Source organism: Humulus lupulus, chromosome 1 (assembly GCF_963169125.1).
Source record: "Humulus lupulus chromosome 1, drHumLupu1.1, whole genome shotgun sequence".
NCBI lineage: Eukaryota > Viridiplantae > Streptophyta > Magnoliopsida > Rosales > Cannabaceae > Humulus > Humulus lupulus.
Genome location: NC_084793.1, coordinates 76,203,818 through 76,275,906, shown reverse-complemented (window position 1 = coordinate 76,275,906; position 72,089 = coordinate 76,203,818). Strand labels below are relative to the sequence as shown.

General features: G+C 41.2%; 2 protein-coding genes across 2 annotated transcripts; both read left to right on the top strand.

The window, feature by feature from the left end:
* The first annotated feature begins 16,390 nt into the window (after positions 1-16,390).
* On the top strand, positions 16,391-39,736 carry LOC133816859 (uncharacterized). Its single transcript, XM_062249171.1, has 3 exons — positions 16,391-16,492; positions 16,578-16,778; positions 39,653-39,736. Exons 1-3 carry the CDS (start codon positions 16,391-16,393, stop codon positions 39,734-39,736), a joined length of 387 nt encoding a protein of 128 aa, XP_062105155.1.
* Positions 39,737-47,009: 7,273 nt separating this feature from the next.
* LOC133816842 (uncharacterized) lies at positions 47,010-47,765 on the top strand. The gene has a single exon (XM_062249150.1). The coding sequence runs from the start codon at positions 47,010-47,012 to the stop codon at positions 47,763-47,765; it is 756 nt and encodes a 251-aa protein (XP_062105134.1).
* Positions 47,766-72,089: the final 24,324 nt, after the last annotated feature.

Here is a 72,089-nt window from a genome sequence, read left to right as displayed (position 1 = left end):
ATATTGGAGAATATAAATGATGATTGGTTAGGTGTCGGGAAGTAAGCAGTAAATATTAGAGACACTCGAGGAATTAGCGGGAATTGGGTGTAATGACCAAAATGCCCCTAGGTTGATTTAAAGGCTTAGAGATAATGGGAGGGTATTGTGGTCATTTGACTTATAAAGGATAAGTGTTATCAGGATTTATGATTTAGTGGAATATGTAGAAGGTCTTAGAAGTTTGAAGGAAAAGAAAGAAAAGGAAAGGAAAAAAGGGGGAATTGTAAGTCTTTTTCTCTCTCCTTCGGTTGAAGGTCTCTTCTCCATTTCTTGAGGTTTCTTGGAGCAAAAACTCAGGAAGAGTCTAGGCAAGAGCTTGAGGCTAGGGTCCTTGGGTTGGCTTGAGGAATTGACAGGGAATACTCATCTTTTGAGGTAAGGTTCAAGGTAGTTTTCAGTTTCTAGTTCTTGGTACTGTTGTGGATTTTGAGCTGAGTTTTGGTGGGGAATTTTAGGGAGTTGAGGCTGAAGCTTTGAGGAGGTGAAGGCAAAGCTAGTGAGGAGGATAACATAGGTTGAGCTCATCCATCAAAGGTAAGAAACTCTGGCTTAAGTTATGTGGTTTCAGCTGTTGTTCTTATTGGGTTTCCGAGCTTTAGGTTCAGCTATGGTGAATTCTTTGATTAGGGGTGCATGTGATTGAGTTATGTGTGGTTGGGATGTGTGGGGGTGAGTTGGAGATGTTGGTAGGCTTGTTTTTATGTTTGGTTGAAGTTCGGAAGAGTTTTGGTAAGGTTTGGCTTAGGGAAAATCGAAGGAGGAAAATGCAGGGTTTGCTGTGCTGTGCCTAGTGCTACAACGCTAGTCATTGGGCGTTGTAGCGCTAGGCTATGTGGTCTGGGGCGCTTTAGGCTCTGTTTGTAGCGCTGTAGCGCTCTCCTTAGAGCGCTGTAGCGCTACCCTATTTCCAGAAAGGGGTTTTTGGGTTATTTTCAAGGGTTTTTGCCCGAGGGTTCGGGGTTTGATTCCACCACCCTGTTTGGTGGAATTAGGACTTCCCGAGGGCTCGGGATCGGTCTCGAGGCTAGGTTTTAGACTTGAGGTTTGGTGATGACTCTGATCTATGGCTGTGACTAGGTGTACACTAGGGCTCAAGAGGGATCGTGCTTGAGGATCAAATTGAACAAAGCTAGCAAATCTAAAGGTAAGAAAATTGCACTCAGTTATGTGTTTGTGATGGGACTAAGAGCTCCCTATATCTGTATGATGTCATAGATGGTATTATGCCATGGGACATGTGATAAATGACCTAAGGGTGCCGTGAATAATACTTGCGCATAGGGCGCGGCTCGGCCATTGGTAGTTGAGGACAAATTAATATTCACTGAGCTCGGTTTAAGTGGGCCGGAGTCAGTTGGATAAATAGAGGGTGAGGCCTAAGGGCGTTAACCCTAATTATCATATTTGAATTGATTATTGATATGGAATGATATACTTGGTATGCTGAATACTTGATTAACATGATTACTTAGATTGTTGAGTACATGCTTATGCGGTATGAGTTATATGAATGTCTATTGAATGATTATGCTTTGTTATTGTGTTTTCTTGCTGGGGCTGAATGTACATAGTCTGCTGTTCGGCCGCCACGACCGAGGAGTGGAACAGGACGAGAAATGCTTAACTGTCTGTTTTTCCTTACAGTGGCTAATCACTGTATTTAAATCTTGAATCTTTTGTAAACAGTCTTTAACTTATTACTCTTGGGATCCCATGTAAAAAGAAAATGATTATTTATAAGAAATGCAGCTTTTGAGACCAAAATCTTTTAATCCTAGTTAAACTATAGTTTCAGTAACACATTTTGAGTTAAATGACTTGACTAGTGACTCTTGCACCTTTATAAACACACAGTGTAACGAACTTGGCAATCCAGGGCGTTACAACTTGGTATCAGAGCGTCCTAGGTTTAAGGGTTCCTGAAGACTGGCTGGACATGTACATTCGCCGCGAAAGACAAGCTCGACTCAGGGTTAGGTAATTGTGTATACATGATTATGTGCTTCAATGATTTGAATGAGATATGACTGTTGATATCAGCTTGATTAATAGGGAGCATGAGATACTGATAGGGCCTAGCCCTTGACTATTGTATGATGACATTGAGGCATGCTTATTAGCATTGCTATGCATGTGAATGAATATATGGATGAATATTTGGAAAAATTGCTATATCTTGATTGCTTGTGAAAGTATGGGGTTCTAATGGTGGATCATGGAAGGATTATTACCCTGTCATCATAGTCTGATTACTGAGTTGTTGACTACAGATTAACTTGGATAATTATACATCCAAGAAAATCTACGCGACTAGCCGGCAGGTCTGAGCCTAGAGATGATGATCAGGGCCAGATCCCTCTGCCAGTCCTTGAGAACTGGCAGCAGCTTATGGCAGACATGCAAGCTCAGCTACAGAGCCAAGATGAACATATCAGGATTCTGGGGCAGTAGGCTCCATCAGGGAGCGTTGCCCCCGTTGTGCCGCCAACAGTGGTACCTGTTGTACAGCCAGTAGAGGTTGGGAATAGATGGGAGCCGTTGTATGAGCGGTTCAGGAAGCAGCAGCCCCTGATCTTTGAGGGAGGACCTGATCCAGTGAAAGCTGAACAGTGGATGACCATGATTACTACCATTCTGGACTTTATGAGGGTGGAGGGACATGACAGAGTGGCCTGTGCCACATATATACTGAGAGAGGATGCCCGAATCTGGTGGGAGGTGGCATCACATACCAGAGATGTTACTGCTTTGACTTGGGAAGGATTCAAGGACCTATTCAGTTAGAAGTATTATAATGTTGCCATCAGGGCAGCGAAGATAAATGAGTTCGTGGGGCTGGTTCAGGGCAGCATGACAGTTACAGAATATGCCCTAAAGTTTGATAGACTTGCAAAGTTTGCACCCGACCTTGTGCCTATCGATGCAGCTAGGTAGGATAGATTTATTAGAGGGCTTAATGCTATGATAGCCCGAGATGTGAGGATTACAACAATTCCTGGAGGGACAACTTATGCCTAGGCTGTAGAGAAGGCTCTTACCGCTGAGGAAGCGGAGAATAAGATATGGAGAGAGAGTACAGCGAGACGGGATGGCCGCAGGGCGGTGCCTCCATATTTTGGTTCTGGTAGGGGCGGAGGGCCCAATGATTTGAAGAGGAAGATCCCTGATGCTTCAACCGTTCCTGGTCCTGATAGGAGAGGTCGGGGGTACTCAGGGTGGCTGTCAGGGAGGCGGTGATTGTAATGCCCCGAATTCTCCGATGTGGTTTAATGGCGAGATTAGTAGACTGGGAGGGCCATATTTGTTTAATTATGCTATTAAATGATTATGTGCATGTTTATGTGAATTATATCATAATATAATGTTATATGCATGCATGTGGGTCCACATTTGTTAGTTGAACTGTTTTGGCAAATTGGCCCGTTTAGGGCATAATTGTGCATTTGGATGCAAACTGTGAATTATGAATGAGATTCCATCATTATGGAGATATATTCGAGCTAGTTGACATAAGACGATCATATATAATGGATTAGAAGTTTTGTCATAACGGGGTCAGATATGGGGTAATAAGAATATTTATTTGATGATAAATTGGGAGTATTTAAGATCAGGAGGAAATTCCAGAGGTTTTGACTATAATGTCCTCGGGGGTGTTTTCGGGGTTCCAAGCACTAGGTTTTATTTGAGGTTACTTAAGCATGAAGTAGCTTATCAGATAGAACGTACGTTAGAAAAACTCTCGTTCTCCTTCGTTAGTTCATTTTTGAGATCCAAAGCCTTTTCGAAGAAATCTCGAGTTCTAGGAGTCAGAATCGAGCGAGGATCGAGGCATAGAAATCCTAGGAAAGATTAGAAGCTTCTTAACCAAAGGATTTGATGAAAAAAAACCCAATTGAAGATAATCGAAGTTTAAAGTTTTGAGTTTTTAGAGTTTCTAAGCTTTGAATTAGACTTTGTGAATCGTTGAGTTTTTGGTTCGTTCGAACCTTGGGTTTTGATGGTTTTGGACCATTGGGAAGCTTGGGAACTTTGATTTGATGATTGGGGAATGTTTAGGTATGATTTTGGAGGCTTTGGAGTGATGAAAACGTGTTTGGGAATGGTCCAGGGTTGGGGGCTGCGACCTTGTTCTTGGGGTGCCGCGACCCTTGCTTGAAGAAGTAGGTGGAGCTCTTTGTGCCTGCTAGGCGCCGCGGCCCTTGATAAAGGGCACCGCGGCCCTTGCTTCAGGGAGTGCTGGGGGCTGCGGCCCAAGGTGCTAGGGCCGTAGCCCTTGGTCTGTTTTCGCCCTGTTTGCGTGTTTTGACCCCGGAAACAGAGTTTTAGGCCTCGGGATAGTTCCTACTACTTCGATTAGTTTGGATTGATCTCCCGGAGGCTAGATATTGGTTTGGAAACCTATGATGTTTATTTTATTGATGGTATTCCTTATTTGGTTATGATTAGGTGACCGCTAAAAGACTTAAAGTCAGATCGTTCTCAAGGGTCATTCTTTTACTCATTCTAGCTCGAATCCGAGGTAAGAAAACAGTGTAAGGAACTGCACCCCCAAATGAGACATGCATGGTTGTATTTTGGTGCATGTTGGATGGTTAAATGTGGACATTGATAGCATATTGAATGCTTTGCAAGCTTGCTCATTTGTATAAAGATATCATTAAGGCATGCCATGAATATTGACTATGAAACTGTTCAGAGCTTGAGTCTTTGTGTTTGTGCATGATCATTATTATGCCAGCAAGTGTTAAGTAAGCATGATGAATGCCCATGTTTATATATTTGACCTATGATATATGCCTGGTAGCATTGCTTACTTGTGAATGGCACTGACTCATTAGCCAGAGCATTGACTCATAAGTCAGGGGTGGTTTTAGCATGCTTAATGCAAACCAACAAAGATTAGATCTAATCGACATATGCATTGAATGACTCAACTGAGCATTAATGCCGGACCGACCTTAAGTTCGATGAATAATAAAAGCGCTTGTCTAGCCAAAGGCTAGAAATTTAGAGCCAGAGCCGGAAAAGGCTAAGGTGACCCACAAGTCACATGGCTAGGAGGGTATGGGACCTCAAGAGCGTGGCTCATAAGTCACCTATCCAGAATGTGGCTCATTAGTCACCTGTCCAAAGTGTGTGGCTCATCAGTCACCTGTCCAAAGTGTGTGGCTCATCAGTCACCTGTCCAAGGTGTGACTCATTAGTCACCTGTTCATCTGATGGCTAGAGACTTATCCAACAGTCACTCATCAGTTTAGAGCTATAAGCTCGGTGTGATGGAATTACATCATCTGATATTGTTCACATGCAATACTGTGTTTTCTTGCTGGGCTTTGGCTCATGGGTGCTATGTGGTGCAGGTAAAGGGAAAGAAAAGCTCACCCAGCCTTGAGTGGAGAGCTGAGGCGACGCTGTGTACATATGCGGCCGCTTGACCACCACGGCCAAGAAGTTCTCAGAGGAACTAGGGGGTTTACCCTAATTTTGCCGCTTAGGTCGGTGGGTTGTAAATTTCAAATAGTAATGGCCATTTTGAGTTGTAAATAACTTGTAAATGTTCTGGTGGGCCCATGAACAGTTTTTAATAAAATATATCCTTTCCTTTTATTGATTTTCTCCTTAACCTAATAATGACACTAGAAGCACGTTTTTAACCAAAGGACTCGGGCAACGAGTCAAATTTCTGGTTCACCGATCACCGTCGCGTGTCCTGGGGTAGCCGGGGTGTGACAACTTTTTATCAGAGCTGTGCTAAGGTTAGGGTTCCTATAGACTGGCTGGGCATGTAGACACGTCACTGAAGTCAAGCTCAACTCATGGTTTGGTAATTATTTATGTGGTTATATGTATAACTGCTTAAATACATCATAAATTCTTTACCTGTATGCATGAGACACTATGATTCACCTGTGCCCTGAATAATATATTCTCAGCAAATGCGTGCTAATTTCTACTGAGATTTCTGGAACATACTCATTAGTATTGTTTGTTGTGAGTTATTATGCGATACATGTTAAGTGCTAAATGCTATAATCGTGTATCCATTTGCATATATGTGTGATTATCTGTTTGTTCTTGGACCGTGAGGCGGCAAGAGGACTAGTCATTACTACCTGACTGGCCGTATTGAACATTGTTTCAGCAAGGTGTAAAAGATAAGAATGAATCCAGATTAGACAGATATGACAGCTGGCCAAAGTGATCAAGGCCAGAATGATAACAGTCAAGGTCAAGAGAATGACCAAGGACATATTCCACCACCAGCTCCTGAAAACTGGTAACAGATACTTGCAGATTTGCAGGCAACAATACTGAGACATGGGGGAGAGCTTCGCCTCCTGAAACAACAGAAAGCACCTGCAGTTGCCAGTGTGTCAGAGGCACCTCCTGTGTTAGTGCCAGCAGCTGAGCAGCAGCCTGAGGTTGGTAATAAATGGGAGCCTCTCTATGAAAGGTTCAGGAAGCAACAACCTCCAGTTTTTTAAGGCAGTGCTGATCCTGCCAAGGCTGAACAGTGGATGAGTATGATTACCACCATCCTGGATTTCATGAGGGTGACTGGTAATGAGAGGGTGGCCTGCACAACTTATATGTTTCGAGAAGATGCTCGAATCTGGTGGGAGGTTATTACCCAGACCAGAAATGTAAATGCTCTGACTTGGGAATAGTTTCAAACTCTATTCAACGAGAAGTATTATAATGATGCTATCAGGGCGGCAAAAGCTGAGGAATTCATTAGGCTACTTTAGGGAAGTTTATCAGTAACTGAGTATGCCTTGAAATTTGATCATTTGGAAAAGTTTGCCATGGAATTGGTACCCACTGATGGGACCAGGAGGGAGAGATTCCTTCAGGGGCTACAGCCTAGATTAGCCCGAGATGTTCGCATCACCACCATGGCTGGAGTGACAACTTATGCACAGGTGGTGGAGAAGGCACTCACTGCTGAGAGTGCAGAAAATAAGATCTGGCGTGACAGTGCAGCCAGAAAGGAATTCAGGAGGACAGGTCCTCCATTTGTGGGTTCAAGTAGGGGTGGAGGCCTAAGTGATCAGAAGAGGAAGGTTCCTGATACCTTCCCAGTTTCAGGTCTTGACAGGCGACCACAAGGTATTACAATGGGTCGTCCAGGTGGGAATGAGGCTTTGAAAACTCATCCTGAATGCCCTAGATGCAAAAGGCGTCATTTGGGAGAGTGTAGGGCAAAGGCCTGCTTTTTGTGTGGAGCAATAGGTCATTTTAAGAAAGATTTCCCTAAAGCCAGAAAAGAAGAACCCAGGAAAGCAGACAGCTTGGCCCCAGCTCGAGTGTTTGCTTTGACACAAGCAGAAGCTGAGGCTTCTCCTTCAATTGTTATAGGTCAGATTCTTAGTACTGGAACATTTTATAATGTATTGATTGATTTAGGTGGTACACGCTCATTTTTTGCTAGTAGAATCATTGATAGATTGTGTAGACCCTGTGATTTTTATGCTGTGGGGTTTGGAACCTTATTACCCAGTAGGGAATTGATAGTATCCAGGAGATGGGTTAGATCTTTGCCAGTGACAGTGGAGGGCAGAGAGTTGTCAGTGGATTTGATAGAGTTGGTTATGACTGACTTTGATATGATATTGGGTATGGACTGGTTGGCAAAGTATGGGGCAACCATTGATTGCAGAAGGAAGATGGTCACCTTTGAGCCTGAAGGTGAGGATCCTTTTGTGTTTGTTTGTACTGTGCATGGACCACGAATTCCTATGATTTCTTCATTGAGAACTAAGGATCTATTGCAAGGAGGTTGCATTGGATTCCTAGCTAGTGTGGTTGATACCACTAAGGTCGTGCCAGTGAGACCAGAAGATACCAGACTTGTTTGTGAGTTTTTGGATGTGTTTCCAGAAGATTTTCCAGGGTTGCCACCTCACAGGGAAATTGAGTTCGTTATAGAACTGGCACCAGGGACGGAGCCAATGTCAAAAGCACCTTACAGAATGGCCCCAGCTGAGTTGAAAGAATTAAAGTTGCAGTTGCAAGAACTGTTGGATTTAGGTTTTATCAGACCTAGTTTCTCACCTTGGGGAGCGCCAGTTCTGTTTGTAAAGAAGAAAGATGGTTCTCTGAGGATGTGTATTGATTACAGAGAACTGAATAAGCTGACAATCAAGAACAAGTATCCTTTGCCAATGATAGATGATCTATTCGATCAGTTGCAAGGTAAGACGATATTCTCAAAGATTGACCTTCGTTCTGGTTATCATCAATTAAGGGTCAAGGAGGGAGACATACCGAAGACTGTTTTTCGTACCAGGTATGGGCATTATGAGTTCTTAGTTATGTCATTTGGATTGACTAATGCCCTTGCTGCTTTTATGGATTTGATGAACAGAGTGTTCAAGGATTATCTGGACCAGTTTGTGATCATCTTTATTGATGACATTCAGGTATTTTCTCAGTCAGAGTCAGAACATGAGTATCACGTGAGATTGGTTCTACAGAAACTGAGGGAACACAGATTGTTTGCAAAGTTCAAGAAATGTGAGTTCTGGCTATCTCAGGTATCCTTTCTTGGGCACATTGTCAGTAAGGAGGGGATTAAGGTAGATCCAGCAAAGATTGAAGCGGTCAGAGATTGGCCAAGGCCAAAGAATGCTTCTGAAGTTAGAAGTTTCCTTGGATTGGCAGATTGTTACAGGCGTTTCGTGGAAGGGTTCTCTAAGATTGCTACTTCGTTAACTGAACTGACACGCAAGAGTCAGAAGTTTGTGTGGTCAGAAAAATGTGAGAACAGCTTCCAGGAACTGAAGCAGATATTGATTACAGCTCCAATTCTGAGCCTTCCAACAGGTCAGGAGAAGTTTGTTATTTACTGTGATGCTTCTCATCAGGGTTTGGGCTGTGTTCTGATGCAGTCAGAGAAGGTGATTGCTTATGCTTCACGTCAATTGAAGGAGTATGAAAAGAGATATCCCACTCATGATTTAGAGTTGGCAGTTGTGGTCTTTGCATTAAAGATATGGAGACATTATCTCTATGGGGAGAAATGTGAGATCTATACAGACCACAGGAGCCTAAAGTACTTCTTCACCTAGAAAGATTTGAATATGAGACAAAGGTGTTGGCTGGAGTTAGTAAAAGATTATGATTGTGAAATTTTGTATCATCCAGGAAAAGCCAACATGGTACCTGATGCTAAGGGTCCAGGACAGATTTACGGTGCGAGGCTGATAGCCAGAGAGTTAGCTGATGATATGACCAGAGCTGGTATAGAGTTGTTGGTGGGCCAGTTGGCCAATGTTACGCTACAGTCTACACTGATGGAGAGAATTAAGGAGGGTCAGTTGAGTGATCCACAACTGATCAAGATCAGAGAGGATGTTATGGCTGGAGTATTTAGAGATTATACAGTGTCCGAGTTAGGCTTGTTGAGATACAAGGGGCGGATTCGTGTTCCGTTAGACACTGCATTGAGGCGAGAGATTCTGGATGAATCTCATACTACACCTTACTCCTTGCATCCAGGCACCACGAAGATGTATCAAGATGTGAGATCGTTGTATTGGTGGTCGGGGATGAAGAGGGATGTAGTTGAGTATGTGGCTAAGTGCTTGACATGTCAACAGGTCAAGGCTGAGCATCAGAGGCCGGCAGGTTTATTGCAGCCTCTGGATATCCCAGAGTGGAAATGGGAAGACATCACGATGGATTTCGTGGTGGGCTTACCCAGGACTGTTGGTCAACATGATTCTATTTGGGTGATAGTAGATCGCTACACCAAGTTCACTCACTTTCTTCTAGTGAGGACTACTTACACAGTTGACCAGTATGCATATCTCTATGTGAAAGAGATTGTGCGGCTCCATGGCGCACCTAGGTCGATCGTATCAGATCCTGACCCCACTTTTACTTCCAAGTTCTGGGGGAGTTTACAGAAGGCCATGGGTACACAATTGAAGTTCAGTACTGCTTATCATCCTCAGACAGATGGACAATTTGAGAGGACGATTCAGATATTGGAAGACATGCTGCGGGCATGTGTATTGGACTTTGGTGGATCTTGGAGTAAGAATCTACCTTTGATAGAGTTTTCCTACAACAACAGTTATCAATCTACCATTGGAGTTGCACCTTATGAGATGCTGTATGGTAGGAAATGTAGATCTCCCATTCATTGGGATGAGACAGGTGAAAGGAAATACTTAGGTCCTGAGGCAGTTCAGAGGACCAGTGAGGCCATTGAGAAGATTAGAGCTAGAATGCTTACTTCTCAAAGTAGACAGAAGAGCTATGCTGATCCCAAACGCAGGAACGTGGAGTTCCAGGTAGGAGACTATGTCTTCCTTAGAGTCTCACCATGGAAAGGGGTGAGAAGGTTTGGGAAGAAGGGCAAGCTGAGCCCCAGGTATGTAGGTCCATTTGAGATCCTGGAGAGGATTGGTCAAGTGGCTTACAGGTTGGCTTTGCCACTGGCATTATTGGCCGTGCATAATGTATTTCATGTTTCAGCTCTTCGGAGGTATGTGCCTGATGTTAATCATATTTTGAGTTATGAAGATCTAGAGCTTGAGGCAGATCTCTCCTTTGAGGAGCAGCCAATCCAGATTCGTGATAGAAAGGATAAGGTCCTCAGGAATAAGACGATACCTTTGGTTAAGGTATTGTGGAGGAACAGCAAGGTCGAGGAAGCGACCTGGGAGCTAGAGTCAGACATGCAGAATCAGTATCCCGAGCTGTTCAGGTAAATTTTGAGGACGAAATTTCTGTAAGGAGGGGATAGTTGTAATGCCCCGAATTCTTCGATGTGGTTTAATGGCGAGATTAGTAGGCCAGGAGGGCCATACTTGTTTAATTATGCTATTAAATGATTATGTGCATGTTTATGTGAATTATATCATAATATAATGTTATATGCATGCATGTGGGTCCACATTTGTTAATTGAACTGTTTTGGCAATTTGGCCTGTTTAGGGCATAATTGTGCATTTGGGTGCAAACTATGAATTATGAATGAGATTCCATCATTATGGAGATATATTCGAGCTAGTTGACATGAGACGGTCATATATAATGGATTAGCGGTTTTGTCATAAAGGGGTAAGATATGGGGTAATAAGAATATTTATTTGATGATAAATTGGGAGTATTTGAGATCAGGAGGAAATTCCTGAGGTTTTGACTATAATGGGCTCGGGGGTGTTTTCGGGGTCCCGGGCACTAGGTTTTATTTGAGATTACTTAAGCATGAAGTAGCTTATCAGATAGAACATACGTTAGAAAACCTCTCGTTCTCCTTCGTTAGTTCATTTTTGCCATCCGAAGCCTTTTCGAAGAAATCTCGAGTTCTAGGAGTCAGAATCGAGTGAGGATCTAGGCATATTGATCCTTGGAAAGATTAGAAGGTTCTTAACCGAAGGATTTTATGGAAAACAACCCAATCAAAAGTAATTGAAGTTTAAAGTTTTGAGTTTTTAGAGTTTCTAAGCTTTGAATTAGACTTTGTGAATCGTTGAGTTTTTGGTTCGTTCAAACCTTGGGTTTTGATGGTTTTGGACCATTGGGAAGCTTGGGAACTTTGATTTGATGATTGGGGAATGTTTAGGTATGATTTTGGAGGCTTTGGAGTGATGAAAACGTGTTTGTGAATGGTCCAGGGTTGGGGGCCGCGACCCTTGCTTGAAGAAGTAGGTGGAGCTCTTTGTGCCTGCTGGACGCCGCAGCCCTTGATGAAGGGCACCATGGCCCTTGCTTCAGAGAGTGCTGGGGGCCGCGACCCAAGGTGCTAGGGCCGTAGCCCTTGGTCAGTTTTCGTCCTGTTTGCGTGTTTTGACCCCGGAAACATAGCTTTAGGCCTCGGGATTGTTCCTACTACTTCGATTAGTTTGGATTGATCTCCCGGAGGCTAGATATTGGTTTGGAAACCTATGATGTTTATTTTATTTATGGTATTCCTTATTTGGTTATTATTAGGTGACCGCTAAAGGACTTAAAGTCAGATTGTTCTCAAGGGTCATTCTTTTACTCATTCTAGCTCGAATCTGAGGTAAGAAAACAGTGTAAGGAACTGCACCCCCAAATGAGACATGCATGGTTGTATTTTGGTGCATGTTGGATGGTTAAATGTGGACATTGATAGCATATTGAATGCTTTGCAAGCTTGCTCATTTGTATAAAGATATCATTAAGGCATGCCATGAATATTGACTATGAAACTGTTCAGAGCTTGAGTCTTTGTGTTTGTGCATGATCATTATTATGCCAGCAAGTGTTAAGTAAGCATGATGAATGCCCATGTTTATATATTTGACCTATGATATATGCCTGGTAGCATTGCTTACTTGTGAATGGCACTGACTCATTAGCCAGAGCATTGACTCATAAGTCAGGGGTGGTTTTAGCATGCTTAATGCAAACCAACAAAGATTAGATCTAATCGACATATGCATTGAATGACTCAACTGAGCATTAATGCCGGACTGACCTCAAGTTCGATGAATAATAAAAGCGCTTGTCTAGCCAAAGGCTAGAAATCTAGAGCCAGAGCTGGAAAAGGCTAAGGTGATCCACAGGTCACATGGCTAGGAGGGTATGGGACCTCAAGAGCGTGGCTCATTAGTCACCTATCCAGAATGTGGCTCATTAGTCACCTGTCCAAAGTGTGTGGCTCATCAGTCACCTGTCCAAAGTGTGTGGCTCATCAGTCACCTGTCCAAGGTGTGACTCATTAGTCACCTGTTCATCTGATGGCTAGAGACTTATCCAACAGTCACTCATCAGTTTAGAGCTATAAGCTCAGTGTGATGGAATTACATCATCTGATATTGTTCACATGCAATACTGTGTTTTCTTGCTGGGCTTTGGCTCATGGGTGCTATGTGGTGCAGGTAAAGGGAAAGAAAAGATCACCCAGCCTTGAGTGGAGAGCTGAGGCGACGCTGTGTACATATGCGGCCACTTGACCACCACGGCCAAGAAGTTCTCAGAGGAACTAGGGGGTTTACCCTAATTTTGTCGCTTAGGTCGGCGGGTTGTAAATTTTAAATAGTAATGGCCATTTTGAGTTGTAAATAACTTGTAAATGTTCTGGTGGGCCCATGAACAGTTTTTAATAAAATATATCATTTCCTTTTTATTGATTTTCTTCTTAACCTAATAATGACACTAGAAGCACATTTTTAACCAAAGGACTCGGGCAACGAGTCAAATTTTCGGTTTATCGATCACCGTCGCGTGTCCCGGGGCAGCCGGGGCGTGACAGTGATACATGGAGGACTTATCTTGAGTGCACGAGGTGCAGAAGATGCCATCCGGGCAAATGTCGGGCTAAGGTCTGTTATGTGTGTGGGGGTGGTGGGACACCTCAAGAAAGATTGCCCGACAGTGAAGAAGGGAGATGCGGGGAAGTTGGACAGCTTGACTCCAGCTCGAGTGTTGACCCTGACGCAGGCAGAGGCCGAGGCTAGCCCCTCGGTAGTGACAGGTAAGCTTTCTAGCATTGGCTCTCCTTTTACTGTATTGATTGACTTTGGTGCGACACATTCGTTTGTTTCTAGTAAGGTGATTGATAGATTGTGTAGACCTAGTGAGTATTGTACTTCAGGGTTTGGGACTATTTTTCCTACAGGGGAACTGGTAGTATCTAGGAGGTGGATTAGAGCACTTCCAGTGGTAGTTGACGGTAGAGAGTTGTCAGTAGACTTGATTGAGCTGAGTATGGAGGACTTTGATATGATTTTGGGTATGGATTGGCTGGTTAGATATGGAGCTACTATTGACTGCAGGAAGAAGTTGGTGACTTTTGAGCCAGAGGGTGAGGATCCCTTTGTTTTTGGGGGAGCGGTGCATGGACCCCGCATACCCAGGATATCGGCGTTGAGAGCCAGATATCTGTTACAAGGAGGGTGTATAGGTTTTCTGGCTAGTGTGGTAGTGTAACGCCCTACTACCTTAGAGCCGTTACTAAGTGAGTTTAAAATGTGCTAACAACTCGCTAAACGAGGTTTTTAGAATAAAAGTGTGATTAAACTGAAGTTAAGGCTGTAATCTTTGAAAATCCCTTAATTCATTGAAAATTTCAAGTGTCTTACATCTGGGATCCCAAAACACAGTTTATAAAGTATTTACAACTCCAAAACAAGTTTACAAGTGTTTAACTATCAAAATTAGGGTTTTTACAGCCATTTCTCAAAATACCCTAACCAAGCAGTTGGGCAGGCCAAACATGTATGCGCCCCCCCCACGCTCTCCGTACTCATTGCTGGTTGACTTTCTCTTTGCCCTTACCTGCAACACAGAGCACCCGTGAGCGGAAGCCCAGCAAGAAAACTCATATAGCACTTAACATATGCATATTATATAATCAACACATTAGACAATCCACAGACAAAACAGATAGTCTCTCAGACTTAACAAGTACGACCATGCCGTCCTGGAGGCATTACCAAAGCCCGGGATCTCGGTCCTCACTGTAGGGATATCCCATGTATCCACTGGGGTGTCACCCTGACCACAGGCACTCCATGTGCTGAGTGGTATTCCCGGCCCCACTGCCGTTCCCGGCCCTTGCCGTTCTCGGCCTTTCACCGTTCTCGGCCTTTCACCGTTCTCGGCCCTTCGCTGTTCATTCAGCTATAACCAAATATAGCATTCGCATTTAACAATCAAACATATAATAGTACATTCAGAGCTATATCCTAGCAATAATACAATCTAGGGCCATGCCCTGCAACAACACTATGGGCCCACGCCCTGCTCTACGGGTGTTACAGTTTTCTTACCTGTACCCCGAGCCTTCCAATGCACCAAGATCACAAGCATGGTCCTCTATCCTGAGCCTCTCCGAAAACCTAGTCACAACACATATAAAACACCCTTTAATGCTAACCAATCCAAAACCACTTTCTGGGGCTAATCCCACACTCTCGGAACCCCCAAATCCCTAAAACAATACATCGAAGACATCCCCCGAACCCCGGAGCAAAGGCTCAAAATTACAAAATCCCATGTTCTAAAAATGGCCTAGCGCCGCAGCGCTGCTCTAGAGGGCCGCGGCGCCCAACAAGTCAGAGAGCTTCCCCTGCCCAAAAACAGCCTTGCGCCGCGGCGCCCAAGAACAGGGCCGTGGCGCTCCTTCGCGAACCTAGAAATCTGGGTTTTTCCTTGCGTTTTCCTCGAGCTAAAACCACTCCAAATCATCCCAAACTCATACCTAAGCCCCAAAACCAATTCAAAACCCCAAATAGACCCTTCAATAACCTATAAACATCATAACCTAGCTCAATCACTCAATCACACCCAAAAATCCACTCTTGAGTTTCATGCCTCAATAATTCAAACCAGAAAGTTAAAAGCTGAAACCCAAACCCAAACCACACTTGAAATTCCCTAACTCATAACAGAAATAAACTTTATAATTGCACAGAATCCTTACCTTGAATGGAGAACCCAACCTTAAGCTCCCTTGCTTCCAGCTTCAAACCAAGCCTTATGTTTACCTAGTTTTTCGGAAACGAATACCAACAAAATAATAAAAAGATAAGAACTGTAGAAGTGCAGAAATATAAATAAACAAACAGGTTTTTTACGTGGTTCAGGCGTTAACGAGCCCTAGTCCACGAGTCGATGTTATTATACTTGTAGTGAATTACAGTGAAATGGCTAGTGTATAAGACCCTCACAAACTCACAATGTTTCTCTCGGGTTCTCTTGAAGAAGATGAAGCTAGAGAGATTTCAGCAGAGTTCTTGCTATGTAATTTGTTGGCCGTCCTCTCTATCGTAAAATGAGGGGGTCTTTATAGCTAGGGTTTTGGATTAGGGTTTCACTCTGCCCCCCTGAGCCTTAATTACACCAGCCATAAATAGGGGATACAATTACCGTAGTCGCCTGGCTACCAGGCTCTATGTGGGTATATTTACATGAAAGTATGGGGAATGCACAAAGGCAGCTGTCTTTTCCAGGCTGTCAGCGGAACAGTAGGCGAAGTGGTACTTTTAGGCGTGTTGGGATGTGTGCGGCCTCGACCTGTCAGGCGTGTCAGGCGGGATCCTGTGTCAGGTGGAGATCATTCCAACTATGCCTCCTCCATGACTCGGCCGCTTGGTCTTCTTTCGTGCGAGGCACGGGACTGTATCCGCGAAGGTAGCCTGAAGAGCTTCTCCTGGAAGAACCTTCCCCGAAGGATATCCCTTCGGGAGTCCGGGAGAATTGACGAGCTTCCGTGACCTTCGGTTGCTTGAAAGAGTAAGCTTGACACTAAACGGGAGAGGCGAAGCCTTTCTGTCCATCCGCGAGCTCTGGTCACCTTTCGTGAAAGACTTTGATAATTCTGCTTCCCCGAGGCTATCCATCTAAACGCTATCCAGAAGACATGGCCTTGAGCTTGTGCGAGCTCAATTCTGAGAAATGGGCCATCAGTAGCAGTAAGGACCCGCTGTTGCTGACACATGCCGTAAAGCAGCAACTTACTGGGGTGAGCTATCAGTTACTGTGTTCTGGGGTCGTTGGTCTTAGTACATTTGGTTCTGCTTAACTTATTCTGCTGTTTTTCCTTGCAGGCCTCTCTTATCGCGGAACGCTCGTTCCGGGAGGTGGGTGCAGTTCTGGTTCAGCTGGAGGAGAGCCAGGCGGGTCGCCAGGCCTTGGAGGCGGAGAAGCAGAAACTGACCCAACAGGTCGAGGGCATGAAGGGGGAGGCTATGGAGAAGATTAGCCAGGCCCGGCGCACGGCCGAGGAAGAGGCGGATAAGAAATATCTTGCCAAATATCGAGAGTACCGGGCCAGGGCAGAGAATGAGTTCAAGCAGCGGTCGGATGACTTGAAGGCCGAAAACTCCAAGCTCCGGGAAGAGCTATTCCAAGCCAGGGAGGAGAAAGATACCTTGGAAGCCTGCTTGCAATCGAAAAATGATCTCCTCCTTAAGCGGCAAGAGGAATATGCCACTCTTCAGAATAGGCTTCACAAGGAGGAGCAGGATTATAAGAGGAGCAAGGATCTCGCGTCTATGCAGGAGTTGGGGCTTGCTGAGAAGGATAAACAGATTAGAGCCTTGCAATTCACCGTCAGGGGACATGTAACCGAGAAGCAATCCTTGCTGGGTCACAATAAGGTGCAGCGCAAGGAGATTGATTCCCTTAAGGGAGAGCGGGATGCATCCAAGATCGAGCTGGAAAAACTGAGGGCTCAATTGGTTGTCGCGGAGGCGAAGCTGGCGACCTCTGAGGCGGAGCGCTTGAAAGAGAAAGAAGATGCCAAGGTGGTGCTGAATAGAATGATTAATCTATCCCACGTGGTCCTCATGCACCAACTTTGGAAAATAAACCCGGAGGTAATAGGCTACCTGGGAGAGGACGCCGCCGCCATGAGGGAAAAGATACAGGTGTGGGATCAAAGCCCAGAGGCGTACGCCCAGACTTATGACATTGACGAGCCCGCTGGAGCCCCTGAGGCAGAAGATCCCACAGAGGCGGGGACCTCTGGACCTGCCAGTGATGAAGTTCCACCTTCCAATGAGCCGACTTCGCCAGCCCCGGTTGAAACCGCTGATCTCGAGGCCCCGGACGTGGATGCCGCTGCCACCCCCAGCGCTTGAAGGGGTCTTATCTTTTGTAAAAAATATTCTTTACTGATTATTATTTTTCATTTGTATTTTTCTTTGGGGCGAAGCTCCCTGTACTCTTTTCTCATTGCAGACATATTTGCCATAATTATAGCATTTTTCTTTCCTTTTCTGCCGAGTTCTTTGTTTAACTTTGCGTTTAGGGTAGGCTTTTATACGGTAGAAACTGTTGTAGGGGCGCATGAGGTTTTGGTTCCAACGGCCAGAACCTATGCATTTCCAACTTGAAGCTCCAAAAGCTTATGTCTTTTCCCACGTAGTTTCTAGGTTACGAAGGTTTCTTGGTTCCAACGGCCAGACTCCTTTCACCGTATTTCAGCTTTCCTAAGGCAAATAGCCAATCCCGAGACTTGTAGTTATACTGTTTGCTGGGATTCCTAAGGTGAGCCGTTCCATGGTGCCGGAACGGGAGTTCTTTTGGTGAGCGTCGTTAGACTTAGGGTTAGATCTTTGCGAAGCAAAACTAACTGTCGTTGCGAACCTCATGGTGGCTGACTTCAGGGACCTGGCATAATGCCCTGCGAGGCAAGGCTCGTTGCGGTCGGGGAAATTGCCACGCCCACCATGTGCGATCCTGGAGCAGGGGCTTTGCGAAGCAAGGCCTGCTGTAATTGGGGGATTGATCATATCTGCTCCTGGAGCTGAAGCTTGCGAAGCGAAGCTTGCAGTGGTCGAGGAGCTCACCATGCATTATTTTGTGAGATCCGGAGCTGAAGCCTGCGAAGCAAAGCTTACAATGGTCGCGGATCTTGCCATCTTTCGCCTTGCGGGACCCGGAGCTGGAGCTTGCGAAGCAAAGCTTACAGCGGTCGCGGATCTCGCTATTCATTACTTTATGAGACCTGGAGCTGAAACTTGCGAAGCAAAGTTTTACAGCGGTCGCAGAGTATTCTGCAAAGGACTTGTCAGAGAGTTGGGGGTGTTTCGGCGTAGCTCTCTGAATGTGCCTCAACCCCCAGTCCTGTTCATCGCTGGGCTACACAGGAGATAATTTTCATGATGCATCATGGCAGACATTTGCATGGCAATTTTCACATAACCGCATAAGGCACATATGACACGTAATGAATTTATGTTCATGGCAACAAATCAACTTAAGCTTAACAATTTAAAAATTTCAAACACAATGCTAACACATAAGTGGTGTTCTCTGTATGTTTTGTTCAAGGGGCGTATGGCTATGCCTTAGCCATGTATACCCCCCCAAGTGAGCGTGGGGTCCGGACGTCTCCGGACCGCGTGGTCACTTGTTAAAATGCAGCTTGGAACAAAGGGATAAAAAATGCAGTAAAAGCGGAGTGAATTTCTCCGTGTTTTATTAAATTAGCCTGTTAGGCATGCGTTTTAGAGCTGGGAGGATTATCTCCATATTTTACATTTTGGCTACGTCTACCAAGGACTTCCGACTAGATAGTCCGGGGCCTACTGATAGTAACGGCGGAGGTGCTCCGCGTTCCAGATGCGAGGGACTTTAGATCCGTCGAGTCTCTTTAAATGATACGTCCCATGGCCCACTTTTTCTTGGACTTCATAGGGGCCTTCCCAGTTGGGTCCGAGGACTCCCACTCCCGGATCCTGCGTAGCAGGAAATACTCTCCGTAGGACAAGGTCCCCAACTTCGAATGTACGGCTCTTGACTCTTGTGTTGAAGTGTCGGGCTATCTTGCCTTGGTACATTTTTAGTTGGACCTGCAATTGCTCCCGGAGCTCTTCGATCATGTCCAGGGACTCCTGGAGAAGGGCGTGGTTCCGGGTAGGGTCGTAGGTGTCCTGCCTGTGAGAGGGGATCATAGTTTCTACTGGGATGACGACCTCGCAACCGAAGGTCATGGAATAAGGTGTGTTCCCCGTCGAAGTTCTCTCTGTTGTGCGATAGGCCCAAAGTACTCGCGGAAGCTCTTCTGGCCAGTGAGCCTTGCATGCTTGGAGTTTTTTCTTCAACGTGGTCTTTAAGATTTTGTTCACTGCTTCCACTTGCCCATTGGCTTGAGGTCTGGCGACTGCGGAAAAGCTTTTGATGATTCCATGCGAAGCACAGAAGTCTGTGAAATGCTCACTGTCAAATTGCTTTCCGTTGTCGGACACAATTTTTCGCGGAAGCCCGAAACGACACACTATATTCTTGATAACAAAGTCCAGTGCTTTCTTAGAGGTGACCGTGTTCATAGGTTCAACTTCAGCCCATTTGGTGAAGTAGTCTACCGCGACTATGGCATACTTCACTCCACCCTTCCCAGTTGGGAGGGAACCTACTAGGTCAATGCCCTAAACGGCGAACGGCCAGGGGCTGGTCATTAAGGTAATTTCTGTAGGCGGCGCACGCGGAACCTTGGCGTCCCGTCTTCCCGGACGAGAGCGGCACTTACGGCATGCTTGGTTACAGCTAAGTACAAGAACAATGCCTCTCCTTCGACAGGTTTGGACCGTATGGGAGCTTGAGTTAGATGTTCCTTGAGGTGTTGGAAGGCTGCTTCGCATTCGGGGGTCCACTCGAACCTCTTGTTTCCTCGCAAAACATTGAAGAAGGGGACACATTTGTCAGTGGCCTTAGATACGAAGCGGCTGAGAGCAGCTATCCTTCCCGTAACGTTTTGGACATCCTTATGCTTTCGGGGAGAAGGCATATCTATGAACGCCTGAATTTTCTCAGGGTTGGCCTCCACTCCGCGGGAGCTGACAATGAAACCGAGGAACTTCCCCGACGAGACCCCGAAAGTACATTTCTTCGGATTCAGTTTCATTCCGTACTTTCGGATCACGGCGAAAGCTTTCTCAAGGTCGTCGCTGTGGTCCCCGGAGGTCTTGGATTTTACCAACATGTCGTCTACATACACCTCCATATTCCTCCCCAGCTGGTCCTTGAACATCCTGTTTACTAGGCGCTGGTATGTCGCCCCAGCATTCTTCAAACCGAAAGGCATGACCACGTAACAGTAGACACCCTTGTCCGTGAGGAAGCTGGTGTGTTCCCGGTCCGCGACATGCATCTTGATCTGGTTGTACCCGGAGTATGCATCCATGAAGGATAAGAGTTCATACCCGGAAGTAGCGTCTACCATTTGATCGATTCGCGGAAGAGGGAAACAGTCTTTTGGGCAGGCTTTGTTTAGGTCCGTGAAGTCAATACACATTCTCCAGGACCCATTGGGTTTCGGGACCAGAACCGGGTTGGCCAACCACACGGGATAGTGTGACTCCTGGAGAAAGCCTATGGACATCAGTTTGTCCACTTCAGCTTTGACTGCTTCGGCCCTCACTGGGTCTAACGGCCTCCTCTTTTGGCGAACGGGAGTTGCAGATGGGTCGATGTTGAGTGCGTGGCATGCAACATTAGGATTAATCCCCGTCATATCAGCGTGGCACCATGCCAGGATATCCTGATTTTTCTTCACAGTGGCCACGATCTTTTCTCGAATGGCCGATGGAAGGTTTTTCCCCACCTGAATGACTTTGGTGGGATCTTCCGAGTTGAGGATCACCTCCTCGACTTCCTCCATCGGCTCTATCGCCCTCTCGACCCCCAATCTAGGGTCGAGTTCGTCAACATATGCCCCTTGGGCACCCCCATTTTCTGGCAGATTCTCCGCCAAAGGAGCGGCAACAGTCGCCTCCTGGACCGTGTAGACGGATCGGACGGAGACGTTATAACAGCTTCGTGCACTTCGTTGGTCCCCTCTGAGGGTGCCGATACGCCCGTTGTCACATGGAAACTTCAAACATAAGTGGCATATCGAGGTTACTGCCCCAAAATCGATTAGGACCGGTCGGCCTAGGATGGCATTATACGCCGTGGGGCAGTCGACCACCACGAATGTGCAGTGCCTGAAGGCACAAGCGTCGTTGTCTCCTCTGAGGGTGACTGGAAGTTGAATTTTTCCTAAGGGCATGAGTGCATCCCCATTGAACCCCTGAAGCTGGATGGGGCATGGGGTCAGATCAGTCTCGGTTAATCCGATCGCGTGGAAGGCAGCTTTGAAGAGGATGTTTACGGAGCTTCCATTATCGACGAGGATCCGTGACACCTTCTTATTGGCAACCTGGGCTTCCACGACGAGGGGATCGTTGTGGGGGAAGTGCACATGTCGAGCGTCATCTTCCGTGAAGGTGATGGGAAGATCCATCATTCGGGGACGCTGAGCAGGTGACTGAACCAAGGCGCACATCTCCCCGGTGTGTTCTAACTCCCTCAAGTACCTTTTCTGGGAGTTGCGGGTGCTTCCGGCAAGGTGTGGTCCTCCGAAAATGGTGGCTACGTGTCCGTCAACAGATGGCGGAGCAAGGCCAGGCGGATATGGATTTCCGGGTCCGGGAGCCAACATGGCAATGGGTGCCGGAGAGGTCAGAGCAGGAAGCGCTAGGAACTGGGATCCAGGAGCTTGGGGGTGACTGGCTCCAGGAGCGCTAGCGGTCCCCCTCTGTCCCGGAGAGAACGCAGCTCCGTGAACTACTCCCTGTCCGGGATAGATTATGGGTATCCTCACCCATTGACCGAGGTGTCCCGCTCTTGCTAGGGACTCGATCTCATCCTTCAGTTGAAGGCACTCGTTTGTGGTGTGCCCCACGTCTCCGTGGAACTCACACCTTTTATTGGAGTCTCGCGGACGCCTTCCTCCGTGAGACACTTTCGGGGGCTTCCTGTAGTTGACCATATTACAGGTCGCTCGATAGACATTCTCTCGTGAGTCTATCAAACTGGTGTACTTCGTGAACTTGGGCTCATAGTCCTTCCGGGGTTTCTTTGAATGGTCCCCCCTGTTGGAGTTTCTTCCTCCTCGTTTATTCCGCGATTGGCTCAGATTTTGTTCTGGGCCTTCCGCTTGCGGTTGCGACCGGCCGGGAGCGATACTACATCTAGTTTGTACAGCTCCGTACCCAGAAAAATGGGTTTGACTCGGCGTCTGAGCAGACGCGGAAGGCCCATACACGCTTGGAGTGAACTGGGCTCCTGGAAACGTGAGGGCTGGTGCGGGAGCTTGCGAAGCAAAGCTCGGCGCAGTCACGGAGGGAGTCGGAGCTGGGGGAACTCCAAAGGCCTGTTGGTAGGCATCTTCAAGGTTGATGATTCCTTGAGCTTTCGACATGAATTCGGACAGAGTTTCTGCCCGTCTCCTTTGCATTTCCCCCCATAGCAGGGAACCGACGGTAAGCCCCGATTGAAGGGTGATCAGCTTCATATCATCGCTGACCTTGGTCTTAGCAGCAGCTTCCATCATTCTTTGAATGAAAGCTTTGAGGCTCTCATTGGGTAGTTGCTTGATGTTGGTTAAGGAACCAACCTCCATGTCGTGGTCCCGGGCAGCAATGAACTGCCTCCTGAACGCGGACTGTAGCTCCTTCCAACTGTGGATGGATCCGGGAGCTAATCTTTTCCACCAGTCCTCCGCGGACTTGGTAAGGGTGAGTGAGAAGCACATGCATTTGGCATCCTCACTGACGCGCGCCACTTGCATCATCTTGTTGTATTTAGCTAGATGGGTGCGCGGGTCTGTCCTCCCCTCATATAATTCTATATGAGGCATTTTGAAGTTCTTCGGGAGGGGAGTTTCCGCGATTCTCCGAATACATGGTTCTGGGTCTTCCTCCTCAGAGTCTGACAGGGCCCCACTTTGCTTCCGGACCAGCTTGGTCAAGGCAGCTATCTGTTCCTCGAGCCTCTTTGTATCACTCTCCAGGAGGTCACGTCCCCGGATCTTGTCGTTGAGATGATTTCGCAGGTCATCTCCGCGAGGCCGGGCCTTTTCTCCTTTGGCCTTTTCATACTTGGCCTCCAACCTTCTTCTTAGGTCCACCGTGGACCAGCTATCCTCGGAGTGCGTGTCCGCAGCTCGACTGTCCTGGTTGACGGAATCACTGGGGCGGTTGTTCCTTCCCTTAGGCCTCGGTGCCTTAGCACCGGGCCCTTCAGGCACAGAGTGCCCCCTTGGGGCTGAAGGACGTCTGGGCTTAGGAGCGCCAGAGACCTTCTGCGCGCGGGGGGGGGGGGGCAGTTGGCCTGGTGATTCGCGCCTTTAGGAGGTGCAGGGGCGTTAGTGCGCACAGGCTCCCCAACTTTTTCTTTGCCCTTGTTAGGGGCGGCTTTGGATGGTCCAGCAACGGCTGGATCCGGCATGGTGGCATCAGCACCACCTAAAACAGAGGCGTCCTCGTCCGAGTCGCCTAGATCTCCAAGCTTGCCTCGGAGGCGCTCCATCATGCGCTGCATTTTTTCAGAGACGCGCTCCTGCTCAGCAAGCTTGGCCTTAGTGGCCACCAGTTCCTCGGCTACTTGAACCAGTTCTGGATCCTTCTCGTAGTAGTAGCCGTCTTTGTAGTAACCGTCTCGGACATACTCTTCTTTGCTTTCTAAGTATGTCGTATCTTCAGTACTGACCCGATGTTGGCGGGACGTCGGATCTTCACCTTGGTAGTCCGAGGGTTCGTTTTGTACCGCATCTTCCATTATAGTATCGGGGTTGACCCTAGCATTTTTGTCAACCGCGGATTTTCTCGTAGTCACCATCTTTTCAGTACGGAGCGAATACAAAAAACGTACACAGAAAAAGAGCCGACTAACAACTCCCTACAGCTCTCAATGAAAGCACCAAAATGTTTACCGAGATTTTCGGAAATGAATACTAACAAAATAATAAAAAGATAAGAACTGTAGAAGTGAAGAAATATAAATAAACAAACAGGTATTTTACGTGGTTCAGGCGTTAACGAGCCCTAGTCCACGAGTCGATGTTATTATACTTGTAGTGAATTACAGTGAAATGGCTAGTGTATAAGACCCTCACAAACTCACAATGTTTCTCTCGGGTTCTCTTGAAGAAGATGAAGCTAGAGAGATTTCAGCAAAGTTCTTGCTATGTAATTTGTTGGCCGTCCTCTCTATCGTAAAATGAGGGGGTCTTTATAGCTAGGGTTTTGGATTAGGGTTTCACTCTGCCCCCCTGAGCCTTAATTACACCAGCCATAAATAGGGGATACAATTACCGTAGTCGCCTGGCTACCAGGCTCTATGTGGGTATATTTACATGAAAGTATGGGGAATGCACAAAGGCAGTTGTCTTTTCCAGGCTGTTAGCGGAACAGTAGGCGAAGTGGTACTTTTAGGCGTGCTGGGATGTGTGCGGCCTCGACCTGTCAGGCGGGATCCTGTGTCAGGTGGAGATCATTCCAACTATGCCTCCTCCATGACTCGGCCGCTTGGTCTTCTTTCGTGCGAGGCACGGGACTGTATCCGCGAAGGTAGCTTGAAGAGCTTCTTCTGGAAGAACCTTCCCCGAAGGATATCCCTTCGGGAGTCCGGGAGAATTGACGAGCTTCCGTGACCTTCGGTTGCTTGAAAGAGTAAGCTTGACACTAAACGGGAGAGGCGAAGCCTTTCTGTCCATCCGTGAGCTCTGGTCACCTTTCGTGAAAGACTTTGATAATTCTGCTTCCCCGAGGCTATCCATCTAAACGCTATCCGGAAATCTGGATAACACCTTATAATTCCACAAGCTGAATTCTCACAAAACCAGCCATAACCATCCTTAAATTTCCATTCTTACCTTCTAAATTCAAGCTTAAAACTCAGTAAAACAAGAGAAGTTCTTACCTCAGAACAATTTTGGCCTAAGCTTGATCTTGATTACTTCAAACCTCTCAATTCTCCTCCTAGGGCTCAAATTCTGCGTCCTTCTTCCTTTCCCCTTTTTTTCTAGTTCTTTCTTCCAAATTTAGCATAAACCAAAGTATATCCAAATGTAATACGTATCCCCTTTTTCCTTCAGCTGAGATAATCTAAATCCCTGCCTAATGACCACTTTACCCTTCCATCTATTTCCCATTCCAACTAAACCTCAAGGCCCTTTTTTTCATTCCTATTTCCTTACAATTCTACCATTTCTTTTAATCAAACTTGTTACTCTCAGCGGTTACTAACGGTTACACAAGTTACCAAATTACCAATTACCATTATCTCACAAAAATCCAACTACAAAATCCCCAAAATACCCCTAGGCTCCTCCCGAGCCGGGTATTTAGTCCCGTTGTGACTTTTAAACTAACTAGCTCCTTAGGACCGTCTCGGCACGTGCATCACACTGATATCACCACACTCACGTGGTACATTTCACACAACACAACTATCGCATTTATGCCCTCAATGGGCTAAAATTACCAATTTACCCCTATCATGCAAACGGGGCCCACATGCATATTTATACCACCTAAACATGCATTCTAATCACATATTCATTTAAATTCATAAATATAAACATGTTAACTCATTTATTGCCCTCCAGGCACGCTAATCAAGGTCCTACATCCTATTAGCAAATTGGGGTGCTACAGGTAGATACCACCAGGGTTTCACCAGCAGGACAGGAAGAGACCAGATTGGTTTGCGAGTTCTTGGATGTATTTCCTGAGGACTTTCCAGGGTTGCCGCTGCGTAGAGAGATTCAGTTTGTCATTGAGTTGGCGCTGGGGACCGAGCCAGTATCGAGGGCACCATATAGGATGGCACCGAAAGAACTGAAAGAATTGAAGATACAGATGCAGGAGCTTCTGGATTTGGGGTTCATCAGGCCTAGTTACTCGCCATGGGGTGCTCCAGTTTTATTTGTGAAGAAGAAGGACGGGACCTTGAGAATGTGCATAAACTACAGGGAATTGAACAAGTTGACTATCAAGAATAAGTACCCCCTACCAAGGATTGATGACTTGTTCGATCAGTTGTAGGGTAAGACGGTGTTCTCAAAGATTGATCTTCGATCTGGTTATCACCAGCTGAGGATCAAGGACGAGGACATACCGAAGACGACCTTCTGAATGAGGTACGGGCACTATGATTTTCTGGTCATGTTGTTTGGTTTGACCAATGCCCCAGCAGCCTTCATGGATTTAATGAACATAGTATTCAAGGACTTTCTGGATCAGTTCGTTATTGTCTTCATCGACGGCATCTTAGTGTACTCCAGTTCAGAGGCAGAGCATGAGATCCATCTTCGACAGGTTCTTCAGAGGTTGAGGGAGCATCAGTTGTATGCCAAGTTTAAGAAATGTGAATTTTGGTTATCAGAAGTGACATTCCTTGGACATATCATGGGTGTAGATGGGATTAAAGTGGATCCATCTAAGGTAGAGGCAGTTAGGGGTTGGCCGAGGCCAAGGAACGCCTCGGAAGTGCGGAGTTTTCTTGGGCTAGTGGGTTACTACAGACGGTTTGTGGAGGGCTTCTCGAAGATAGTGACACCAATGACAGAATTGACACGGAAGAATTTGAAGTTTATCTGGTCAGACAAGTGTGAGGACAGTTTCCAAGAGTTGAAGTGATGTAATGCTCCAAATTTCCTAATAAGGTTTATGACCTTGATTAGGAGGCCGGGAGGGCCATAATTGATTTATTATGATATTTAATGATTATATGCATGTTTATGTGAATTATATTATTATATGATGGTAAATGCATGCATATGGGTTCATTTTTTAATTATAAGGGCATTTTGGTAATTTGGCCCGTTGAGGGCGTGATTGTGTATTTTCGTGCATATGGGCGAATTATAAATAATACCACATTATATGTGGATCGGTTCGAGCCATTCGGCATGAGAGGATCATGGAATGCAAGTTTTCGGTCAAGTCATAACAGGATTAAGTTCGGGGCTCGGAGTGAGTCTCGGGGTAATTTGGTGATTAGAGCGTTGCCGGGAATTAAAGGGTAACATGATGTGAATTATTGGTATTTGAGAATAATGGGAATTGGAGGGTGTTAATTATAATTAACGAGATAGGCGGGAAATGACGATTTTACCCTTGGGAGTCTTTAGAAACCTTTATTGGACCTAGGGGCAAAATGGTCTTTTCACCCCTAAGATATATATCATCCCTTTGAGTTTAGAAGGCTGTGGAAGTGTAAAAACAGAGCATCATCATCCTTCTTTCTCTCCCTCACCCGTACATCCTTTCTCCTCTTTCTTCCTTTGGAATTTTTGAAGCCAATTTGAGGTATTAAGCTAGGAAATCAAGGTTTGAGCTTAGGAACTTGATTCAGCCATTGAAGGGGATTTAAAATCAAGCTTGAGGTAAGGAATTCAGCCTTGAAAAGTCTTGTTATACCCTGTTTTTCTTTGGTTTTCAGCCTATAGATTTTGATGTGTTAGTTGGGAATTAATGGGAGTTTTTGAGTAAGGTTGATTGGCTTTTGAAGATGTTGTGATATGTATGAGGTTTAGGGGTTGAATTGGATGTTAGGGTGAAGTTTGGGATTGGTTTGAAGGGTTAGTTCCAAGGAAAAAGGCAGGGGAGGAAAGCTGGTTCTTGCTGTTTTGCAGTAAAGAGCCGCGGCATGGCTATGGTGAGCCGTGACCCACGCTGGTTGCTAAGGAAGTGCTGCCTCTGTCTGAGGTGCGAGCTGCGACGCGGCTAGGGAGGGCCACGACCCATAGAGGCATTTTTTTCCAGAAATGAGTTTTGTCTTGGGGATTCAAGCCTTAGGCCTCAGGATCGATCCTTCTACCCGGTTTAGTAGGACTCGATGTCTCGGAGGCTAGGTTTTGGTTTGGGAACCTTTGTTTTCATTTTAATTGATGAATCCTATATTTTGGTTATGACTAGGTGACCGTTAAAGGATCAAAGGATTGATTGTTCTCAAGGGTCATTCTTTTACTAGTTCTTGCTCGAACCTGAGGTAAGAAAACTGCACCCTGTGTATATGTGACATGCATGGCTATTTTTGATGCATGTTGGATGCTTAAATGTAATGCACGAGAAACATGTGATTAGGACATGCTTTGTATATTGAGTATGATATTGTTCAGAGCTTGAGCCTCTGTGTTTATGCATGATCCTAATTGTGCTAGTATTATTGAGTAAGCATGCTGAATGCCCCCTATTTGGATATTTGACATATGATATATGTTTGGTGGCATGGCTTACTTGTGTATGGCACTGACTTATTAGTCAGAATCAGCAATGGTGTCAGATCCATCTGTGAAGGTGTGATTTACTAGTCAAGTTCACAATGGGTTGAACACTGGTCATGTTTTACTGACCTAAGAGTCAGAAATGGCATAGCGTCATGAACGCCGAGCCAAATGAAGATTAGATCTAATTGATATCAGCGTTGAATGACTCATATGGGTTATTAATGCTGGACTGACCTGAATGTCGATGAAAATTATAAGCGCTTGCCTAGTCTAAGACTAGTTACTAGAGCCAGGGCCTAAGGCCTAGGTGACTACTTATCACATGGCTAGGAGGGTATGGGACCTCTGAGATGGACTTATTAGTCATCTAATTGAGATGGACTTATCAGTCATCTGACCGAGATGGACTTATCAGTCATCTGACCGAGATAGACTTATCAGTCATCTGACCGAGATGGACTTATTAGTCATCTATCTTTTATTCAGGGCTATCAGCCCGATATGGTTACCGGAACCACCAGAGTTGAATCACCTATTTGATTGAGACTGACTTGATAGTCATCCACTCAGGAGGGCAGGATTCTTTATCCTGGATACCCATTGTTACGTGAATTTGTTTGTCTGCTTGATTAGGGCTATATCTGCTAGGCATGTGCCTTATGATTTGATGACATGTTATTACTGTTCATGAGCATATTAAGTTTTCTTGCTGGGCTTTGGCTCACGGGTGCTATGTGGTGCAGGTAAAGGCAAAAGAAAGCTGGACCATCCTTGAGTTGGAGAGCTTAGGTGATGATGTGTACATATGCAGCTGCTCGACCACCACGGCCGAGGTTTGAAGAGGAACTAGGGTTTAACCTTGTTTTGCCGCTTAGATCGGCCTGTTGTAAATATTTTCTTGTAGTAGACTCTGAAATTATATTTTGGGATCCCAATGTACATATTAAACATTCCAATGAAACGCTATATCTTAACCAAAATTTTTAATCCCTAAACCGCTAATCATACTTAGTTACACGATTTTGGCCAAATGACTCGATAAGCGAGTTTAGCACTGTTTACAAGGCACACCATAACGGTCCCTGGAGTTAGGGCGTTACAAGCGATGACTTATTTCTGCGCCTGTGTTAAGTCTTCCCTCGGGGGAAGGGAAGTTTGTTGTTTACTGCGATGCATCGAGGTTGGGTCTAGGCTGTGTGTTGATGCAGAATGAGAAGGTCATAGCTTATGCATCATGACAGCTGAAGGAGTATGAACAATGGTGTCCTACCCATGATTTGGAGCTAGCAGCGGTGGTCTTCGCACTGAAGATTTGGCGACATTACTTGTATGGGGAGAAGTGCGAGGTATACATTAACCATAAGAGTCTGAAGTATTTCTTTACACAGAAGGACTTGAACATGAGACAGAGGCATTGGATAGAGTTGGTGAAAGATTATGATTGTGATATTCTTTACCATCCGGGGAAAGCCAACGTAGTGGCTGATGCATTAAGCCGGAGAGGCCCAGGTCAGTTATACAGTTCCACCCAGATCTCGAGAGAGTTAGCTGATGAGATGGTCAGAGCGGGGATAGAATTGATGGTAGGCCGGTTGGCCAATATTACTCTACAGTCGACCCTGCTATAGCGGATTAGAGAAGGACAATTGGTAGATGCTCAGTTACAGGAGGTTAGAGAGAATGTCTTAGCGGGAGTAGCTAAAGACTATTCTATTTCTGAGGTTGGTTTACTTCGGTATCAGGGGCGGATTTGTGTTATGAATGATGAGGGAATCAGGCGGGAGATATTGGATGAGTCTCATACGACGCCATACTCACTTCATCCGGGTACCACGAAGATGTACTAGGATCTACGGACGTTATATTGGTGGCCTGGGATGAAGAAGGATGTGGTGGAGTACGTAGCCAGATGTTTAACCTGTCAGCAGGTGAAAGCTGAGCATCATCGACCAGCAAGGTTGCTTCAGCCTTTGGGTATTCCCGAGTGGAAATGGGATGATATTACGATGGATTTTGTGGGAGGTTTACCCAGAACACTAGGGCTTCATGACTCAGTGTGGGAGATAGTGGACAAATACACCAAGTTAGCCCATTTTCTTCCAGTGAGGTCAACATATACTGTTGATCAGTATGCTGAGTTGTATGTGAGAGAGATCGTACGTCTCCATGGGGTTCCTAAGTCTATAGTGTCAGACCGGGATCCCATCTTTACTTCCAAGTTTTGGGGTGGTTTGTAGAAGGCTATGGGGACTTAGTTGAAGTTCAGTATAGCCTTTCATCCTCAGACTGATGGATAGTCCGAGAGGACGATTCAGGTGTTAAAGGATATGCTCAGAGCATGTGTGATCGACTTTGAAGGGTCATGAAGTAAGTATCTCCCGTTGATTGAATTCTCGTATAACAATAGTTACCAATCAACGATTGGAGTGGCTCCCTAAGAAATGTTATATGGGAGGAAATGTAGATCAACTATTCATTGGGAAGAGATGGGTGAGAGAAAGTATTTGGGGCCAGATATGGTTTAGAGGACAAGTGAAGCTATAGAGAAGATCCGAGCTAGGATGCTCGCCTCATAGAGCAGACAGAAAAGCTACGCTGATCCCAAGCGCAGGGATGTGGAGTTCCAGATTGGGGACCACGTGTTTCTCCGAGTTTCACCATTGCGAGGGGTGAGGAGGTTTGGAAAGAAGGGCAAGCTAAGCCCTAGGTTCATTGGACCTTTAGAGATTCTGGAAAGGATCGGTCAGGTGGCTTACAGGCTAGCCTTGCCACCATCATTGTCAGGAGTCCATGACGTATTCCACGTTTCCATGCTCCGAAAGTACGTCTCAGATGCGACTCATGTGTTGAGGTATGAAGACTTGGAGTTGCAGAAAGATTTGGCTTATGAAGAGCAACCGGTTCAGATCTTGGATCGAAAAGATAAAGTATTACGGAAATAGACGATTCCTCTTGTTAAAGTATTGTGGAGGAATAGTAGGGTCGAGGAGGTGACCTGGGAGCCTGAGACATCGATGTGGGATCAGTATCCTGAGTTATTCAAGTAAATTTCGAGGACGAAATTCTCATTAGGAGGGGATAGTTGTAACGACCTAAATTTGCTAATAAGGCTTAAGGGCCTTGATTAGTGTGCCGGGAGGGCATAACTGGATTATATGTGATTTAATGATTAAAAGCATGTTATATGATTATTTGAATATCTAAGATGCATGACTATGTGTATTAGTATGCATGTAGGCCCTGATTAGGTTAGAAGGGCATAATCGTAATTTTGGCCCGTTGAGGACATACCTGTATATATATGTGATAAATTGTTGAGACCACATTATTTTGTGGATATATTTGTAATCTGTGATTCGAGGCGATCTTAGGGAGCGGTTTAGCGAAAAAGTCACGGCGGGGATTTATACCCGGCTTGGGGCGAGCCTGGGGGTATTTATGGGAATTTAGAGAATATATTGGAGTCTATTTTGATATTGGAGAATATAATTGGTCATTTGTTAGGTGTCGGGAAGTAAGCGGTAAATTATAGAGACACTCGAGGAATTAGCGGGAATTGGGTGTAATGACCAAAATGCCCCTAGGTTGATTTAAAGGCTTAGAGATAATGGGAGGGTATTGTGGTCATTTGGCTTATAAAGGATAAGTGTTATCCGGCTTTATGCTTTAGTGGAATATGTAGAAGGTCTTAGAAGTCTGAAGGAAAAGAAAGAAAAGGAAAGGAAAAAAAGGGGAATTGGAAGTCTTTTTCTCTCTCATTCGGTTGGAGGTCTCTTCTCCATTTCTTGAGGTTTCTTGGAGCAAAAACTCAGGAAAAGTCTAGGCAGGAGCTTGAGGCTAGGGTCCCTGGGTTGGCTTGAGGAATTGATAGGGGATACTCATCTTTTGAGGTAAGGTTCAAGGTAGTTTTCAGTTTCTAGTTCTTGGTATTGTTGTGGATTTTGAGCTGAGTTTTGGTGGGGAATTTTAGGGAGTTGAGGCTGAAGCTTTGAGGAGGTGAAGGCCAAGCTAGTGAGGAGGATAACCTAGGTTGAGCTCATCGATTAAAGGTAAGAAACTTTGGCTTAAGTTATGTGGTTTCAAATGTTGTTCTTATTTGGTTTCCGAGCTTTAGGTTCAGCTATGGTGAATTCTTTGATTAGGGGTGCATGTGATTGAGTTATGTGTGGTTGGGATGTGTGGGGTGAGTTGGAGATGTTGGTAGGCTTGTTTTTATGTTTGGTTGAAGTTCAGAAGAGTTTTGGTAAGGTTTGGCTTGGGGAAAATTGAAGGAGGAAAATGTAGGGTTTGCTGTGCTGTGACTAGCGCTGTAGCGCTAGTCATTGGGCGTTGTAGCGCTAGGCTATGTGGTCTAGGGTGCTTTAGGCTTTGTTTGTAGCGCTACCTTGTTTCCAGAAAGGGGTTTTTGGGTTATTTTCAAGGGTTTTTGCCCGGGGGTTCGGGGTTTGATTCCACCACCCCGTTTGGTGGAATTAGGACTTCCCGAGGGCTCGGGATTGGTCCCGAGGCTAGGTTTTGGACTTGAGGTTTGGTGATGACTCTGATCTATGGCTATGACTAGGTGTACGCTAGGGCTCAAGAGGGATCGTGCTTGAGGATCAAATTGAACAAAGCTAGCGAATCTAAAGGTAAGAAAATTGCACCCGGTTATGTGTTTGTGATGGGACTAAGAGCTCCCTATATCTATATGATTTCATAGATGGTATTATGCCATAGGACATGTGATAAACGACCTAAGGGTGCCGTGAATAATACTTGCGCACAGGGCGCGGCTCGGCCACTAGTAGCTGAGGACAACTTAATATTCACTAAGCTCGGTTTAAGTGGGCTGGAGTCAGTGGGATAAATAGAGGGTGCGGGCTAAGGGTGTTAACCCTAGTTATCATATGTGAATTGATTATTGATATGGAATGATAGGTATGCTGAATATTTGATTAACATGATTGCTTAGACTGTTGAGTACATGCTTATTCGGTATGAGTTATCTGAATGTCTGTTGAATGATTATGCTCTGTTATTGTGTTTTCTTGCTAGGCCTTGGCTCACGGGTGCTACGTGGTGCAGGTAAAGGTAAAGGAAAGTTGGACCCACCCTGAGATGGAGAGCTGCGGGGCTGAATGTACATAGTCAGCTGTTCGGCCGCCACGGCCGAGGAGTGGAACAGGACGAGAAATGCTTAACTGTCTGTTTTTCCTTACAGTGACTAATCCCTGTATTTAAATCTTGAATCTTTTGTAAACCGTCTTTAACTTATTACTCTTAGGATCCCATGTAAAAAGAAAATGATTATTTATAAGAAATGCAGCTTTTGAGACCAAAATCTTTTAACCCTAGTTCAACTATAGTTTCAGTAACACGTTTTGAGTTAAATGACTTGACTAGCGAGTCTTGCACCTTTATAAACACATAGTGTAACGGTCTTGGCTATCCAGGGCATTACAGCTTTAACCCCAAAACCCTAGTGTTTCTCTCTAGAATAATCTTAGCAGCTTGGAGGCTCTGAACTGTGCTTCAATGATGAAAAGAATGGCTGAGTACTAGGTCCTATTTATAGAGTTCAAGGAGTGAAACTAACTCCCATTTCAATGAATAAATAAATAATTAAAGATGAATAAATTTGAATTATCTATTCAACAGATGCCTAAAACTCGGTCAAAAATGTTCAGGAACGAGTCAAGGTTGTTGAGGGTTGCTTCTAGTTTAGAATTCTACGAAAATTCAAAAATTAGCCACCGAAGCTGATATATCGCCTAGGGTAGGCGATATATCGCCCCTACCATGATACCGAGGGTTCGTGGTTTCGTTTGTGTGAAGTTGACGTGTTTTCCGTATCAATCATAGGCGATATATCGGCCCTTATTCCTGCGATATATCGGCATACGGTGATTTTTCAAATACAGTTTTGCACATTTAAAGATAATTTGAAATTGATTAAAAACTACTTTGACTGAGTAAAACGTGATCCTAACAGATTGTTATATTATTTCATATAATATAATGTTAGATTAAATAATGTGACAAAATGTGATTTGTCACACCTTGTAACATATTATTGAGAGTCACAAAAATTAGACACATGTGTGTGCCCAAATGTGACATATTTTGGAGTTACAAATTTGTAACTCCCAAATATTATCCAATAATGTGTATATTATATGTTACACATTTGAGATTGGATTTCACAAAGCCATGATGAAATATGGTTGTTGGAGACATATTTTTAACTCCTAATAGGTGTTTGGAGGTTACAAAATCATGTGGGAAAGGATTTGGGACGTTATGGGAACGTTTTGGAAAAATGATTTTTTTGTGCTGAAAATGGCCCGTGGCCGAGGCCTTGGGGACAGAAGTCAGTGGCCGCGGCCAGTGAGTTTGATAGCCTATTTGGTTTTTCAGTTTTTTCCAAATTTAACGGTTCTAACATCCCAAATAACTCCCAAATCTCCATTTTAATTCCATGAACATCCAATTAAACATTGGTAACATCCATGGGGTTGGTGGAATTTGAAATTCAAAGGGGTATCTCAAACTCTATAAATAGGAGTCTAATTCTCACTTGTAAGACACACCATTTTCCATCCACAAAACATTTGGCTGGAAAATACACCATTGAGGCTTGATAATTCCAAAGAGCTATTACCTAGAGAGATCCCTTAGTGCTTAGAGAATAGGGGGAAATAAGCTTTTGGACAAAGGTTTTGAACCTTGTTCAAGTTGGTGATCCCCACTACTCTACACTTAGGTTGTGTGAGAGTTTGTCCCTTTTATTAGTTTTCTTTTCATTCTGTTGTTCTTCTTGTATTATTAGTGTATTGAGTTTGTAATCCTCTACTTCTATTTCTATTTACATATTCATTGGTATCTTTTGTTTTAGGGTTTTAGTTCTTATAATTCTCTTCCTTCTCTTATTTCTATTTACTTGTATTTTGAGCAATTGAGTTGTAATATTTATTTAATCAATTACCTTGTCTATTGTATTTTTTGCATAAAATTGTATTTTGGTTTTTCCACTTTTCCATTGAGCAATAATATATATTCTCTAACAATCAAAAGCTTAATTTCATTTTCAATGGAAGGAGAAACCATAGAGATCTTGTGAGGATCCAACTTTGAAAAGATGGCAAGATAAGGTAATGTTCTTCTTTGATTTTCTTAGAAGATCTAATGGTTTTCATATAGTGATAGAAATGAGAAGAAGAAAAGTTTATAAATGAGATTCATTATTTTCTAATCTCCTTTGTTTTTTAGTGGTTAGATTAGAAGATAATTTAATATCTTGAGTTTTTGTTATATGTGATCAATGTGTAAATAATCTAGTAGATTATTGGGTAATATGCTAGCATATCATAGAATTGTCTTATTTTGTGTTGATGGGAAATTATTAGAATGACAAATATATGAGCTTTATATGACATGTATATATATATTGATTTTATGAATCAATAGAAATGTGAAATCATATGTGTATGATATTTGTAATTCATGTTTTCATATTAATAAAGAGCCATATTGGTATGATATTAGTCATGTATGTTGACAACTATGTGAAATTATATTAAATTATAATCATGCAAACATTTGCGAGATGTTAATAGGTTTTATCCTATATTATTGTTAGTATGTAATTTGTGAATAAATGAAATATATTTGAGAATTTAAATTTTCTCATTTAAAAGATGATCATCTCATTTTATGAGATAAGAAAAGATGAACCTAAGGGGGTTACATCTTTTAATGGTTGTGTCTTGCCATTGCAAGAAAAATGGATCAAAGTGGATTAAAAAATTGTAGGATGACATATTGACTCAATAGACTTATAGTCTAGAGTGTGGTCAAATGAAATATATTTGAGAATTATTTAGTGACAATAATTCTTAAATATTCAATGAGGAGACATTTTCAAAATTGGAGAAGCAATTTTGAATCTTTACACCAATGGTGAATAAAAGAGAATATTATTCATTTTGGTTAAAGATTGTGATATGTTTAAATTAATCTCAATAAGGAGATAATTTTAAACAAAAACAAAAGAAATCAAAGTGTTTAAATAAAACAATGAGGGTTTATTTTCTTTGATTTAAAGTGTTTTAAAAATTGACATTTTCATTTTGATTTTGATGAGAAAATCAATGGATGTCAAATTGATGTTTTCAAAAGAATCTCAAAGAGACTCTTAAGAAATACACAAAAGTTGTTTAAGTGATTTTGAGATTATTTAGACAACTAAAAATGAAAATTTGTGATTATTTGTTTGAAAAATTCTCACATTACATTTGTGTTCACATTTTATTTTGTGAAATACATAAAAGAAAGAAACTAAGTAAAAGTTTCTTTGAAAGGAGTGTGCCTTGCTTTAGCAAGTAAATAAATCAAGATAAACATTGAGGTTTTATCTTGAGAGTTTATCATGTGGCATAGATGACTCATGATGAACTTTGAGAATCATAGGTCTAGATTTATCTTGGAGGATAAATGACTTAATAGAAATGAAGAGATTTATATTTTAAAAATGATATTTTATTATCGCTATGGGAGAAATGTGGGGGTGATGCTCCAAATTAATCAATTTATTTTGTTGACAATTATTGATTAATTTGGTCATCATATCAAATAGGTGATTTGGAATTTCACATTCTAAGTCACATTGGCTATATATGTGTATAGAATGGGCAAATCTAGACATGTTTGGTGTCTAAAGTTATTGTTTGTAATATTTTGATTCAAGAAGGAATCAATTTAAAACATAAAGGAGAATTTTAGAAACAAAGAGGTTTCTAGAATTAATATTCAAGGAAAATGTTTATCTTGGATATTGAAGTATAAAATAGTGGGGGTGTTGACTATGGTCAAAATCACTATTTTAGAGAGGTAACTATTTTAATCAAACTATAGCTAGTAACAAAGTTTGAAGAAAATCATGAGAGTGTCTAAGTATGCATACATGAGAAAATGATTCAAATGGAATCATTTCTACATCTCAAGGGATGGGACTTAGACTCTCTCAAGAGATTCACGGTTGATGGTAACCTATCTTAATACTAGTAACCAAACTAGTATTAGGTTCAATAAGTAATAACAAGTCAATCATGTGAATAGTAGTAGTACTCAAATTTTGTCCCATCTGAGATATGAGTACTAGTGTGTTACCAAAATGAGGGTTAAAACTGAAAGGTTTTTTTAATAGAACTCAGTCTTAAAAAGACAGGTATTTTAGGGTAACACAATACTGTAAGAGTTCTACCTATATAGACCTAGGGGTGGTGCCGTTCCTCATGAGAATTGGGAGTCATTCTCAAGAAAAGTCTATGAATGGAATGTGCACATGGCCATTAACGGTGCAAAAGCGAGACATTGAGGTCTCAAGTGAACACAACAAAGGTGTGTGTGTTATCACCGGTTTGTTATCAAGGGATAGTGGTTCAATGCTTTGGCAACCGAAATTTCAACAAACATTGCGATAATTACACTAAGGTAAAATTCAAGTCGAAAGACATTTTACTTTATGCACCAATGCAAATGTTTCTATAGAGAATGATTATTTAATCAAGTGGGGGAGTATTATATTTTAATATAATGTTTGATTGATTAAATAAGTGTTACAAAAAGTGATTATTTAATCTAGTGGGTGAATGTTGTATTATTTCATATAATATAATGTTAGATTAAATAATGTGACAAAATGTGATTTGTCACACCTTGTAACATATTATTGAGAGTCACAAAAATTAGACACGTGTGTGTGCCCAAATGTGACATATTTTGGAGTTACAAAATCAGTTACAAATTTGTAACTCCCAAATATTACCCAATAATGTGTATATTATATGTTACACATTTGAGATTAGATTTCACAAAGCCATGATGAAATATGGTTGTTGGAAACATGTTTTTAACTCCCAATAGGTGTTTGGAGGTTACAAAATCATGTGGGAAAGGATTTGAGATGTTTTGGAACATTTTGGAAAAATGACTTTTTTGTGCTGAAAATGGCCTGTGGCCGGGCTTGGGGGACAAAAGTTAGTGGCCACGGCCAGTGAGGCTGACAACCTATTTGGTTTTTCAGTTTTTTTCCAAATTGAACGGTTCTAATATCCCAAATAACTCCCAAATCTCCATTTTAATTTCATAAACATCTAATTAAACATTGGTAACAACCATGGGGGTTGGTGGAATTTGAAATTCAAAGGGGTATCTCAAACTCTATAAATAGGAGTCTAATGCTCACTTGTAAGACACACCATTTTCCATCCGCAAAGCATTTGGCTGGAAAATACACCATTGAGGCTTGATAATTCTAGAGAGCTATTTACTTGAGAGATCCCTTAGTGCTTAGAGAATAGGGGGAAATAAGCTTTTGGACAAAGGTTTTGAATCTTGTTCAAGTTGGTGATCCCCACTACTTTACACTTTGGTTGTGTGAGAGTTTGTCCCTTTTATTGGTTTTCTTTTCATTCTGTTGTTCTTCTTGTATTATTAGTGTATTGAGTTTGTAATCCTTACTTCTACTTATATTTACATATTCATTGGTATCTTTTGTTTTAGGGTTTTAGTTCTTATAATTCTCTTCCTTCTCTTATTTCTATTTACTTGTATTTTGAGCAATTGAGTTGTAATATTTATTTAATCAATTACCTTGTCTATTGTATTTTTTTGCATAGAGTTGTATTTTAGTTTTTCCACTTTTCCATTGAGCAATAATATATATTCTCTAACACAGATAATGGAAGGTTCTAGAGCTTCTAGATATTTCTTTTAATTAAACTATTCATCAAAAATACTTAAATCCTTAGCAAACATACATGTGACAAGTGTCACACTCTTAATTATTCTATCAAAACCTTAGATTATAGTAAATAATATTCTTAGGACTATAGTAATTAATCAAACCTTATGATAAAATTAATATTTCTAAACCATAGGTTAAACTTATAAAATCCATAACTATTTCGACGAGTTTCTAACTAATTCCTGACTTGAACCAATATCCACGAAAACTAAAATTCTACAACTACTACTACTATTACTGCTATCTAATTATATGAAATAACATTAAAGTTTAGTGGGTCTACTTATGTTACTGCTAATAAATACTTCATTGAGATCTGCAATATGCAACAGGAGCTGTATGACTTAGTAGTTGACGATGATGAGAATGAGTTATTGAGGACAATGGAAATGAGCATGAAACTAAAGTATGACTAGTATTGGGGAAAGCTTGATAATTGCAATGAGGCACTTGTAATTTCCTTGGTCCTTGACCCAAGATACAAGCTTGACTATCTCAGTCATTGCTTTAGTGCTACTTATGATGAGATGACGTGCAAAGAGATGGTGAAAAGGGTAGAGAAGACAATACGGGCAATGTTTGATCAATATAATGAGACAACATCAAGTCTTCATCCATCGACATCTATGACTCAACTACAGTCTCAGTTTATTGTTAGTGTTTCATCCACATTCGTCATGCCTATTAGTGGTCGACCTAGTGCCAACAAGAAGTCACGTAATTTGCATGATGAGTTTGTGGCACGAAGATTGAAGAAGGATGATGGAATGACAAAAAATGAGGTCGATAAATATTTGGAAAAGGAACTTGAGCGACCAAGTGAGAATTTTAATGTTTTGGGATGGCGGGCTAGTAGTGGGTGCAAGTACAAGATCTTATCACTCATGGCTCGTGATGTGTTAGCTATACCGGTTACCACCGTTGCTTCTGAGGCAACATTTTCTATAAGAGGTCGAATTTCAGATCCTTTTAGAAGCTCACTAAGCCCAAGGATGGTCGAAGCATTAATTTGTCTCAATAACTGGTGGAGCAGATCACATCAACCCATCATTGTTCGAGACTATATGGATGAAGAAGAAACGCTTCAAACATCAGAGTATCTTGAGTCAGGTAGTTTATTACATTTTATTTGGATTTTTATGGTCTAACTTGCAACTAATAACGTATAAATATTTATTTTAAGTGTGTGAATGATTTATAATCTAATATTTATATTTTATATTAATAATATTTGTAGAGATGACCAATGATCCTACAAGTGCTGTGCCAGCTTCATCCTCTGTCAATTTTCACTATTCAGCCTCATCAACTGCACAACAATCAACGAATTGAAAGAATTGTTTGTAAGAATTTATTCGTGCATGCCTTTACTTAGTATGTTGTTATTTATTATCCTTGATTTCTTTTCTTTAATAATTTTTTTTATTTTAATTTTGAAAGGAATGAAGGAAAGGGCATGATCTTTCTTTGTATTTTGAATTTTCATGGACTTTATGTTTATGGTTGTAGACTTATGGACTATATTATGGTTTGTAGTTAACTGGTTATGTACTTTAGTTTAGTTTATGGACTTTATCTTTGTTTATGGTTGTATTTTGGGACTTCAACATTTTTTATGTTTGTAATTTGTAATTTGGACTTTGTTTGTATTTTAAGTGTTTTTGGACTTTTGATTGACATTATATTTTTTCAAAATTTTTAACACCGACCCAATTTGTAAAAAAAAAATCAATTAAAAAAAATTTGTAAAAACAAACTTTAAAAATTAAAAAAGTGTAAAAAAATGGTATATTTTCAAAATTGGTTTTTCGGCCCAAAACCCAATAGGGCCAGCCCAACTTGAAATCCAATGCGAAACCCAAAAAAACCTGAAAATTACGGATCAGTTTCGATACCATTTTTCTCCACCCGAAACCTGTAAAACCCGAACCTGATGCACCCGAAAACCCAACCCATGTGCACCCCTACTTCAGATCACTCATCCGATCTGCATATCTTAGCCAATCTATTCCAAAGTGGTAGGATTCTTAACCTTTCCTACAAGATCTTCTTCCTGTGTTTCACTGTTCATTCATAGGAATATATCCGCCAATTATCAATCACAGGTTCCAAACCAACCCTAGTCATTACTTCATTCTAATCGTGGCTAACTGGCATTACTATCAACTCATCATCCAATGTAGAACATCTATGTCCCATGCCGAGCATCTATGTCCTTATTCCTCTTTCCATCATGAAGCATGAACAACTTCTGTTTCCAATCTACACACGGGTGCACCCTAACTTATAACATATTGCACCATAATGCCATACAATAAGCAAGGACGATGTCCTTCGCATCGTTCTGTTGTACCAGTCCATTATGCACAAACTCTAATACTTTGACATATGAATTAATCTTCATTCCAACTTCTAAAAATCCAGTACGCAACTATCCATTCAGGAAAAAATTATGTTCTCATGTTACTTCAGTCAAGGTATGGCTGTCCTCGAAGAAGCTTCAAGTAGTAGCCGATGTGTCCCACTGGTTTCACTGTGCTTTTCACCCCTAAGGCGTTCCTTTAGAAATTTCCTTATGATTTCTATCTTAATTACCTCATACATGATCCCATTACCTCCCATAGCATGACCTTGAATGTCTTCTGGAGAAATTGGAACTTGTCCCTCTTGGAACCTTACCTGTAACCCTACTTCCTTGGCCTTGGTACTATCAATAAAGTTGCTATTCGTCTTCTGCTTCTAATTGGGTGTAGTCTGAAACATCCTTGATCAATCTGAATACGACTTATCCACATCATCCCTGTACTCTCTGCTTGTCGAATTTACCTGGGCCGCTGAAGCATTGGTCAGTTTAAAAGCTCTCACTGATAATCCATCGCGTCCTACTTAGTGCCTGAGGCAAGTCTTGAAACGTCTCTTGCGTTGATCCTCAACTGGTTAATTCTTAAGAACATTGTCCTACCCTCGAAACTGGAAAATGAATCCTTTATTCTTGGCAAACGGTGTTGGCATGTCCCATGATAAGATGTTCCATTCGATCAACCCTCAAGTCTAATACTTTGTCAACTAAACCTTTAATTCTTTCTGCTGAGCTAGTGTCATTCTTCATATTGTCCCTGATATCGATTCTATCTCTGCTTTAATCCCATTACACGCTCAATTTCTAAATGTGACAATTATCCCAACAAATCCTCATGAACCCATCTGAAACCTTACCGGCCGATCCAATGTTTATTTGGTCTAACTGATATAACCTCAGTGGTATCCTCCTCAACAACTAGGCATCCCGTAACTACAACCAAGTCCTTTCCTTTTAACCTCAGAAGTCACCATCATACCTTTCAGTCCAGGGTTGTCCTTTATTTGACAGACAAATCCATACTCAAGTTTACCTTGAAACCCTCATAGAACCAACTTAATCAGTTCTTACCAATTTTTCCCAGGTAGATGCTAAAATCTCAAGCCCCATGGCGTGACAACCATATAGCATGTGTCACACATCAATGTCTCTCTTAAGAGGTATGTAGCACCAAACTCAATCAGTTCAATTTATAATCAGGAACAAGAACTAGAAAATCAACTGGTCGCCTCTAAAGAGCTAGCCTCAGGCTATAACAATATCGAGACGATCGCTCGAACTGAGGTAGCGCTATCGGTACTCTTTGGTCCTCCCGCCTTTGACTTCGGGCAGTTCCTCTTGATGTGCCCTACCATTCATCATTGAAAACATGCCTTCAATTGGAATTCACCTAGCATGCACTAAATAACTCCTCCAAACCTCATTGCCATCCTAGCAGCCGCCCTGAACACTATGAACCCTCCTGTCAGAACCAGGAGCAATATAACTATCAGAGGTCTTTCTTTCCTGGTTACTGGGCCTTCGCCCATACCTGATCCCGCAAATGGGGATACCATTGCCTGAGCTTAGGTAACAACCTCATATACTGGAGCGATCCTAATGCCCTGGGCCAGCCCAGGGTTCAGTCCTCAAATGAATTACTCCTTCCAGCCACACCTATTGGTACCAAATCAAATGCAAATTTGGCTGATCAATGAAACTCACTGACATACTCCGTCACTGTCCTAAACCGAGTTCATAAACTCACCACTCTTTACAACTCAAATTGCGTCACCATAGTGCCCCTCATTGAACCATTGTCTGAGTTTCCTTCCAACCCACCATGACAATATTTCAGGCCTGGGATACAACTTCCCACCAAGTTCGGGCATCCTCTCGCAACACGTACGTGGCACATGCCACTCTATCATTGCCTTTCACTCCTATATAGCCGAGGACGGAGCTAACCATGCCTGTTCGCTGTTCAATTCTGCGCGGGTCCAGATCTACCTCAGAAGCTGGAGGATAACACTTATGGAATCTTCCATATAATAATTCCCATCTGTTTCCACCCTCAGGTTAAGTCGTAACTTGTGCCATTGTTGCCAACTCCCACAGAGCAGCGTTCCCTGATGGACCCACTGTCTCAATCACCTAATCTCTTCTTCTTGCCTTTACAATCATGCTTGTATGCCAGAAAACACATGTCGCCAATCTCAGCTGCCATCATTCATGTTTCCTGATCCAGTTGACTGCCTAGGATACAAAACTTCCAAATCTATCTGCAACAGAAAACCTAGCCTACCAGCCCTGATACTCTTAGCCAACACTACACCAAAGCAAGGCTAAAAAACACAATAGCCATATAATACATACATCAAGACACAAAACCAAAATACTCATGCAACACTCATCAAACCTCATTCCCACAAAAACACAAACATATCTATCATGCTCCCTATTCTAGCAGATAAGGAAACTCAAATAAACAGTTAAACAAATATTGCATTTAATACCAACCAACCCTGAGTCGAGCTTGTCTTTGGCAGTGAGCGTACATGTTCGGTAAATCTCCAGGAACCATAAACCTTAGCATGCTCTGATACCAAGTTGTAACGCCCTACTTCCTTAGAGCCGTTACCATGTGATTTATAAATGTGCCATTAGCTCGCCAATCGAGGGTTTAGGTTAAAAAGTGTGATTAAATCAAAATAAAGATTCATTTAATGAATATTAGATAAAAAGAGTTCGTCCTCATTAAAATTCATAAAAATATTACATTGGGATCCCAAAATATTGTTTTAAAATACATTTACAATCCAAAGATATGGTACAGTCGACCTAATCAACAAAAGCGAACATTTACCACGTATTCCTTAAAACAACCCCAGCCATGGCAGTCAGGTAGGCCAAACATGTACACACCGCTCCATTCCCTCCAACTCATGGTTGTTCGACCCATTTTCCTTGCTCTTACCTGCACCACAGAGCACTCGTGAGCCGAGGCCCAACAAGAGAACTTCAAACACATCATACAATAATATACCTCATCAAATACATACTTAATCAGAACAACAAACAACTACAAGTTCCTATTGGAATGCACAACAATACAACAGTAGAACAACTCAATAACACAATGGCATAACAACCTAATAGCACATCAACACAACAATACAATAACAAAATAGTACCATAACACATCAGTATAATAACATGACAATACAATAACACAACAGTATAGTAACACGACAGTATAGTAATATGGCAGTACAACAACACAACAACTCAATACTACAGTAGTGCCCTCCACCGATCGGGGTGCGTTACTAGGCACCAAGTCTGCTGTCCCAGCTGAATGGGTGTGTACAGTACCCTTGAGGGTCTCGCCCTAGTGGCCTGCATTCAGCATGCTTAATGCTGATCTTGGCCCCTTGCCTCTCCCGACTCTTGCTGCTTCCGGCTCTTGCCGATCAGTCATAATCACATGTATGACATAATAACTATAAACAATACATACAATGCTATGCACCACATAGCTCTACAGGCACAAACAGTTCTCTTACTTGGTGTCCCGAGCTGACAACCCAAAGCGATCCTGAGCACGATTCCTAATCCTGAGCTTGAGCGATAAAACCTAGTATCCATCATGATCTAAATCAATTAAAAGCTTTTGGAATAACATACTAGCCACTGAGACCTCAGATTCTACTAAACCAGGTAGTAGAATCCTTCCCGAGCCTTAACATTTTGGTTCCCAGGCCTAAAACCTTCATTTGGCCAACTTTACCAGTTTGAGTCGCGGCACAGCCCATAAGGGCCGCAGCACGCTCAAGTCAGAGAGCACTCTCTTTGTCATTTGGGGAACACGGGCCGCGGCGCAAGCTGAGGCCCGTCGCGGTGCCTGGGAAAAATTTCGAGGCCCCCAGGCCTCTTTGTTCAAGTGGGCCGCAACGCCTGAAGAATAAGGTCGCAACTCGGACCTACGAACCTAGTTTTTCCCAGCATTTTCACATTCCCAAACTCCCAAAAATCATTCCAAACTCAGTTTTTATCCTAAAAAAACTACCCAAATCATTCCAGTAACTTAGATACACAATAGTTAACAATCCACAGCTTCAAAAATATTCCTAAGCATCAAAATCCAAAACTCACCAATAACACTTAAATAACTGAAAGTTCCAATCCATACATTTGAATCCTAGCAGAATTCAAGTCCCTTCCCCTTAGCTATTGGTACTCCTAGCTGCCTCCAATATTCAGTCACACCTTATGTCCAATTTAGATCATCACCTAGTTAAGAGCTTCCAATTCTACACTTCTAAGCTTTGAAAGAAAACTTAGAGGGAGAGAGAGAGAAGGAAACATGAGAGAGTTTTGTACCAGTTTCTTTTAGGTTCTAAAGTCTTCCCACTTAGTGAGTCTATCCTCTTTGGTAAAAAACCAACATGCCCCTTAAGCATAATATTATCCTTTGATGGCCCCAAGGGCAAAATCGTTAGTTGCCACATGTATCGCTACTTCTCAAGTAGCCCTATAAATTCCCAATTAATCCCGATGTATCCAAATAATTACTAAATAATTACTCTTTACCCGGTAAACCCCAGGCACATGCCAAGTTCTCAAAATATCCCTAGGTTCACCCCGAGCCGAGTATCTGATCCTGTTGTGACTATTACGCTAATCTGCTCCCTAGGATCGTCTCGGACCACACATCTCAAATATATCCCCATAATACTAGGGTCTCACTCATAACACATGCACATTTACATTTATGCCCTAAACGGGCCAAAATTACAAACACGCCCTATTCACAGAAATGGGCTCACATGCATACTTAATACACACAAACATGAATGTATAATCACATTATCACACAATTCATTTATAACACATCTTCACGCATATAATCCATTACTCGCTCATATAATCCCAATTAGGCCCTCTAAGCACTGTAGTCAAGGCACACAACCTTAATATCAAATTCGGGACGTTACAGTACGAGATGTTGGTGAAGATAACATATGGAGTACTCCACTGTTGATTGAGGAAGTGGAAGGAAGTACTCCACTACTTGCTCGTTGGATGTGCAACATAACGGTCACCGTCAAGCAACTCCATGGCTTATTGGACATGTGATAAAGAGAAAATATGAGGGTGATAATGTTAACTACAAACCACGCTCAATTGCAAAAGATATGGAGTTCATATGAGCTATGCCAAAGCTTGGAGGTGTCGAGAGCATGCATTGGCTTACATTGGAGGTACACCAGAAGCATCATTTAAGAAACTTCCATCATTTCTATACATGATGGAGAAAAAAAAACCCTGGGACTGTTACTCATTTGCAGATGGACAATGAAGGTCGTTTCAAATACTGTTTCATGGCATTAGATGCTTCTATAAAGGGATTTAAAACATCTATTCGACGAATCATATGTGTAGATGGAACCTTCTTGACAACTAGTTATGAAGGCACTTTGTTATGCCCCATGGGACAAGATGCTAATAAGCAAATTTATACCATTGCATTCTCAGTGGTTGAATTAGAGAATAATGAGTCATGGTTGTACTTTATAGTGAGTCTGGAGGAAGCAATTGGCGAAGTAGATAATCTAGTGTTTGTCTTTGATAGACATACTAGTATTGCAAGTGCACTATCTAGAGTTTTTCTAGAGGCACATCACGGAGCTTGTATACATCATTTTAACATGAATATCACTGCGAAGTTCAAGACTGATCATTGCCATGAAGAATACTTCCTTGCAGCAAAAGCGTACATGGAGCGTGTGTTTTTACGCCATTTTGAGAAAATTAAGTTAAAATATCCTGATATTGCTCAATATTTAAAGAACCAATTTGGTTTTGAAAAGTGGGTCTGCACTTTCTTTCAAGGTACACAATATAATTTAATGACAATAGGTATTGCTAAAAGCTGGAACAATGTGATTGCTGATGCACATGGATGGCCTATTACTACTCTTATGGAATTCATGAGGCATACTTTACAAAAATGGTTTTTTGAGCGTCGAACTACAACATCAAAGGCTACAGGTCCCCTTGCTACATCCGTTGAAGAAGACTTACAAATTTTAGCGGACAAGTGATAACTCTTGAATAAAGAGTTATTTCTCATACTTTTGAGCTTATAATTTTAGAATTAGGTTGAGTGATGTTTGTATATTTTGTTACTTTTAGTTAATTCTTTTCCTTTTTGTGTTCTTGTGTCCTTTTTGGTATTTTAGAGCTGAATGTAGCAATTAAGGAATTTAGGTATGAAATTGTCCAAAGAAAATAATAAAAAGTGAAAAGGCTCTTATTTGTTTATTTTGTGCTGAAATCTTAGGTTTGCTGGAGCACAGGATGTTTTGCTAGAGCATTTTTAGTAGGAATCAAAGAGGAAAATGCTAGTATTAAGTGATTAAATCAAAGGGACGCAGCGAAATATATGGATCCATTATAATAAATATTAATACCAGCCAGGATAATATATATATATAAATATTAAATCACATACAAATAAATCAGGGATTACCTCTTGTAGCCTATCAAGTGTCCTTAAGTCTTTTTGTATAAATCAACGATCATCCTATCCAGTGTTCTGAGATCTCACACCCTAATATTCTAGACCAATCCTCAAACACACAAGGGCGTGTGTGGACATGTAGGATTCAAAATGTTGATTTATGTGACTCCCTAGATGTACTCAACACATGAGATCTAGAGAGTTTTGACAGAGATGAGGTTTAGAATAATTTTCAGGTTTAGAGAAAACTATCGCTTTAGAGAGAGAGTCTGATTAACCATTATTTTTCTGAATATCACGTATATCAGATTTATAAAGATATTTAATCTAATTAAATAATATTTATTTAATTAAAATATAATTCAAATTAAAACGAGTTAGATATTTTCATTTAATTATCTATTTAAATCATATTTAAAAAGAATAATTAAATAATTGATTAAACAAATTTATTTGAAATTCAAAAATTCAAATCCCAGGGATAAAATCCCTAATGCTAGGCGCCGCACACTGTACTGTATAGTGTGTGTCGCCCAGCCCTATTAGGGTTGTCCTAATTTTCTCATATGTTTATTTAATCAATTTTTAAGACAAGATATTTATTCCAACATAAATATCATTTAATTCAAAATTAACTTTATCTTAAAATATTAGTTTTACATCAAATAAATATCATATTATAAATAAGATATTTATTATTTTCTCTCTTTATATTAATCCAAACAAGATTAATATTAATTTTAACCTATAGTTTTTCAAAATAAAAACTATATAGTTAAATAATTAATTAATTCACAATTAATCGATTACCCATAATTATCAAATAATTATTTTCTTGCCCTGGAAAATTAATTCCTTTGTAATTTAGTCATTTCTCTTAACAAATCTTTCTTTTGACATCCTTACCCTTGACAGTGTAGGAAAGATGTTATCTGGGGACCATGGACCTATAATATGAAGCTCCAATAAACCAGATTATTAATTAAACTCTTTAATCTAATAATCTTATTTATTAATTCCATGATTACTCCACTATAAATATTGAATTGCACTCTAGGTATTTATAAACTTATATTTACAGATTTTTCTCTAGTAGTCTATTGATATAATCAATATATGTAGTTATGTCCTCCATTTATTGGTTCATTAATTAGTGCTGGTCAAAATTACCATTTTACTCTTCTAATTGCCTCTTGATCCTTAAGTACCATTAATTCACTAGCGAATAATTAATCTATAATCTAATTATAGATTTGAGCTCAATAACCATTAAGTTCCAGAATCAACCCTTAAGGGAACCAATATACAATCCGTTAGGAAAGCATGGATTACAATATTATAATTCATGTTCCTAGCCATCCATGATATTGAATCTCCAAAACAAAAGTCATTAGCCTCATTATTCTAAGAGACCTTAACGAGTGAATCAAAAGATCCAATAAACATAAACAAGTGTTCATGAATACTCAGGATTTCAACTAATCTACAAATGATCATCTATTATGAGAAGAATTAAATCTTTACATCAAATGACACATTTATAAAGATAATAAATTCTCATCGGGCCTGTCATATATAATCTCTATTATATACAACACCTTCACTAAGATGTCTATCCATATCAGTAATCCGAATCTAGATTACTTGCATCTCGTATGCTTAGCAAACCGTATTAGTAACCATTCATTAAAGATTTCTTAATTTAATATGTTACTGACTATTTTATTCATTATATATGATCTTAATTCTCTCGTAATAATACAAGATCATATTCTCATGAATAAATAGGGAATTTTCTTGATATTATTATATAATTAATTCAAACAATAATAATAACCTTCAAATATAATAAAATTGTACTTTTATTTAAAACCAGTAAAATATCTTTACAAGCTGTAAGGGCATTAATCCTAACAATCTCCCACTTTCCCTTAAAGCAAGTGAGGCATTTCCCTTAATCCCATATTGTGCACGTGACCCATGAACGACTTTGCAGGAAATGTCTTGGTTAACGGGTCAGTCAGGTTCTGTTCCAACACTATCTTCATAACAGTCACATTACCTCGGTGTACAATCTCTCTTACCAGATGGTATTTTCTTTCTATATGCTTCCCTCTCTTGTGACTTCTAGGTTCTTTGTAATTAGCTACTGCTCTACTGTTGTCACAGTACAAGATTAATGGCTTATTCATATCTTGAATTACTTCCTGACTAGTGTAGAATTTCCTCAACCAAACCAATTCCTTAGCTGCTTCACAAGTGTCTATGTATTCGACTTCCATGGTTGAATCAACTATGCTGGATTACATAATGCTTCTCTAGACCACAGCTCTTCTACTAAGAGTGAACACTGACCCAAATGTCAATTTTTGACTGTCTTTGTCTAATTGGAAATCAGAATCAATGTATCTAGTAGGGTTTAGCTCACCCCCTGAATATACCAGCATATAGTCTCTCGTTCTCCTAAGATACTTGAGAATGTGCTTTACTGCAATCTAGTGTTCCAAACCAGGATATGATTGATAACGACTTACAATCCCAACTGCATAACATATTTCGGGCCTAGTACATAACATAGCATACATCAGACTCCCAACTGCTGCAGGATAGGGATACTTTCTCATATCCTCTTCCTCCTGAGGTGTCTTGGGACATTGTTCCTTTGAGAGAGCAATTCCATGTCTGGTCAGTAATTGACCTTTCGTAGAATTCCCCATAGAGAATCTTTCAAGCAACTTATCTATATAATTAGCTTGAGAAAGTGCCAAGAGCTTGTTCTTCCTATCCCCTAGGATTTGGATTCCCAGAACGTAGCTTGCCTCGCCCAAATATTTCATTTGGAACTTTTCAGCTAACCATTTCTTTACGTTTGACAATGTCTCTACATTGTTCTCAATGAGAAAAACGTCATCAATGTAAAGAACTAAGAAAACCACCACTTTTCCTTTGATGTATTTATACACACAAGCTTTGTCGACATTTTGTTAGAAGCCATATGTTTTAATTATTTCATCAAAAGTGATATTCCAAGATCTAGATGCTTGCTTTAATCCATAAATGGATTTCAGCAACTTGCACACCTTTTGATCTCCCCCTTTCTTTTTGAACCATTTTAGTTGTACCATATGTATACTTTCATCAAGATAGCCATTCAGAAATGTTGTTTTGATGTCCATTTTCCATATCTCATAATCATTGCCAGCCGCTATGGATAAGAGGATACGAATGGATTTGAGCATGGCCACAGGAGAAAATGTTTCTTCATAATAACCACCTTTTCTCTGAGTGTAACCTTTGGCTACAAGCCTCACTTTGAAAGTCTCTACTTTCCCATCTACACCTCTTTTCTTCTTGTATATCGACTTACACCCTATGGGTCTGACATCTTCAGGTGGATCCACAAGTTCCCAGACAGAATTGGAATACATTAATTCCATTTCTTGGTTCATGGCTTCTTGCCATTTCTCATTTTCAGGATCATCCACTACCTCTTTAAAGGTTAATGGATCGTCCTTGTCTGTATCATAAACAAGGACATGTGCCTCATGTTCGTAGCGAACAGGTTGTCTCACAATCCTCCCACTACGACGTTGCACCATGGTTTCTTTTCTAGGAATCATGGTTTCCTCAGTTTGTCGTTATCATTTAATGATGAAGATGATTGTGATGGAATCTTATCATCTGTGAGTTTCTCCAATACTACCTTGCTCCTTTATAGTTATTCATATAGTCATGTACAAGGAAGGTCGCATTTGTTGAAACAAATACCTTTTGATCCTTGGGACTATAGAAATAACCACATCTTGTTTCTGGAGCATAGCCAACAAAAATGCACACTTCCTACCTTGATTCATGTTTCCCTGATTTAGGTCTAAGAACATGAGTAGGACAACCCCAAATGTGGAAATGGTGCAAACTAGGTTTGTTTCCATTCCATAGTTCCAGTGGCGTTTTGCTAATGGTCTTAGATGAGAGTACATTCAAAATGTACGTCGCCATTTGAAATGCATATCCCTAGAATGAGAGAGGAAGTGAAGATTAGCTTAACATAGATCTGACCATGTCCAACAAGGTCCTGTTTCTTCTTTCAGAAACACCATTTTGCTGTGGCATTCCTGGTGCCGTGAGTTGGGATAGAATACCATGCTCCAGCAAGAAACCTTTGAATTCTAAATCCAAATATTCTCCAACTCGATCAGATCGAAGTGTCTTTAGAGTCTTACCTAACTGCTTCTCAGCCTCAGCTTTGAATTCTTGAAACTTACCAAAGGTATCAGATTTCCTAAGCATTTGGTAAGTATGACCATATCTTGAGTAATCGTCAATAAAAGTGATGAAATACTCATACCCTCCTCTTGCTTGTACATTTATTGGACCACAGGCATTGCTGTGTACAACCTTTGAATTCTAAATCAATATATTCTCCAACTCGATCAGATCGAAGTGTCTTTAGAGTCTTACCTAATTGCTTCTCAGCCTTAGCTTTGAATTCTTGAAACTTACCAAAGGTATCAGATTTCCTAAGCATTAGGTAAGTATGACCATATCTTGAGTAATCGTCAATAAAAGTGACGAAATACTCATACCCTCCTCTTGCTTGTACATTTATTGGACCACAGACATTGTTGTGTACAAGCTCCAAAGGTTCTTTGGCTCTATTGCCTTTCGCTGAGAAATGACGCTTGGTCATTTTTCCTTCTAGACAAGATTCACAAACTGGAAGAGTTCCAACTCTTAGTTCCCTCAAAGGTCCATCTTTTGTTAACCGATTTATCCTATCTAGACCTATATGACCAAGTCTAAGATGCCAAAGATATGTGTCATCCTCGTTTGAATTTTTTTGTCTTTTCTTACCTTGCAGTTTTGCTACTTTAAATAATTCTCAATTATTGAGCGTTTGTTCGTTTTAATGAAAGAGATAAAGTCCAAATATTTTAATTACATGTCTAAAGAAAAAATTAAGAATAATCAAATTATAAATAAAATATTCTAAAGTCACTACATGCAATAAAATTCCAAATTAACTAAAAAATGAACTAAACATTGTTCAAATAACAATAAAATTTTCTTTTAATAAAACTAAAGAATTTTAAATAAATGGACCTTCTTTAACGCTTTCTTGAACTAGATGCTTTTCCTCTTTTCCACTTCATGATCTTCATCAACAACATTCTTGAACCGTTAGATTCATCCATCTACATAGAAGAATAAACATCGTTAGTGGACCTTGAGTTAAGAGCTCAGGATGACAAATCTCTTTCCACTTAGCTATAAGAACAAATAAATCATATTTACCTTTCTTATTCTTCATAAATTCAGCGATCATTTCACGCTTGGCTGATAGGATTTCATTATCATAAAATCACTTATCATATATGTGTCCATATGTAGCATGGATGGCCTCCCATATATCATATGCAGATTTAAGGTTTTGTAGAGTATTTTTGGTCTCTATATTCATTGATTGGAGTAAATAATACCTAGCCATATGATTTATTCTTAACCACTTGGCGTACTCAAACTGGTCAATCACTGAAGGATCTATTGGTGGTGTTTTAACAGCCTCCATCAAATTCTCTCTTAACAATAATATCCATATCATGTCTCCAAAATACTATATTTTCATCATTAAGTTCAACCACTACATTGCAGTTGTTTTGAGACATTTTAAGTAAAATAAAAAAAAAAAACAATAATATTATCATTTGAAAAATATCAATGTTTTGGAAAGTAAACATGATGCATGACTACAACAATTAAAACACATAAATTAACATTTACTTTTCCATGATAAAACTACCCAACAAATAAAGTGCCACTTTAGGGTCGGTCAAGTTAAATTCAGATAGCTTATAAGACAATCTTATCTTTATAATTTAAAACTTAAAATAACTCTTTATTTTCTCTTTTAAATATAAAGTACCGCTGGTTTGGTCAAGATGCAATTATCTACCGCAAAAGCTTAATTACATATTTGTACGTGTAACCCATTATTTCAGATTTATTGACTTAACTTAGAGAGTGCCGCCTTAGGGCCGGTCAAGTCTAAATACATCACTTCCTCCTATCTTTGTAAGAACCCAACCTTGGTATTGATATGTCTAGAAACCTTCCTTAGGGGGATGGAAACAAAGCCGCTTCGAGGCCTTATTCATATCTAACGATGTTGTACTAATAATGGAGACCATAGGTCACATTGAGGTGTTCATATTCTCCCACTTACTATTTTAGATTAAATGTGTTTTATTAAACTAATCAATTAATTTCAAATGAATTACTAGTTTATTAATAACCCTATGAATGTAATTAATTACAAAAAACATAATTATAAAAGAGCCTGTTTCTATAATTAATGTGATATAAATAATTACCCATTACATTTATCTAACTTTACTAAAACACTTTTTCCATAAAGTTGGTTATCTTAAAGGCATATTAAAAATTATTGTCTTTATTATGGTGTGAGTTACCAAATAGGACAATCCTAGATAATCATGTTTCTAAAAAATGAATGATTAATAAGAAACAGTGTGGGGTTTTATGAATGACATGTAATTGACTAATACATGATCATGTTATAAATCAAACATCAATGAACATTTATTTAATTAAATACAATAAATAAATAAATAAATAAACAATAAATGATGAACCGAGTACTAATGAGTATTTTTAAGATTTACAACCCTTTGAAAAAATTAGAAATAAAATTGCAATCTAAGCCTATGTAGCTTTCAAGACTTTCCAAGAATGCTCCTCCTCTCCTTTAGGCTTTCTTTCTTGCTAATCTTTAGGAACTTTGTTTTGCCCAACTTATTGATTAGATTTTTTTTTTCTAATTAATTTATTTAATTAAAGCTAGCTTTTAATTAAATAACAATTTTGGTCATCTTTTTAATTTAGTTGAATTTAAATAATTAAAGAATCAAATTCAAATAATTATTTAAACTTAAGACATTAAAATATCTTAACCAACTAAAAAATATTTTATTTTCTAATAAAATAAAATAAGATAATTAAACTTTTAAATTCAAATAATTTAAAAATTAATTAAATAAAAGATATTTTATAACAACATAGGAATTAGGGTTTTGGGCACCAAAATAGTGCCCTAGGACTGGTGGCACAAGAAGCCAAGGGCTCGGGTGGGTGGCAGGCTAGCATGCAAGGGCTCGGCCAGGGGCCTAGCGCACGGGCCTGGCAGGCGGGCTTGGCGCACGTTGAGGCAGGCAGATGTGCACGCGCATAGGCGCTAGGTGCATGCTGGGAGCCACGGTGCTGCATGCAGGGACCCGCGGGGCTGCATGCTGGGAGTCGCGGGGCTGGGGTGCGTCTGGCGCACGACAGTAGGTGGAGGCTTGGACCTAAGCGTGCACGAGGGTGAGCAGGGGCTTGGGTTGTGTGCCTCTTAGGTGCATGGCTCGAGTTCCTCCTCATCTTTGTGTACTGATTTTTTAAAATAAATTTACAAAAAACCTATGTCCTTTATTGTTTACACAAGATCTAGAAAAAATAATAAAATCCTAACCCAATAGCACCATATAATTAACGATCCATCATTCAACCATACATTAAAAAAACATGCCATCCATTCAATATAAATATCAACATACATATAACAAATGCAAGAAACCCACACGATATTTAATATATATATGTATAGATTGCTCTGGTACCAATTGTTGGTATTAAATGATCAAATCAAATGTACGCAAGGGAATATATGGACCCATTATAATAAATATTAATACCAGCCAGGATCATATACATATATAAATATTAAATCACATACAAATAGATCAGGGATTACCACTTGTAGCCTATCAAGTGTTCTTGAATCTTTTTGTATAAATCAACTATCTTCCTATCCAGTGTTCTGAGATCTCACACCCTGATCTTCCAAATCAATCCTCAAACGCACAAGGACGTGTGTGGGCACGTATGATTCAAAAAGTTGATTTATGTGACTCCCTAGATGTACTCAACACATGAGATATATAGAGTTTTGACAGAGAGGAGGTTTAGAATAGTTTTCAGGTTTAGAGAAAAATATCGCTTTAGAGAGAGAGAGAGTCTGATTAACCATTCTTTTTCAAAATATCACGTATATCAGATTTATAAAGATATTTAATCTAATTAAATAATCTTTATTTAATTAAAATATAATTCAAATTAAAACTGATTAGATATTTTTATTTAATTATCTATTTACATTATATTTAAAAATAATAATTAAATAACTGATTAAATAAATTTATTTGAAATTCAAAATTCAAATCCTAGGGATAAAATCCCTTATGCTAGGCGCCACACATTGTATTGTATAGTGTGTGTCGCCCAGCCCTATTAGGGTTACCCTAATTTTCTCATTTGTTTATTTAATCAACTTTTAAGACAAGATATTTATTCCAACATAAATATCAGTTAATTGAAAATTAACTTTATCTTAAAATATTAGTTTAAATTAAATAAATATCATATTATAAATAAGATATTTATTATTTTCCCTCTTTATATTAATCCAAACAAGATTAATATTAATTTTAACCTATAGTTTTTCAAAATAAAAACTATATAGTTAAATAATTAATTAATTCACAATTAATCAATTACCCATAATTATCATATAATTATTTCCTTGCCTTGGAAAATTAATTCCTTTGCAATTTAGTCATTTCTCTTAACACATCTTTCTTTTGACATCTTTACCCTTGATAGTGTAGGACAGAGGTGATCTGGGGACCATTGACCTATAATACGAAGCTCTAATAAACCAGATTATTAATTAAACTCTTTAATCTAATAATATTATTTATTAATTCCATGATTATTCCACTATAAATATGGAATTAAACTCTAAGTATATATAGAATTATATTTATAGAGTTTTCTCTAGTAGTCCATTGATATACTCAATATATGTAGTTCTGTCCTCCATTTATTGGTTCGTTAATTAGAGCTGGTCAAAATTACTGTTTTACACTTTTAATTACCTCTTGATCCTTAAGTACCATTAATTCACGAGCGAATAATTAATCTATAATCTAATTATAGATTTGAGCTCAATAACTATTCAGTTCTAGAATCAACCGTGAAGGGAACCAATATTCGATTTGTTAAGTAACGTCCTGGATAACCAAGACTGTTACACTGTGTATTTTAAAATAATGCAAGACTTGCTAATCAAGTTTTTTTAATAAAAATGTGGTCCTAAGGCCAATCACCAGGTTAGGGTTAAAAGATTTTGGATATAAACGAATAATTTTCATTAAAATAGACGTTTGTTACATGAGATCCCAAAAATAGGGTCTAAGTGACAATTTACAATCCTCAAAAGTTTTGTACAACCAGTAGCCACCCTAATGGAAAGATACAAAATTTAAGGCTCTGTCCCTGTACTATCCCTCGGCCATGGCGGATGAGCAGCTGACAATGTACACTTCGCCCCCAGAGCTCTCCAACTCATGGTTGGTCCAGCTTTCCCTTGCCTTTACCTTCACCACGTAGCACCCGTGAGCCAAGGCCCAGCAAGAATACCAAAACAACAAATACATAATCAGTAATAACATCCAATCAATCATAAGATAGTCATCCAGAAGTTCAACAAACCATAGACATCATACTAATAACAGTAAACATGTACGATCATAAACATATCTTAATCAATATACAAATGTACAGGGTCGACGCCCTTAGGTCGAGCCCTCTGTTTACTCAACTGACTTCGACTCGCTTAGGTCGAGTCCATTGTTTATTTAGCTGACCCCAACTCACAATGGCCGAGCCGCGTCTTGTGCGCAAGTTATCAGCCCCGACTATCTTAGGCCATTCCTTCTCATATACAAGATCGATTATTTAGTCATACAGTACACATACTCAAATATTGGGAATCTCAGTCCCGTTCACAACCATTCAAGGGTGCAGTTTTCTTACCTCGAATTCCGAGCGGAGAATACAAAACGGTCCCGAGCACGAGCCTCAGTTCTGAGCCTTGGTGATAAACCTAGTCACAGTGGCCAAAGGGGTAATCATTAATTTTTAATCCATATAAATATTTAGGAAACATTAGCTAGCCACCGGGACCTTGATTTCTACTAAACCGGGTAGTAGAAATCATCTCGAGCGCTTAGGTTTAAACCCCTAAGCCCTTCTAATTCTAAAAAAAAACAACCTAGGCCAAAATCCACTGGGCGGGCTATGACCTGGCCCTAAGGGTCGCGGTGCGCCCCCAAGTCAGAGACTCAACCCTTAAGCCTCAGGGGGAGGTGGGCCGCGACTTGCCCCCTAGGGCTGTGGCGCACCTTTAAGACAGGGAGCACATCCAGGGCCTTCTGGGCATGCGTGCCACGACGCCCATGAGTTGGGTCGCGGCGTGTCACAGGCCGGCTATTTGGGTACTCCAAGTAGACAGAACGTGCGGCACTTGCAGACACTTCAAGCTAGCAAGTCAGCCTACAACACACACCTGCAGGAAAACAAACTCAGTTGTTAGCCACAAACACATCTCAGACATGCAACAGGCAATAACGAAGTATGAGCAAGCACAAAGCAAGTCATTCCTTGGAACGTCCACACAACACAAAGCACACAACAAGGAAAGTGGCACGCGATGGCCCAACGAAGATGACAATCAAGTAACACATAGGCAATAAGGAAGCATACAAGGGAAAGTATGGATAAACATCATTTTATTAATATATAGCTTTGATAGGGCAAGGGAGTACACAACTTTGGCCCCTATCTGCTGGTGGCCATGGTGCTTCCCTAAGTCACCAGGTCACCTCCCCCTAAGGAGCCTTCTAGGGATACAAGGTCTTCCCAGTAACATATATGGTTTTTTTTCTGGGAGACATATGCATAATTACAAAATTGCCACTACCCTACCCCATGAGGTTGCTTGGTGCAAGACTTGACTAATGATCAAGCACCAAGGCATGCTCACTTACAAAATGGCCCCATGTGGGTGTGCCAAAGGGGCAGCACGCCACGCCACGCACCCTAACATACCCAGAATTTATGGGTTTTCTCCTCACCCTTCTCAGCCAAAAACCTCAAAAATTTAATCAAACTCTTAGCCAAATTTAGAAACAAATCCAGAATCCTTATCCCCACAATTTAAACATCACATCCAACCTAATCAACAATCTCTACACTTCCTAACACCCAAAATCAGCTAACCAAAACTAAGCCCCATGTAACTCAAAGCTCTTAACATAAACTCAGTAGAATTAGAGTATTATACTAGAACTCTTACCTCAAATTGTAGCCTAGTTTCCCCAGCAGTAATCTTGAATGAACTCAGCTTAATCCTTAGGTTCCCACAACTGAATTTCCTTGGTTCCAATCTTCAATTCATCGAAATTCCTCAAGCTTAAGGGAGAGAGAGAACCGTGAGTGAGAGGGGGTGAGAATGAGCTGAGAGTCTTCCAAAATCTTCTAGTTATTCCTTAGGATTTTACTGAGTTTATCCCTTGCTTAAACAAAAGACTTCTTTGCCCCTCTAAGCTTATTGGTCCATTAAGGGTACTAAGGGGTAAAATGGTCATTCCGCTCCCAATTCCCGCTAATTCCTCAAGTGTTCCTACCATTAATAAATTAACCCCTTCACGTCTAATTAATTACAAAATATGTATTCATTATCTAATTACACCCAAAATATTTCTCTAAGTTCCCAAAAATACCCCTAGGCTCTCCCTGAGCTAGGAATTAAACCACGCAGTGACTATTTCGCTTGTCCGCTCACTAGGACCGTCTCGAGCCATATGCTACAAGTATATTCACATAATAATGTGGTCTCAATCATAAATCACATAGAATCACATTTATCCCCTCAACAGGCCAAAATTATAAATATGCCCTTATAAGCTATAAAGGGCCCACATGCATATCTAATATTCATAAACATACATATAATATATCCATATAATCATATTAATCATGCATGCCACGTATTTAACTAATTAAACATACACATAAACCAATTATGCCCTCCCGACCCACTAATCAAGGCCCTAAGCCTTATTAGTGATTTTTGGTCATTACACATTAGGAAAGCATGGATTCCATTATTGTAATTCATGTTCCCAGCCATCCATGATATTGAATCTCCAAAACAAAAGTCATTAGCCACATTATTCTAAGAGACCTTAGCGAGTGAATCAAAAGATCCAATAAACATAAATAGGAGTTCATGAATACTTAGGATTTAGACTGATCTACAAATGATCATCTATTATGAGAATAATTAAACCCTAAAATGTACCCAAAAAATAAAGTTCTGAAAGTTGAGTAGCGCTACAGTGCTACCTACTAGGTGCTACAATGCTAGAGTAAAAAACTCAAACCGCCCATCAGACTAGCGCTGTAGCGCTAGCCCTAGCTAACCCAAAATTCAGGGTTTTTTTTTTCCAGAATTCTCTGAACCTCAAAGCCTCAAATTCGATCAAACGGGTCCCCAGCCCCTCAAATCAACATTTCAATCCTCCAAACAGGTTACCCAATAGCTTAGCAACATTAAGACAACAACAAACACCCAAAATCTCCATAGAAACTCAAAATCCAAGTCTTGAGTTTGTAAAACTCAAGAACATAAAAAATAGAGTAAGAACTCATAAATTCAGAGAGAATCAAGGGTTAAAACCATTACCTTACTCACTGAAGATGGGTTCCTAGTAATCCCCTAGCTTGCCTACACCTTTCCCAAGCCTCAAATCCAGAACTCCACTCCAAAATCTCAAGTTTTCTTTCCAAAACTTCAAACTCTATGGGAGAGTGAAGGGAGTATGGGAGGGAGAGAGAGTTGCTGCACTTGTTAGTTTCCTTTGGAACTTAGCAGAGTTCAAGGTTGCCTAAGTATACTAATCCCCAACACAGCAAATGACCAATTTGCCCTTAAGCCCATAGCTTGCCACTTCATGCCCTCAAGGGCATTTAAGTCTTTCACCATCTCATCTCACCATTTCTTTAAATAAATATTATTTATCTCCAATACACCAAATAAATCCCCATTACTCAATAATTCCTGGCAATGCGCTAATTTACCAAGATACCCCTAGGCCTACCACGAGCCGGGTATTTATTCCCGTTGTGACTTTTTTGCTAATTTGCTTAATAGGATCGCCTCGTATAGAATAATCTAAATATATCCACATAATAATGATGTCTCACACATATATCACATATATGCCCATATATATATATATTCAAATATACCAATAATGAGTCAAAATTACGAAAATGCCCTTATAATAAGAAACGGGTCCACATGCATATTTAATACACCTAAACATGCATATCTAGTCATATTATAATATAACTCACATAATTAAGTAATGATATACACATATATATCACATATACACATAAATGACAATTAATTCACGTTTAATCATATAAAACCTGTAATTTTCCAATCTCGTCCCCTAATCAAGGCCATAAGCCTTATTAGGAAATTTCAGATGTTACAACTATCCCCTCCTTACAGGAATTTCGTCCTCGAAATTTTACCTGAACAAATCGAGATAATGGTCCCACATGGTTGATTCCAACTCCCAGGTCGCCTCCTCGACCTTGCTGTTCCTCCTAATACCTTAACTAAAGGTATGATTTTATTCCTCATGACCTTGTCTTTCTGTCTAATATCTAGACTAGTTGCTCCTCAAAAGATAAGTCTGCCTGCAGCTCCAGATCTTCATAGCTCAGTACATGAGTCCAATCAGATACATACTTCCACATCATCGAAATATGGAACACATTGTGCACGACCGACAATGCCGGAGGTAAGGCCAATCTATAGGCCATCTGACTGATCCTCTCCAGGATTTCAAAAGGTCCTACAAACCTAGGGCTTAGCTTGCTCTTCTTCCTAAACCTCCTCACCCCCTTGAGTGGTGAGACTCTAAGGAAGACATAGTCTCCCACCTAGAACTGCACATTCCTGTGCTTTAGATCCTCATAACTCTTCTCTCTACTTTGTGATGCGAGCTTCCGAGCTCTGATCTTCTCGGTAGCCTCACTGGTCCTTTGAATTACCTCAGGACCTTAGTATCTACGCTCACCCATCTTATCCTAGTGAATAGGTGATATGCATTTCCTACCATACAACATCTCATAAGGAGCCACTCCTATGGTCGCCTGGTAGCTATTGTTGTAGGAAAACTCTATCAGAGGCAAATATTTACTCCTGGACCCCTCAAAGTCCAGAACACATGCTCTCAGCATGTCCTACAATATCTGGATGGTCATCTCAGACTGACCATCAGTCTAAGGACAATAAGCGGTACTGAACCTCTGCTGTATATTCACTGCCTTTTATAAATTTTTCCAAAACTTGGAAGCAAATATGGGATCCTTATCCGTCAGGATAGACCTCAAAGTCCATTAAGGTCTTACTATCTCTCTCACCTCGAGAGCTAAATACTAGTAAACTATATTGCTCATCCCCACTGATAAAAGTGAGTTGACTCTGTATACTGGTCCATAATGACCAAGATTGAATCATGCTGGCCCACTATCCTGGGTGATCCTACCATGAAATTCATCATGATGTCCTCTTACTTCCATCATGGAATAGTCAAAGGCTGTAATGGGCTTACTGGTTTCTGGTATTCTGCCTTGACCTGCTACCAGGTTAGGCACTTTGCCACATACTCAGTTATGTCCCTCTCCATCCCAAGCCACCAATAAAAAGCTTTGAGATCCTTGTACATCTTCATGTTGCCTGAATGTAGAGAATAAGGGGTAATATGAGATTCATCCAGAATCTCCCGTTTAACCCAAGTGTCCATCAGAACACAAATCCGATCCTTTATACCTCAACAAACTCATGCCTGACACTGTATAGTCCTTAGCTATTCTAGCTAGGACATCCTCTCTAATCTTTCCCAACTGTCGGTCACTCAACCATTTTTCTTTAATCCTTTCTAAAAGAGTAAACTTAAGCATAATGTTGGCCAACTAGCCCACCAGTAACTCTATTCTAGCTCTAGTCATATTCTTCAACTGACATGACGCATAGGCAATCACCTTTTTTGTCCATATAAGGACATAACTTATACAAAAATATCATCAATAAAGACGATCACAAACCAATTTAGATACTCTTTGAACACCCTGTTCATCCGATCCATAAATGTTGTCGGTGCATTAGTCAATCCAAATGACTTGATTAAGAACTCATAATACCCATATTTGGTACAAAAGCAACCCTTAGTAAATTAACCAGATCGAAGATCCACCTTGGAGAATACTATCTTACTCTGTAACTGAACCTTTAGTTCCTTCAACTCTACTAAAGTCATTCAATACATTGCCCTACACACTGGTTCCGTCCCTAGCGCCACATTAATCATAACTCTATCTTCTGGTGTAGAGGTAACCCTGATAGATCATCTGGTAACACATCCAGAAATTCACCGGCTAATCTAGCCTGTCCTAGTCCCACTGGCACGACTTGAGTGGTATCCACCACACTAGCTAAGAATCCTATGCATTCCCCTTGCCATAGGTTTATAGCTCTAAGTACAGATATCATGAGTATATGGGGTCCATGCATAGTGCCAACAAGTACGGAGGATTTCTCATCCTCAAGTCCAGGGGTTACCATTTTTTTTTCTTGCAATCTATGGTTGCCCCATACTACTCTTAACAAATCCATACCCAGAAACCACGTCAAATTCAGTCATAACCAACTCTACCAATTTATAATAGTCATCCATCAAGTTCTAACCCAATAAATAGCTTTCCGTCGTCTACTATCACTGACAGTGATCTAACCCGCCTCCTGGATACTACCAATTTCCCCCAGATGACGTCTTCTACATCTGGTACACTCTGGATATGTCTTCCAGTTCTCATTACCACCCTAGCGGCCAATCTGTACACCTTGTGGCCTCCTGTCAGGACCGGAAGCCAAAACAATATTCGAGGTCTTCCTTTTCTAGTCACTAGGGCCTCCACCTCTACCTGATACTGTAAAGGGAGGTCCCATCCTCCTCATATCTCTTCTGGCCGCATTCTCGCGCCATATCTTATTCTTAGCGCCCTCTGCGGTTAAGGTTCTCTCTACTAACTGAGCGTATGTCGTCACTCTAGGTACTGTTGTGATTTTGACATCCCGGGCTATCATAGATCGCAGCCCCTGAATGAATCTTTCCTTCCTTGTCCCATCAGTGGACACCAAGTCTGCAGCAAACTTAATCTATCAAACTCAGTGCATACTCTGCCATTGTCATATTCCCTTGCAGCCATTTACTGGACTCTTTAGCATTTGCAGCACTAACTGCCTCATTATAATAATGTTCATTGAACTGAGTTCCAAACTCTTTCCAATCTAAGGTATTAATGTCCCCAGTAGGGATACTACCTCCCACCAGATTTGGGGATCCTCCTGAAACATATACGTGGCATAGGCCACTCTCTCGTTGCCCACCATTCTCATAAAATCTAGGATGGATGTGATCATGCTCATCCACTGTCTTGCCTTGAGTAGATCTATGCTACCCTAAAAAACCAGAGGGTGCTACTTCCTGAACTGTTCATATAACAATTCCCAATGGTTCTATATCCCTAACTGTTGTTGTACGACCGGTACTGTAGCAGCAGGTGGGGCCTCTAACGCAGCGTTCCCTGTCAGAACTCGTTGTTGCCTCAACTGGTGAATCTCTTCTTCTTGCCTCTACAACCTAGCTTGCATATCAGTAAGCATCTGTTGCCAGTTTTCAGGAACTGGCGGAGGGGTTTGATCCTAATTACCATTGTTGGCCTGTATTCCCTGGTCGGCTTACAGATCTGACTGGCGTGGAAGCATACTTCCAAACGTGTACCTTGTCGCAGTAATAAATTCGGCCAATTAGGTAGTAATAACTAAATCTCTCGCTGCCCTACAACTCAAGACCAAAAAAAAATGTTCACACTCAACCATCATGCTAGTAAGCATGTCAATCCATATTCATATCCAAACATGGTGCTAATAAGCACTTCCTAACATTTATAAACAAGTATTGGTGCTAATAAGCATTTTGGGGCACTCATAAACAGTTAATGATGCTTATAAGCATCTTCTGACATATACAAACAAATAACAATGCTAATAGGCCTTTCTTTAACATTTAACAATGCTAATAAGCATTTCCTAGCATACATGTATACGCTAATGAGCGTGTCCTGACCTACATGTCCATATAATAATGCTAACAAGCGCTTCTTTTTGCATTCAAAAGTGATGTCAATGCTAATAAGCAACCCAATACTCTCACACATATACAGTCATGCTAATAAGCATGGCGATTCATATTCATGCTCAAACAAAATACTAGTAAGCACGTTCTTAACATTTACAAGCATTAACAATGCTAATAAGCACGTTCCTGGCATTCCCATACATAACATAATGTTATTAAGCATTTCTAACATTGAAAGGCAAGAAAGATGCTAGTAAGCATTTCCTAGCATGCATAGACAATTAACAATGCTAATAAGCATTCATTTTAACATTTAACGGTGCTAATAAGCATCTCCTGGCATACGTTCACATACAAAAATGCTAACAAGTGTTTCTGACATTCAAAAACAATAATGATGCTTATAAGCATTCGCACAACATTTACAAGCATCTACTGTGCTAATAAGCACATCCTTCACATGCATACAACAGTCAAGGACCAGGCCCTATCAAAATAGCTCAAGCTTTTATTTAAACAAGCAAGTAAGAAATATATAGTTCATTTAAGCAATTACACACATAACTATATTAATAGTTACCAAACCCTGAGTCGAGCTTGTCTTTAGCGGCGAGTGTACATGCCCAGTTCATCATCACGAATCCTTAAACCTTGGCAGCTGTGATATCAAGTTGTAACGCCCTACTAATTAGGGTCCATTACCACGTGTGTTTAAAATAGTGCGGGACTTGCTAAACGAGTCATTTGGACTAAAATATGTGATTAAGGCACTAAGGTATAAACATTTCCATTAAAATAAAACTTTAGTCTTTACATGGTGTAACACCCTACTTCCTTAGAGCTGTTACTAAGTGAGTTAAAAACGTGCCATTAGCACGCTAATCAAGGTTTTAGGTTAAAAGTGTAGCTCCATTGGAATAAAAAGTCGTGTAAAGACATTTAATATGAAAATGAGGTCATTCATTGAAATCGTAAAGAGTTAAACATTTGGGATCCAAAAATACTGTTTAGAAAATACTTTACATCTCAAAATATAGTTACGATTGACCTAAGTAAAAAATCAACCTATACATTACATCTTCCCAAAAATAAACCTAGCCATGGCGGCCAGGCAAGTCGAACATGTACCCGTCGCTCCACCCTCTCCATACTCATGGTTGGTCGACATTTCCTTTGCCCTTACCTGCACCATAGAGCACTCGTGAGCCGAAGACCAGCAAGAAAACTCCAACACAAAATAGGCAACATATGAATATCAATCAACAACATATAACAAAGCAACAACAGGCTAAACACATAGAAGCCATGCTGTCTCAGGCGCTTTACCAGGCCTTGGGTTTGCGGTCTTCACCGAGAGGATGTCTCCAGCATCCTAGGAGGGTCTTGCCCTAATGCCGTGCACTCTGCATGATCAATGCCAATCCCGACCCCTTGCTGTACTCGGCTTCTTGCCGTTTTCAGCCTTCGCCATTCCCGACCTTCACCGTTCTCAGCCTTCGCCATTCCTAGCCTTCGCCGTTCTCGGCCTTCGCCGTTTACACACAAATACACATCACATAGGACAATATCAACATATATTTTAACATAAACAGTAGGGCTACGCCATGCAGTTCAATCATTAGGGCCATGCCATAAAGTACAAACATTAGGGCCATGCCCTGCTCTACGGGTACAACAATTTTCTTACCTGTGTCCCAAGCTATCTCAGCATCGCAATCTTGAGCACATTCCTCTAACACGAGCCTCATTGAAAACCTAGTCACATCATATTTACAATAGCCATCCATCAAGTTCTATTCCAATAAATAACTTCAAGACATAAATATAGCCTCCAGGACCTTGGATTCTACCAAACTGGGTAGTAGAAACCTTCCTGAGCCTTAATGTTTGAGTTCCTGAGCTAAAAACCTTTAAACAGCCAAAATTTTGCATTTGGGCAGCAACCCAACCCCCTTTAAGGGCTGTGGCGTGCCCCAAGTCAGAGGCAAAATGCCTCTCAGCTGAGGGACACGGGTCGCGACGCCTAAACATTGCAGCGCAGACAAAGGCTCCCAACCTTGTCGACACACATGGGCCGCGATGCTTGAAGAATAGGGCCGTGACTCGAGCCTGAAACCCAGAAATCCCATGCAATTTTACGAGCTAACTTCCCTGAAAATCATTCTAAACACACCCCAAAGTCAGAGTTGAGTCCCATAATCATTCTACTACACCTTAAGTAGTGCTAGTACCCCAAAAACTAACTAACTCACCCCAATTCATACCAAATTAAATCTTAAGTTCAAAACTCAACTAAGTTTATTCTCAACAGAATTGATCCTCAAAACATGTAAATAACCTTACCTCAATGAAGATTTCGAGCTTAGTCCAGCTCTCCAGCACCCTAAGCTTATCTTCCTCAAGTTCCAAGCTTTAGTTTCTGAATTTCTCTTTCAAAATTCCAAAGATCCACTAAGTCTCCAAGAGGATGAGAGAGAGAGCCGAGAGAGATATTGGGGGAGAGATTTTTTGTCTTTTTTAAAAAAAAAATTCTAGAAGTGTGTCCTTGCTTCCTGATCAGTTAAGCCTATCCTCAGCCACCTAAGTCCCTAAATTACCCAAAATACCCTTAAGTCCATTCTAAACCCTTTAATGCCACCAAGAGCGATTTCGTCATTAGCCATGTCCCGCTAATTCCTCGAGTGTTCCTATAAATCCCCATTTAATCCTGGCATATCCAAATCATTGCTAAATTACTACCCATTACAAAATAAATCCCGAACACATATAACATTCCCCTAGACTCCTCCCGAGCCGGGTATTCGACCCCGTTGTGACTTTTTAGCTAAACTGCTCCCTAGGACCGTCTCGGATTGTGCATCACAAATATATCACAACTCACTCGTGGTATCAATCACAATATGCACAAATATTTCATTTATGCCCTCAACAGGCTAAGTTTATAAATATGCCCCTAATAACCAAAATGGAGCCCACATGCATATTTAATTCACCTAAACATGCATTTCTAATCACATAACCATCAAATTCACATAATAATGTGATTAAATCAATTATTTCCCTCCCGACACGCTAATCAAGGCCCTAAGCCTTAATAGCAAATTTGGGACGCTACAACTATCCCCTCTTTACAGAAATTTCGTCCTCGAAATTACCTAAATAACTCAGGATACCGATCCCGCATATCTGTCTCAAGTTCCCAAGTCGCCTCTTCCACTTTGTTGTTCCTCCACAACACTTTCACTAAGGTGATGGTCTTGCTCCACAAGACTTTATCCTTTCGGTCAAAAATCTGAACCAGCTTCTTTTCATATGATAAATCTTGATCCAACTCCAAGTTCTCATAACTCAGCACGTGCGTAGAATCTGATACATACTTCCGGAGAATGGATACATGAAACACACTATGAATCCCTGACAGAGCTGGAGGCATTGCCAATCTGTAAGCTACCTCTCCAACCCGTTCTAGAATCTCAAAGGGGCCAACAAAGCTAGGGCTCAGCTTGCCCCGAACACCAAACCATTTCACTCCTCTCAAGGGAGAAACTTTGAGATACACATGGTCACCGACATGAAACTCTACGCTCCTGCATCTCAAGTCTAAGTAACTCTTCTGGCGACTCTGGGAGGAGAGCATTCGAGCTCTAATCTTTTCAATCGCGTCATTGGTCCTCTGAACAACCTCAGGACCTAGATATCTCCTCTCACCCATCTCATCCCAATGGATAGGTGATCTGCACTTCCTCCCATACAACATCTCATATGGAGCCACTCCGATAGTCGCCTGATAACTATTATTGTACGAAAACTTAATCAAAGGGAGATACTTACTCCAAGATCCCCCAAAATCCAGTACACAGGCCCGTAGCATATTCTCTAGTATCTAAATTGTCCTCTCAGACTGTCCATCTGTCTGAGGATGATAAGCGGTGCTAAACTGCAACTATGTGCCCATAGCCTTCTTCAGGCTCTCCCAAAACTTGGAGGTGAAGGTGGGGTCCCTATCAGATACTATCGACCTCAGAGCCCCATGAAGTTGCATGATTTCCTTTACGTACAATTCAGCATACTGCTCCACAGTCTAAGTTGTCCTAATAGGCACAAAGTTGGTAGACTTAGTATACCTGCCCACAATCACCCACACTGAATCATGTTGTCCCATAGTCTTCGGTAACCCAACCACAAAGTCCATGGTGATATCCTCCCATTTCCACTCCGAAATCCTTAGAGGCTGCAACAACCCTGCTGGCCTCTGATGTTCAACCTTTACCTGCTAGCAAGTCAAACACTTGGCCACGTAATCCACCACATCCCTCTTCATTCCCGACCACCAATACAAAGTTCTCAAATCTTGGTACATCTTCATCGTACCCGGATGTAAAGAATAGGGAGTGGCATGAGACTCATCCAAGATCTCTCTCCTCATACCAGAATCCATTGGAACACAAATACGACATTTATACTTCAGTAATCCCATCTCTAAAACATAAAAGTCTTTAGCCTCTCCGACTAAGACGGTCTCTTTGTGCTCTCTCAACTGGGGATCCTCCCCCTGTGCCTCCTTGATCCTCTCAAGGAGTGAAGACTGAAGAGTGATGTTGGCCAACTGACCAATAACCAACTCTATATCTGCTCTAGTCATCTCTTAAACTAACTTGTCTGATACCTGCCTCGAACTAAACAACTATCCTGGGCCCTTCCAACTCAGCGCATCGGCCACTACATTGGCCTTCCAAGGATGATATAGAATATCACAATCATAATCCTTTACTTATTCCAGCCAACGTCTCTGGTGCATGTTCGTATCCTTCTGAGTAAAGAAGTACTTCAAACTCTTATGGTCGGTATATATTTCGCACTTCTAGCCATATAGATAATGTCTCCAAACCTTAAGTGCAAATACCACCGCTGCCAATTCTAAATCATGAGCGGGATATCTCTGCTCATACTCCTTCAGCTGTCTCGACGCATAGGCTATGACCTTTCCAGCTTGCATCAGTACACACCCTAAACCCTGTTTGGAAGCATCACAATAGACTACAAACTTCTCATTGTCTGACGGCAAACTCAAAACTGGAGTGGTGATCAGTCGCCGCTTCAACTCCTTAATACTGTTCTCACACCTGTCTATCCATACATACTTAGTCTTCTTGCGCGTCAATTCGGTTAATGGTGTGGCTATTCTGGAGAATCCCTTGACGAACCGCCAATAATACCTTGCCAATCCCAAAAAGCTCCTAAGCTCTGGTACACTACTCGGCCTAGGCCAATATCTCACTGCCTCAATCTTGCTTGGGTCAACTAGAATCCCCTCCTCACTAACAGTATGACCCAGAAATGTTACTTGCAGTAGCCAAAACTCACACTTGCTGAACTTAGCATATAACCTATGCTCCCTCAACCGCTATAATACTAGGCGTAGATGTTGCTCATGCTCTGTCTCTGATTGAGAGTACACTAGTATGTCGTCAATGAATACGATCACAAACTTGTCCAGATAATCCTTGAAGACCTTATTCATCAAGTCCATGAAGGCTGCTGGGGCGTTGGTTAATCCAAAGGACATAGCCAGGAATTCATAGTGTCCATATCTTGTGCGCAAAGCAGTCTTTGGTATGTCCTCCTCTTTAATCCTTAATTGGTGGTAGCCTGACCGAAGGTCAATCTTAGAGAACACTGTCTTCCCCTGTAGCTGGTCAAACAAGTCATTGATCCTAGGTAGTGGGTACTTTTTCTTAATTTTCAGCTTGTTCAATTCTCTATAATCAATACACATTCTTAAGGATCCATCCTTCTTCTTGACGAACAACACTGGAGCACCCCATGGCAAAAAACTCGATCTAATGAATCCTAAATCCAGTAACTCTTGCAAATGAATATTCAGTTCCTTCAACTCTGCCGGAGCCATTCTATAAGGTGTCCTAGATACTGGCTACGCCCTTGGTGCCAACTCTATAACAAACTCAATCTCTCAGTGTTGCGGCAACCCTGGAAAATCTGCGGCGAACAAATCAGGAAACTCGCATACTAATCTGGTCTCCTCCGGTCCAACCGAAACAACTCTAGAAGTATCCACAATGTTTGCTAGGAATCTGTAACACCCTAAACTCCAGGGATCGTTACGGTGTGCCTTTTAAACAGTGCTAAACTTGCTAATCTAGTCATTTGGCCATAATTGTGTAACTAAGTATGATTAGCAGTTTAGGGATTAAAATTTTTAGTTAAGATATAACGTTTCATTAGAACGTTTACTGTATACATTGGGATCCCAAAAATTTAATTTAAAGGTTCATTACAAGAAAATATTTACAACCAGCCGATCTAAGCGGCAAAATAGGGTTTAACCCTAGTTTCCCTTTCAACCCTCGGCCGTGGTGGTCGAGCAGCCGCATATGTACACATCGTCACCTAAGCTCTCCAACTCAAGGATGCTCCAGCTTTCTTTTGCCTTTACCTGCAGCACAAAGCACCAGTGAGCCGAAGCCCAGCAAGAAAACTCAATATGCTTATGATCAGTAATAACATGTCATCAAATCATAAAGTGCATGCCTAGCAATAACAGCCTTAATCACACATGCAAATAAGTTCACGTAATAATGGGTATCCAGGATAAGGAATCTTTCCCTCCTGAGTGGATGACTATCAAGTCAATCCTAATCAGATAAGTGATTTAACACTGGTGGTTCCGATAACAATGCTAGGCTTATATCCCTAAATAGAAGAGT

Bases quoted from the DNA above. Each gene is read 5' to 3' on its own strand.
- LOC133816859 (XM_062249171.1), top strand. From the start codon at position 16,391: ATGGCCTTGAGCTTGTGCGAGCTCAATTCTGAGAAATGGGCCATCAGT. The intron at 16,493-16,577 runs GTGAGCTATCAG...TTTTCCTTGCAG, and splicing joins TAAAGCAGCAACTTACTGGG to GCCTCTCTTATCGCGGAACG. The intron at 16,779-39,652 runs GCCAAATATCGA...AATATGCAACAG, and splicing joins AGGCGGATAAGAAATATCTT to GAGCTGTATGACTTAGTAGT.
- LOC133816842 (XM_062249150.1), top strand. From the start codon at position 47,010: ATGGACAATGAAGGTCGTTTCAAATACTGTTTCATGGCATTAGATGCT.